Here is a 72,089-nt window from a genome sequence, read left to right as displayed (position 1 = left end):
TTTAACATAAGGCAATATCAAACTCTGTTACACTAATGAAACCTTACTTTTCAGCTAAAAGCAAAGCCTGGTGCAAACTGGTGCATAATTAAGCCAAATGAGATGTTTAAATACATCTACATAGTAAAAACACTAAGTTCTACACATATCTAGACTGTATCAACATGCATGTTCACTTTGGTAAGGACAACATAAACTTGTTTAAACCAAGCTGATTTCACTGTTTTAGATTTGTTTGTTGTTAAAACCATGTTTGTCTGATTTATTACCACAAAAGAAGGTGATTCTGTATTTGGCAGAGGTCATTACATAGTTCAGAGTTTTTTGGAAGTGTCATATAAGTGACGTAAACTTCTACATCAGAGTTTATCGAAAGTCAAAAAACAAATGCATTAAAACAAAGCAATACAAAAGAAAACCCTACACAAGGGAGACTTGAAGCACACTGCATTGAAACTTTGCAAGTATGGTGAAATAGTTTAAAGCAGCTAAGAAAAAAGAAAACAGTGAAATTAGCTATTAGTACTGTGACAAACTCTGGTCATTTCCCTTTGGCATTTTTAAGATCGTGAATCTATCTATGGCATGGAGGATGTCTGGGTTTGAAATATGTCTTGTTTTTCTGTGTCTAGTCCATGTTTTTTGCATGAAAAGTATGCATTGTCTTTGTAAGTGTGGGGTAGCAATGGAGAAAGAAATCAGAGGGAGGTAAAATGGCAAATGAGAGTTATGGGAGGTTTTGTTGGTGGGGTTTTTTTTAAACTTACTGCTTGTTTTTCTACCAAGTCTCACTGACTTGTTAACTGCTTAGGTTGCCTCAAGGGTGTCATCAATTAATTGAACTCTGGCCTTCAGGAATTTGATTGATAGGCAGGTGATTGAAACACAGACTGTCTCACCATTAATGACCCTTCCTAGAATGCTGGCTATTACTCAGCACCCCAGAAAAACTGCAGTGGTGATAGAAGGCTGGGTTTGATGTCTGGAGGTGTTGGTGTCATGCCTGCACTATGCTCTGAAAGCTTTATATTTGAGAACGTAGGAAAGAGCAGTAAGGCACACAGAAGGTTCTCTTCTTAGAAGAGAGCCTGTCTCTCCCTGCACAGACAGCAGCTGCATAGCTTATAAGACCCTGGACTGCTTATGATTCCTATCAGGACTTTAATATTCCCAGCTAATTTTTGTCAAGACTTCAGGCTCCCTTAAAAGTCTTGGCTAAGTAATAATAAATTAGACACTGAATAATCCCAGTAGGTGGGATTATCGTCTTCTCGCTACCACTTCACAGCAAAGATGTTTATCTTGTCCAACTGTTAGAAAGGTAAGTCCGTGGTCAGACAGGTATATTATTGTTCATATTGCAACAACCGTAAAGAGGCCACAGTGTTACTGAATGAGACTGTGAAAAGTACGGATTCTTCAGAACCCACCTTTCTATTCTGTAACTGAACTACCTGAAATTGTATTGTCAAATATTGTGTCACCTCTGGAGACAGACCAAAATAGCTTAAGTCAAATAGAAAAGTTTTATGAGTAACAGTTGCACACAAATTATTTCTTTATCATCTCAGATATGTCTTAACAGCTTTATAAGTCATAAGAAATAGGTTGACTAGCCAAGCAGAAAGAGTGGAAGGATGTTCTTTCTTTGGTTAGTCATGGTTTCTTTGGAAATTTAGTATTTACGGCTTTAGGAAAGCCATCTCCAATAAATATTTGTACTTTGAATTACTTCACGTTACCTACAAATGTCAAGCGGCCTGCAGTGGAAGGTCAAACTCTACACAGCTCTGTAAGCCCTGGTGATCCTGAGCAAGAAAACACTGTTCCACCCACTTTCAGCTGTGGCTGTCTGCTCCATATACTGCTCACTTGCCTTACCTGTCCTGCACCTCAAGAAGATTATGGAGATGCATATAAAAGAAATATCCCTTTTCGTCTGTGTGCACAACACAATCTCTATATCTATACTCATAAATTAAATATCAGTTTATTAACTATTAAAATAAATGCAACAGATTCAATAGTCTATATTTTAAATGGTTAGAATGGTCCCAGGCATGATTTCAGCCTGTGCTCTGTAGCAGTGGGAGTCAGCATAAGCCAGAGATCATTCCCAGCAAGATGTTAATAATATGGCTGCGGATGCTCTGTGCCAGCTGGCCTCACAGCCAGGGAATGGTCCCAAGCATATTTAAGTTGCTAGTGTAGATAGAGCCAGTGAGGGCAGTCTTGACACAAGGCCCACCATGACCAGAGATGGGTGGGGCAGAATGTATTACTCTAAAAACCATGTATTTTTCTAACCAAGAAAAACAGAAAGATGCCTATGTATAACCCCATCTAAATAAGCCCCTTACTCCCCTATATGTTGCTGTCTATTAGCAAGCTCTACCACACCTGTGCTTCCAGTTCTAATCCTGGACAAACAGCAGGTATGCAAAATTCTTTGAAAATGGGAATATCATGACACAGCATATTTCTTTAAAAAGCAAAGACTTTCATTACTTCTTATACAATTTCAAGCATTTGTATGGTTGGCTGTATGGGACTAAGAAGAACATAGGGTAGCATTGCTTCTTAACCCCCCACCTTATTCATATTATTATCCAAATCCAGTCAAGAATCTGCCATCCTGATTCATGTTGACACAGTGGGGCTCTTATCATGTTGCTGTTCTTAAATCAGGACTGGATGATGGTGAAGACACTGCAAAAGTGCTCTTTTACTTTCTATTTTTGTGTTCTGTGCTCCAAGAAGTAAAGCATCGCATACTCTAAAACAGCAACAGCAAAAAATATGTTACTTGTAATCATTCGACCTGTGGTTTTAATGATTTAAGTAACTAGCCATGAGCCACGAGCAACCAGGAAGAATGTTTTTTCCCCTACAAGAAAGCATTTTTATAACAGATAAACACTGCCTTGAGCTCAAATTTTCACACACTGAGCAGTAAATTGAATTATATAGTGCTGGAGAGCTGACTGGATTTCTTAATTACTTCCAGACTTGTTAACTTTGGGAAAAATGGGAGAAAGAGAAGAGTGTATGGGGAAGGAGTGGGGCAGGTCATTCCTGGGGAGTAGTAGAAGGGCCCCACACATACACATAACCTTGCTGAATTTCCCAGAGAAAGATAACATACTTTTTTGCTACTGCTACTGAAACCATGGAGTAAATGTGTAAGGAGTGAAGGACCTTGACTTCTCACTATTCCTCGGCTACGGCACGTCCCACGACCTGTCCCCTTGAAAGACAGAAAAGAAATTACCCTTTTTCTTACCTATGTGGGACAATTTGGGAAGAAACTCTATTTTCTTCTTCCATTTCTCTTTCCCTAGGTTCTGCAGAAAGGACTATTTATAATAACATCAAATCCCAAATCCCCACATTTGAAAGGGATTTTAACAGTCAACCCCCTTATCTCCAAGACAGGAGCAATGCATTTCTCATCATAGCTTCACCACATAGGGAAACTTTTGACTTACAAAAATTACTGATACCAACCTTTGATTTTATGGTTGAGTGTTCTTGATGTGAATGAGAGGTCAGCAGTCTTCTCCCCCTCATTGTTTTTTCTATATACAAGGACTTTCTGAAGGTTTATGATGTCACCTCTAACCCAAGTTATAAATACACAACACTGAGATCATAGGACACATTAATTTCCTGCTCTGACACTACATGTTTTTAAAAATCTGGGTGAGACATAAACATATAAACCAAAATTCATCCTCAATTTACATCCATTTGCCTCTGAGTTCATCCTACCATGTTGGCAAACACAGAACATTTATTATCAATTAGCACAGTAAAACCAGAAACCAATGTTCATATAAAATACTCCTCTTAATATCCATACGATTACTCACAACAAAATGGACTCTAAATTCTCAATATAGGTTGTAACACACACGTACAGGCTGCAGACTGCAAATACTTGACATTTTTTTAGGTAGGAATAGCCCCACTGCATTCCAGTAAAGTGTCTGTATATGCAAAGTTAGGCACAAGAACTGGGAAAAAAAACCTTCAGGGAACACCAGAACATGTGGTTTTGGTCATCCCAAGTCTATTTGCAAGTTTGGGTGGGGAATGTTGAATAGCTTTGTCTGTGAAAATATTTTTCCTGGCTTGATTTTGTAGCAAAGAAAGAGATAATAATTATTCTGACTTTTACCCAATTTGTTTCCTATCGTTTATTTGTTTCCTATAGCTTACTTGCATGTACCTGAGATTTTGTTTGGTTTAAACTAAATGCCTTATTCAGCGTAGGTTTTTTCAGCTTCCTTTTGAGGAAAAATTATTAAATAATAGCAAAGCTATAATTTTCCATTTGTTTACACAGCCCTAATCATTACATCCTAAGTGCTTGCCAGATTGGAGCCCACCTAAGTGAATGAAATGATCCAAGTGTCATTAGGTCTTCAGTTCTCACTTCCCACTGAGGGTGCCCAGCAGGTCTGAGAGTCTCTTGATTGTTCATACTCTCTGAGACTGAGGGAGAGTAGTGTTGGTCCAAATTTTACACTAATGACGGTTTCCTGAATACAATTAAGAAGCTTTGTACTTTCTGAAAACCAGCCCTAGAAATTATTTGCTTTAAGGATACCCATATCTGCTCCAGATGCAAAGTTTAAGACATTCTGTTTTCTTTTCCCGCCCTCAGATTCTTCCTTGTTACAAAATAACTCTGCAAAATATGAAAGACATACAGTCACTGCTAAATTCTCAGTTTGTTTTTTAACTTTCCATTTTTTATAGTTTCCTAGTCTCTGTTGTGAGGTATTCATTCACTCCTTGCCTGTTTTTCTAGTCTGTGCACATTTTTCTCTTCTTGAGAGATTGTTGAAGCTGATTTAAAACACAAATAGAAATGGACTTTGATTTTTGTTAAGTGTTTGCTCCTTAGCTTGTCAGCAGACTCCTCTGACATAATAGCTTCACTTTGCATCAGTAACCATTTCGTGCTGGTGATGAACATCTTGTAGTGGCCACAGAGAACTTGTAAGATACCGGGGGAGCAGATTGTCAAATATATTTAAAGGTAAGAAGTCATGTAAAGCAGTCCTAAGTTTAGTCTTCTGTTTTGGAGATAATGTCTTACGTTAGATTAATTACATACAGCCTGAAAAGTGTAGCTCATGCATCCACTCTTGCTGTGTGCTGAAAGATAAAAATCCCATTTGCTGTATTTTATATTGGTGGTCTCTGACACTGGTAATGCAGATCTGTATGTTCCTTGTAAATCACAGATATAATGACTGCCAGATAACAACTCACTTAACTGCTGAATGAAGTGTTTCTTAGCTGGAAACTGAGCTATGCCAGGTTCATGATCTAGTGACTTTCAACACAGAGCACTGGGTGAGTCACTTATTTGTATCCCCATTAAAACACACACATGCAGAACTCTCTGTAGTATGACGCTGTAGTCATGATCCAACACGGCTTGTTAGCCAAGCCTCTGTCCTGTACTTTAGCTGAATTTGTTTGTTTGTTTGTTCGTGTTCCTCTATCACCATCCTCAGCATGGTATCCAAGTACTCTATGTACATCCAAGACAAGTTGTAGCACCTGCCTGGAACTCGGAGAACAGCACAAGACCGCCTTCCCTCTGAGTTTCCCATTCAGTAGGTAGGGCTGCCATCAAACCAAGAGTGAAGTCACTTCTGAGCCCACAGTTGTTACTGTTCATCGTTCAAGGAGTAGTCATCCTCCTGCAGTAACAGGGCTGTCAGGGCTTCTCTGAAAAGTCCCCTCCTGCCAGCTTCCCTCTGCCCTCCTTCATAAACTATTTTGATATCTAAAGACTCTGTAAGACCTAGGTATTATCATCAAGTATGTCTGCAGCACTAACATACACCTACACAATACTCTAAATTAAATTTTTTCTTTCTGAGATCTGATATATTAATTATTTTAATCATGAGATATTCAACCCTGCCACATCTGCAGCATTTACACCTAGGCTCCCATCTTTGCTGAAGCCCTCACACCACTCTTGCTTGTCAGGGAGCTGGTAGTCCCCAGCAGATAGATAGCTCTTGTTAAGCAGGCTGCTGCAACAAGCTTTCCAGGTGAACAAGGGTTCAGGCAACGCCTGGAGCAATACTCATTTTCTGTCCTTCCCGGAGAGCTGCATGTCCCTTTCTGAGCAGACAAGGAGTGCCCCTCGAGAAAATCCCCATTCCTGCACTGCCACCCTTTCTTCCCTCCAGTTGCCCTGGGGGACCATTCCCTCGCCAAGTGGTCTCTCAGCCATGCACAGCTTCTCCTCAGCTTCTCCATGAACCAACCAGCCCTGGGAAGAGGCCTAAACACTGCCATCTTCTCAGCGACACCCACACACATGGCCATCTCCTCAGAGAGGCTCGTGTGCAGCCATATCCCTAGAGAGGCTCAGATGTGGCTGTCTCCTCAGCAAGGCCCAGTGGCCATCCCCAGGGAGCCCAGGCGCGGCCATCTCCCCAGCGAGGCCCAGGGTGCCTCTGCAGCCATGCCGGGCGCAGCTCGGCGCCATGCGCAGCGGCACTGCTCAGGGTAGGGCACAGCAACCATCTGGCAAAATTTACAGCCAGACCCAAATCTGCAAGCATGCACATTTCATGGGCTTATTTGAAACTTCGTTTAAAGCGTCACACATGGAACTGCACAGGACTTGGCAGCGCGGGTTATGTAATACATAGTCATCCATCTGCCGCCTCCGTGAAAAGCGCTTACTCAGATGTCTGCCGGGCGGCGGGCGGAGGCTGTGCTACCCAGAGGCTGGCTATTAAAAACAGAGCTATTACTTATTGACAGTGACAACAAACCAGTAAAATCTCTCTGAACCTCCTTTTTTTCTGGCTGCCAAGCCTATCACAATCGGGGGAGGAGGGTACGCCAGATGACCGGAGTAATAAAGCCTGTCTAAATGGATTTCTTTGTACGTCTTCATCTGACGATGGTATTGCTCGAAATGAAAGCAGGGGCTCGAGCACACCAGGCCTGTCCATGACCTCTCACAAAGGGGATCCCAGACAGGAGCTCTCATCTGAGGCCCTGGGGAACTGCTCTCCCCAATCACACGGCCACATCGAGAGAGGCTGCGGCAGGCCGGGGCCATTGGCCCTACCCTCCGCCGCTCCTCTCTGCTCCTGCCTCGCACAGCCCCTGACACAATATGGACAAATATTTATTTGCCTTAGATCCTATGGCGGGAGTGTTTAGGCCCAGAAGGTGACAGATGTGCAAGTTTGTTTTTTAAAACACTGAGACTTTCACAGAACAAATACAGCTCCTCATCTTAAGCTGAATATTTTTAAACAAGGTTGTCATAATGTCACATTTGCCAGCACTTTACTGCGGAAGCATCACTGGGGAAAAATGCCTATAACGCTGTCCCGATAATGGGAACAGCTTAAAGTAAACAGAGTTTTTCATCAGTACTACACCAAGAACTGGAATAATAAATAGAGATAGGAGGTAGCCCCACACTTCAAATAATTTGTGGAAACCTACTTCCACAAACTCAGCCCATTTCATATTTGTGCAGTTGCTGACCATAAGGATGGCCATAACCCTTGCTGTGTCTTGGACAAGTGCCGTGCTAATCACTCCTCACATCATCTCCAGCCTCAGGAACTGAGATGACTTGACACTGCACAAGTGTCCAAACTGTAATGAATTTCCTCAGCTTTCAGGGCAGCCCGTTCCGTATGACTGGCAGGTCATACTGTCTGCCTGGGTGGCAAAGAGGAGCTTATTTCTATACCTTCTGGAAGTACCAGCACCTGGAGAAAACAAGGTCGTTTAAGATTTTTATGTAAAGATAAAATGCAAGAAAATACACCAAACTGGGGTTCTGTTCAGCAGCATTTTAAAGCTTTATAGTTGAACATACAGACCTAAAGAACAGAAAATCAATAGTCCTTCAAAAATCGGGCCCTTGCTGCTAAAATTACTAACACTTTCTCTGAAGATGTCTGATTACTCATTTCTTTTCTGATCTTGACAATAGGAGTCACCATTCACTCTGAAATCACAAGTACAACCATGATATTTAAAACCAAAAACCCCACAAGTAATAGTGCTTACTGTAGAAAGAAACAGCATTTTCAGTAGATTTTCTCTACCTTTATTTCTTTATGATTTCCACCCTGGGTATTGTTTCACAAGGATGTATGTGAATTTCCTCTCCACATAACTGCCATTCTCAAAAATACCATAAGCCCAATTAATTCCCGGTGAAATTTGGCTTGCTTTAATTGCAGCCAGGAAAAGCTGCTTCGGTAGCTTTGGAATCAGTCACTGAGCAACTGAAAGTTATGTTGCAAAATCCACAGGAAGGATCTTTCCAAGTCTTCACTCCAAGAGGATTTCCTTGTTAAGATTTCTCATCTTTGACAAAGTTAATGCATTTATTCCCTGCTTTTGCTGCCCAGAAAAGTGTTCACAAGCAAGGCAGATTTCAAGGATTTCTTGTAAGGTCATGTCCATACACATGGAGATCATGAGTGGCTTTGCAACAACCCACATCCCCATATTCACTCCTGATTCCTGGCAGTGCCATCCATGTTCCCCAAAATACCAACTCTCAGAGCCTCCCATTGTTTCCCAGGGAATCTGGGCAGCAAAGCCCAGACATGTTTTACGGGGAAACTATAGAACTTACATTTACAAGGAAAAAAAGACATGATGGATGTTCTCCAAGGTGCATATTTACTCCTGACCCCACATTTAGCCTTCATTTTCCTCCTACTTTACTTCTATTATATGCTAATGACCTATTTAAACAGTGGCAATAAGTAGCAGTATCTAATAGAAACACCAGTGAGTAACAAGCTTTTGGCACATCCCAGAGATATCTCTCAAAGGTCTGGAGAATGCAGACCCATTTGAGCCCCCAGCCCAGGCACAGAAAATCTTGGAAGGTAATATTATCTTGCCATGTGTCACTTAGGAACTAAAAATGAATATCCCAAAGAGTCTGATTCCTGGCACTTAGGGGATGGTAAATATTATTATTATTTTTAAACCAATGTTATTATTGGAAAGACATTAATAACTTGAAAATAAGATTAGTGTTGAAAAGACTTCTTTGGTTTTGGCTTTTTGTAACCTTTAAATCTGGGTAGACTATTCCTGGACAAGTATTTCAGCTGGAATTTTATTTTCATTTTTCCTCTATTTACACTGTGATCTATTCCAGTAAACACAGTGCAGCGCTGACTTTGCGTTAGGATATCATCTACATTTTTTTAAATTTAAAAGGTTTCAAAGAAAGAAAGTCAAAAAGCTCCTGCCACAGAAATACACTAGGCTCATACACCATTCCTTGAAAAGCTCTTACATATTCCAGTGGCTGTGGCATCATACCCAACAGAAGTGTGGAGCAGGTGTAATAAATACATAGATAATTCTATGGACTACTCTGTATTTCTTGGAAGTAAATGTTTTAAAAAATCTTATTTTCCTTTTTTTCTAGAGTGAGTTTAAGATACCGTTTCACCACTTTATAGAAATACCCCTGTGCAGCTTTATAATCAGTTCCTAGTCCCTTACTTGAGAAGTGGCTAATTCTTGATGAACTACACAAACAACAATAAACTACAGAGAAATTAGAACTAATCTGAGTGCCTTTCACTGGCTTTCCTCTTCACTCAATAATCTTTAAGATGTAACGTATCCCAGATCTGCATGGTAAAAGTAGATCAGACACCTGCAATTGCTAGAGAAAATATAATAGAACAAAACCAAACAGAATAGAATGTGATATATACATACAGGCTTACATATTTTAGAATACTAGTGTAAGGGATATTAAATGAGATAGAAATAAAAATTAACAAAGTCCTGAGACCAGTGCATTTAAATCACCAACACTAGTTACTCATCCAAATAAAGCCATGCATATCTTCTTATGAAGTGTGAAGAGAAACACAGCAAATAAAGACATACGGGTAGATACCACAAATGAAACTTCAGAAAAGAAGTGTCTGTGTCAGAGGTTTATAGGTATAAATTAATATTATTTGCTAGATTTTTTTTCCTTTGATTTCTACATGGGACCTGGAATAGGAGGGAAAATTGGAAGTACATTATTGTATCTTGCAGACTTCAGAGAGTAATGTCCTTGAAAGGCGTAAACGGCAATTCTATTTTTCTCTCATTTTCTAGATAGATAGTCCCTGCTGACTGGAAAGCCTCCAGCTCTGTAAATCTCTTCTGGCACAAACATGTAGATCAGAAATTAAAAGTGTTCTTGTTAAAAGTTCTTGCTGCTTTTCCAAAGTGTCACAGGTATGCTTTCTGCAATTTATCTAAGCACAGAATAGAAAACATTGTGTGATAAGGTCACAAGGGAGACCTGGAAAAGATCATTAACAGTCTTCTGTATCATGAACACTCAGGGCTGTGTCTCAGAAGCTTTTTGATACATAGAAAATCAATATATCTATCAATACGTATATTGATAGATAGAATTGATAGAATCTTAGTGAAAAGGGCTTGTTTAAATAAATTAATAAATAGATTTACCTAGTTGAGAGAGGGTTTACATTAGTCTAAAATTAGTTCATTGAAGAAAGGAAAGCTTTTGGGTCATTGTTAAAGAAATTCAGAAGGAACTGAATTGGTGAAGCAATTTTTGAAGCAACTTCCCTCAACAAGCGCCATTAACCAGAGGCTGGGACTGCGTAAAGGCCACACAGAAAATGAATCTGTAGTTTCCAGGATGTTGAGAAGAAGGAAGAAATACTAAAAGGAAGCCAGTGATCCCTTTTGTTCCAGTCTTAAGGAGATGGGAGTAGGTAAACACTCTGATGAAGTTTCACAGGCGTGCAGTCATGCAGCAAATATCTTCAGTGAAGTGGCCACTTTCCTAGCTTCTGAAACGTGGAAGGAGGCATTTGGGCAGGAGGAGGTAAATCCACTGTGTACCGTCCAGCAGTCCCCACAGCCTGCTTGGCAACCTCAGAAGTGCATTGCTTTTAACAGCAACCTTTTTCCAATACTGACTTATAACAACATATTTGGCTTGCATCAGGCCTATAATGTGCTGGGTACATTCTAAAAATAGGACCACGTGGGCCCTGCCCCAAGTGGCTCAATATCTAAGATGTCAACCACTAGATTAAGGGAGGGGAAGAGGGATAAAACCTTTTAAAAAATAGTATCAGCTACTTTGGCATGTTATCTAACCGCTATTATCTGGGAATTTCTTGCTCAGAGGCATGTTCAGCGTGAGAGAGAGCCAAGCTCCAAGCACCCAGAGGGCAGCACAATCATAGTTTGAACAGCTGCACAATCTACTGCAAGCGGCAATTCATTCTGACATCTCACAGGGACAGAAGTAATTTTGTGGGAGGACCCTGAAGAGCTGCATCGTCTTTCCTTCCTGCTCCAGTCTGACCCCAGATACTCAAGCAGCACCCACATATGGCCAGCGATGTGCGTAGGCCCTTGCTGGATAGGGGGCTTTGGGTTAATTTCTCCCCCTCTCCTTCAATGATCTATGAATCACGGCCAGAGTCAAGCAGATTAAGGTCCAAAATCTCCATTCCTCTCACTCAGAAGCTGTTCACATTTATATGGCACCTCCCTATTTGTGATTAGGATGCTTTCCTGGGAGATGGAAATTTGAGCTCATGAAGACTGAGCAGGGCACTGAACCTCCCATTCAATTTTCTACTTCATGGACAAGGGCTGTAATACTTGAATACTACCAAAAGACAGGCAGGGCTGACAGATGCTGCCTGTTTTTTCAGGTGCTGGGTTTGGGGAACTGTCTATGTGAGAGGATGCCAGGTATGCAGGTGGCCATAGGTGACTCCTTGCAGCCCCCAGCCAGGTGCCTACTTTCTGAAGGGAGGGAATTGTAATCACTGAGCATTGCACATCTCTCTCTCCCACTGGACAATGCTGGAAATTTCTGTACCTGACTACGGGGACTGGATTCCTCTCTAAAATCTGGCACTTAATTTATAAGCACCTAAATATTTTATCATATCTAGCTCTTAAACAGAAGCCTTTCAGGTCCGACTGAAGTAATTGGAAATTGCGTGCACATGTTGTAAGAAAAATTTTCATTGTATTTATCCCTCAAATATACAGAGGACTTCCTTTCCTTCTCCTGGCCTACTTTCAGAAAGTTTTACTGTTTTCCTTTAACAAACTATACCTTCTAGACTATGTCTCTCAAATGTTGTACCTAACAATGTCTTGGAGTGGAAGATACTAGTGTGCCTGTAAGAAGTGCCCAGTGCTGACTCTTGCTGTGTAACACTCACTCAGGCTAGGTACCTGGAACTGCAAAATGAAGCACATGCTCCTGCCAGCACACCGAATTATCAGCCATATGATCACGAGCTTAACAGGCATGGGCGATGTCATTCAAAAGCAGACAATTTCTGAGGCATCTGCAGGAAGTAGCCAATTTCATACCTTAATCCTCAATATATCTATCCAACTTTTCTTCAGTTCTGTCTTGATGGGCAAATCTGAGTCTACAAAGTAAATCTTGCTCTGCTATTTTTAAGGCTAGCCATTTCCAGCATTTCAGCCTGAAGCACATGGGGAACATTTTGAGGTTTTTAAGTATTATTTTTTTAAGGAGCACAATCAAAAAATCTCTTTTGGCCAAGACTACATGGAAATGATCTGTGGGTAGCTCGGAGTGTTTTCTGTAATAATAGTTGTTACTATTATTATTACTGAAAATCTGAGCAAATAAAAAAGAAAATTAAAACAGGGCTGTGCTTAGTATCTTACAGTGGATTCTGGAGAAAGCTATAATATACATCTATACCCTGGGTTTTCAAATTTCTGGAATCCTCTTCTCTTCAGAAATAGCAAATGAACTCCAAGTATAAAACTTCAGAGTTTTAAGGAGAAGGATTAATAAAACCAAAAAGTGATGCCTTGTAAACATGCCATTAGATGATTTCTGTCAGTCTCCAAGTATGTTTTTTCTTTTGGTTGGCCGGTAGCATGAATGACAATGAAATGTATTGTGAATTTATGATCTATAGCTTTAGTTGATAGACATGCCTGAGTCATTTTTTCTTACCCTTTCCTAGATTTCCATTCTCATGGGCATGGGTGTTAAATGTTTCAGATGTTATGAAATTTTACACGGGCTGGTGGTTAATGAGTTTTAGAAGTCATGAAGCTCAACACTGTTGTATTCCTAGGTTCTCTTAAAAGCCTCATCTACCTCCTACAGCCAGTGATGTTGTGGTAGGGACTCAAAAGAAAACAGTATGAGTTCTGATGTGTGCTACTTAAAAAGAGCGTATCCATACTAGCATATTAACATGCAAATTCTATGTGGGCCTGCCAAAAAATATACGTGTTCCATCCAAAATATATAAATATAGTCTACTTCTATGAAGAGGCATCATTTTAATCAAATGTACTTTTGGAGCACTGCTCACTAAGATTTATACTCTTCTTCTCAGTGTTTATATTAATATGAAACAGATTGCCAAGTTTTAATAAAAAGGCGGTTATCTCCTGCTAATGGATTAAACACAGGACATTCGAATTTCAGTGCTGCATCCAAGAGCATAGGTGGCCCAAGTACTTTTGTCCAATTTCATCGTCTAGTTATAATATCATATAGACAGAAACGTATATTTCTGTCTATACATAAAACAGCTGGTGTTCACAGAGGGGATCAGGAGGATGTAAGGAGTTTGTCAACTTCTGTCTACATTGCAATGTGGCACCTCTTCAGAGGACCTCTAAAGGAATATGTCTGCCTCTCAGAGAGGATGGTTCCTCACGACTTCAAGGAGGTCTGAAGGTTTCACAGTAAGGCAAAATATAACTTGATGCTTGTGTTTATCAAATTTGTATTTTGATTCATACAAAACCAAACAATTTTGTATTTGAGGGTACCTACTTCGCCAATTGTGATTCACAGAAGAGGTGATGTGATTGAATTATTTTGTGCTTTTAGCATCCTAATTTGTCCATGCAGTTTGCTTTGCTGACTACAGCAACCACAGGGCCCTGTGCGAGGTGGAAGACTGACATGTGGAAAAAACCTGGGATGAATATGATGAGTGGGGCTTACCATTGTCTTCATGTTAGGATTTGTGTAGATTTAAGAGTTTTCCCAAAATCTGCTGTAAGAGTTTCAAGAGAGGTCTTCTGTTGTGCTGTTGGTACTTATTCCTTTTTATTTAGCATTGGAAAACTGGTGAAACTTCATTAGATGCAGAAAAGAAAAAACCCTAGGAGCAGGAATGAGAGAACAATCTGGGCTTCTGGCTGCTCTGTGAACTTGCTAATTGCACATATCCCCCTGCATCTCTTATCTTGTCTTTTATTGGTGCTCTTCCTGAGTTTAGGTGACAGTGCACTGCCCTGCCACCTCAGGATCTGCCCAATTAAAGGGCAACACTCCAAGTCTTCCTTCATGTGATCTGAGAAGCTTGTTTTCCTCCTCCCAACTTTTCCAAGCCTAGTACGAACCAGTACATACTAGGAAAGATGCATGACCCTCCTTAAAGGTGCTGGACCTGCCAGCTGAGCTGACACGAATGCACCGCCATCCATTAGAGTGTTGTTGGGGAAAGCTTAGCTCCCTGCTGATGCACAAGAAAGCCCATATTGTTTAACGGTTTAAATAGCTGTTTAATACATTCAAGCTTGTTTTTGCTGTTGTTGTTGGGATTTTTTTGTTCTTTTCAAGAAAGCTAGGGCTAAATTCAGACCTGGTGTAAGTGGATACAACTTTATTTACTTGTGAAGAGCTGCAGTCAAACCCAGCAGGACTGTGTTCGATCCGTGTTTGGAAGCATGTTCAGGCAGTTTTCCTTGTCTGTGGGACCATGCTGTACTTACTTTGAAAACAATTCTTCGCATGCATGTGAAAGCATATTTATGTGTATCAAAGGGTTTTATGACATAGGGCAAACTGAATCACTAGAAATGGGAACCTGATGGCAATTCCTGCCTATGTTTCTTCTTGAAAAGCTGAAAAATTGGCAAATGAACTAAAACCACGCTTAGACAGTAATGAGGGAACTATAGCAAATAACTACATGTGAAAATGATCCCCTGGTCATGCAGTGTGTACACACAATGAAAGCTGGGATTTATGTATATACATAGCCATTATATGACAACACTGTAAGTGCTGTGGAATCACAATGATGGTTATTAAATGATTTGAATTTCTGGTAGAAAAAGGCAAAGTAGTGCTACTGTATTGTATAACATTTTAGGGTAAGAGCTGATGACCTAAAGAGGATAAAAACTAAATGACGTACAGGACAAAATATTATATCCACATAGCTAGCTGTAAACAGTAGATTTTTATGCTCTGACTTTTGCTTTTAATTCTTATGAAGTAGAACTGATTCTCAGAATAGATCCCTACCCAGAAGCAAATGAGGCCACAAAACAGACGAAAATGTGTTTGGGCTGTATTAGTCGTCTTCCTTTGTTCGCCAGCAGATGCTCACAAAGGGCTCCCGGCCCTATCCATCCTCTGATACATGGTGCTCTCAGGCCAGCCTGAGCTGCTTTTCTCCCTCTTCATCAATAGATGTCAATAGCAAGCTTCCTACTTCCAGAGACTTCAGCCATTTCAGGGCTCGCACCAGAACAGTAAGGAGGAAATAGTGACTCCCTTCCCAGCCAGAGTTCGGCTTGTGTACTTTCAGTTTGTCCTTAGAAGCTTGTTCCTAATATGACTAGGCATACTTCTATATTTCATGCTCTGAGACTCTGAAACTGAGCCAATGTTTGTGAGCTTCAGTCATCTCATGTCACGTAGAATCCCAAAATTTGGCCCAGATTCAGTGAATTCAACAGCATTTTGCAGATTTGCAGGAACATGACTCAGTCTCCTCTTCATCTTGATGAGTGCTAAAGAAAACACAAGCGATGAAGCTGGGCAGGGCACATGTACATAGCTTTTTCTGTTTCTTCTACCCTTCTTTGGTTTTGGTTTTTGATTTCCACGCATGAAAAGTTCTGGCCAAGGATAGCAATTACATGCAAAATAACCTTGCTGAAAACGTATTACTACATTCTGCAGTCATGTATACTGAATATGAATGAAATGTAAATGCACTTTGCTTATACATAACTGTAACAGTGCAGAGAATCAGAACCCGAATCTGAAAAGTCATCCGTGGTGGTGTTGCTTCTAATATCCTCTGTCTTTCCTTCATTCCTCCCTTCCTTTCTTATGTTGGAAGATAGCAATCCACAGGTGGTATTGAGCATGACAAACTCCAAGAAACAGCCTGGTAGCAAACTATATGTGAATCTGCTGGGTAACTTGCTTTGCCACTTTCCTCTCAGTCCCAGCTAAAAATAAATAACTGAGAAGGTGGTGGTATCAGCAGCCATGAGAGCAGAAATGGCAATACACTGGCTCTCTTATATCAGCCAGGGATTCGGATTGCGAGGACAGGCACCCACCAGCTAAGTGCACTGCCTGCATTTGCCTGCCATTCACCTGCCCAAAGAGCAGGTCACAAATCATGCCAGTTGTTCACAGAGGCATCAGCAAATGTCAGCATGCTTTGAGAGCAAGAGCCAGCAGCTCTGCTGAAGCTAGCACATAGCTGTCATGGTAGGAAGCCTGTGTCATAATCTTCTTCTGAACAGTTTCTTTTTTTTAATTTTTTTTTGTTTGGATGGGAAGTGGAAGAGTGAACTCCTAAGAGTTATGGAGGATTCAACTACTGATAAATGCTGAAGTAAAAAGAGTTAATGTCTGGGAATCGAAGGAGCTCACATCAGAATAGCTCTGTGGCATCTCCCAGTGCCCCCTTCAGATAAATTTGCTTTAAATGTTTTGTTTTTCAAAGCAAGAATTTTGCAATATATTCTCAATTTCCCTGTCTTCAAGACTTCTTTACAAGAGGCAAGGAGAAGAGATATCTAAAACCAGTCATGGCAGTTTATTCTAATCAGCTATTCTTCCAGTACAGAACAGACCATACCTCAGTAAATTCACCTTGCATAGATCACCAAACCAGAGAGACACAATTTAGGACCATATATAAGCCACTATTGTCCCCCATTTGGTCTTACAATGCAAAATTTGGAATCATTATCACTGTAAATGTATTACATATTATTCCCTGATGTTGCTATGTGGCAAAACAGAGCTCTTCCAGAAGCCAAAGTAGGTTCTTGGAAATAGTAAACCAGAGGCTGTCAGGGGAAAAAAAAGAAAAGAAAAAAGAAAAAAGACACTGGTATCTGGCCAAATCCATCCTTTCAGACAAGACGTTGTCATTTCTATGGTAGGTGAGGAACTGACTAAAACCATCAACAGTTCGAATGTAAGAATGCACTTCAGCGCATGCTATTGGTAGAATAAGGAGAAGCCCTCAAGGAGAACAGACTCAGACTTGTTACAAATCCCATCTCATCTCCCTGATTGTCTTATGGACACCCTGTCTTCTGCAAGAAGGAGGATTAGAGCTCCAATTTCCTATGATTTCAGGAAGTTCTTCATTTCAGTTTGATCAGTTTGTTTGGGTGTGCACAGAAGGTTGCCCTTGTGGTGTCTGAAAAAGAGATCAGGTATTGTCAGGGTGACCTGTTCTCTGAAACGGAAAAGGATAGGCACCAAGCTGGAGTTCCTTATTTGGAACTGGCCTGAGGAGTACTCAAGCTACCACCGAGGGCTTTTGAAAGTGTGGGCTTCAGATTGCTGTTTGCACCGCCTGAGACCCCTGAGCACTGACTCACTGTAGGGGTCCTACCTTTCTCTACTTATAAAAGGAACACACTGCTTTTCAGGCCCTCAATGATACAGGACTTTCCTGACTGAATTCTTGCTTGAAGCTCAAGAGCTTGCATTGAATCAAATGTGTGTTCTAGCTAAATACCCAGCCTTGGCTTATAATTTCCTGGAAGAAAACATTTATCACATCGGTTATTTCAATGGTCAATTAGGTTTCTGTCTTTCAGATTGTTTTTCTTGATCTTCCAGTCATTGAAGGACGCTGTATATTTTTATCTTTCTCTTACCAGAGTTATATTCCCCATAATTTGTAATTAAGTGACCCTGTAATTTCTTTCTGATAAGCTAGAGAGACAGAGCTCTAGGGTAATCTCACAGTTAACACATTTTCTAGTTCTTTAATTATTGTTAGAACTGAGAAGGAAGTAGTTACTGGTGGTAGAGTCTTTCTTTTCCTTCTCTCTCTCTTTCTTTCTTATATTGAAAGACATTAAGATCTTCAAATTACTTTCTAATTTTAAGACAGAAGGAAAAAGCAAAATAACCTATTTTTTCTCCAAGCAACAACCCAAAGAAAACGGTATTGGATTATGTATAGCTTCAAAAAAAGGCATTTGCAGCTGAAAAAATAGTAAGTGCAAATGTCTCCCATTGATGACAGTGAAATTAGAACCGGTGGAGTGGAGCTTCATAACAGAAGATTTCCTAACAATTTTTGAGTTTTTCAGTGATTAACAGCACAATTAGCATAAACACGGAACATCAGAAATGTCAGGAACAGATTCTGCTGCAGCAGACAACTTTGGCTAGGAAAAGTTCAAGTACAGACTTCACAGCAGCACAAGGCTGTGTTACTTTTTAAAATTTCCATCCCTGATGATGGTTTCTACCACATGAGTTCTATCTTTCACTCCTGTTTCGCATCACACTATTCCTTTGCATGCACTTTGGCTAACAGGCATCCCCTGACTTAAAGATGTTCTGCAGGAATGCGTTCTGTCTGCCTGCCAGCTGAGAACTCCTTATCATCACAGCCTGTCAAAAATCCCTTTGTGTTTAGCAACAGTTGCCTTTGCTGCTCTTCTTCCTGGTTAGTAGCATTGTTATCTCTTCTGCAAGAACAGTGTTCATATCTGTCATTTCAACGACTCTGAATTTCTTATTTTTGTCAGGATTGATGGCAGTGCTGCTATTCCTGTTTGTTGTACACTCTCCGGGACTGAGTCATTCCTGTGTGCTCTGTGATTGCCAGGTCAAGTTCTTTTCATACAGGGGAGAGGCTTGTAGAAATATTGGATAAGGAATATTGCTCAACTAATGCCTTAATGTAGCTTTCTATGATGTGAGTAAACAGTGTGTCTCAAACCAGTTTGACGTATAAGATGATTTTATTTTAGTAAAAACCAGCAAATGGAAAGAAACAAAAGTTTTTACAGTGACCCATGGAAGTATTCCTGTGGCTTTTCCAAGAGCAGGATTAAGAACACTGGAGTGATTTGATGCAGAAGAGAAATACGGAGGTGAGTTTATTGAGCATGGAGGGAAGGATTCACACTAGTTGTCTTTGTCTTTCCATGTGGAATTCAAATGCTCAAGGAAACATTTGTGACCATCAAACTATTTTCTGATTGTAAATCATTATTCAGCTAACCTTATACAAGAGTTATACCAGAAACACTTGTTGGGTTTTTGTTGGTTTGGGGAGGGGGAGAGCATTTTTACTTTTCCTAGTTAAAGGTTCACTTGTCCACTGAGGTGTAACCAAGCTAACATAGATCATGAGTCGCAAATACAAGAACGTAAGTGTAGTTTGACTGGGCCATACCAGAGGTCCATCTAGCTAGCTGAGTGTCCTGTCTCCAAGAGCGTCAGTAGCAGATGTCTAGGGAAGGCAGCAAGAACAGGGCAAGTCTGCAGTAATATTTCCCCAAACCACAACCTCAGTCCCCAGTTATTTGTAGTTTAGGGAGTATTCTAGTCTGGAACTGCTTTTTTTGTGTTTACATACCTTCAATAGGGTTTTATTTCTTTTTCCACTAGGTTTTTCAACCCAAGTAACTGTTAGCATCCAAATTATCCAGTTGCAAGGCGTTCCACAGTTTACCGCTGATTTATGGAGGAAATATCTGTTTTGTTTCTTTCACACTTACCACCCATTAATTTCATATAAGGTCTCATTGTTCTGCTTTGACTGGCTTTGTGTTGGAAGAGCCAATGGGTGTCTATTTCCTATTTGCCTTCTGTAGGAGAAGCATGATTTTAGAGAGCAGTACTGTATCACTTGTCAGGTGTCTCCTGCTCTCCTGAGTCACTCCTCACAGGAGCTGTGCCCTACTTTGACAACTCTTCTTCGCCAGACCTTTTTCAGGCTGTTACACCCTTGTGCAGGCAGAGAGGCCAGAACTGCATGCACTGTTCCAGACACCACCACCACCACAGGCTGTATGGTGGCATAATCATATGTACTTTTTGTCCTCTATTTCCTACCAGTGCCTAACATCTGATTTATTTTCTTCACTGCTTCTGCACATTGAGATGGTGTCTCTATGCAAGTGTGTATTGTCACGCAAAGATCTCATTCATGAAAGACAGTGGCCACAGACCTTGGGGCCCACTGCTAAATAGGTAAAACTAGAATTGTTTTTTCTTTTATGCATTATTTTACATTTACCTACGTCAAATATCTTTCGTTTACTCAGTTACTTAATCTTGTCAGGTCCTTCTTCGACCATGAAGAGGCCCTTGTCCTTACCACCCTAAATAACTTACTATCATCAGTATACCTTGTCGCCTCATTATTCACTCCTTTTTCCATATCACTTATGAACATGTTGAAGAGCACAGGCCAGAACACAGATCCTGCAGGATTTCACTCATGACTTCCCTCCACCTTTCATTCCTAAACTTTTCTTTCCTTTCTTTTAATCTGTTACTTAGTCATGTCAAAGTTTTGGTTCTCATCCCATGGCAGCTTAATTTCTCTAGCAGGCATTGGTGAGGAAACCGTGCTGAAAGCTTTCTGGATTTTCAAGAAGGACAAAACAGCTGAACCTTCCTGATCTGTGTGCTTCAAAGAACTAATATGAAGGCTCGTATCTGTAATCACTGAATATATTAAACAAAATACTGAGATATTTTTAAAAAATTGAGACCACTTCACACATAATTCTCCTTCCAACAATCAGCTCTGCCGTGTCTGCTGTGTCTACTTAGCTGACAGAAGACAGTGATACTTACTCAGCCTCAGCAATATCCTTTCTACTAATCCAAATGGTATCACAAGCTTGACTGCTGTTTTAAGCTGTGACTTTTTTTTGCTCCGGAGTTTGATTTTGTATAAGGCAATTGATAGCATGATTAACCCAAGGCCAAGAAGCGTGCGGTTTGGTTGTTTGAATGATACCTCCTGGCAAATAATCATCTTTTCTGCTTGTTATTTTGGCCATAAAACACACCCTGCATAAAAATCCTCACTGAAGCCAGCTTTGAAAATACACATACCACGTTATAAACATGTACTAGGCTAAAATATTTTTGACATGTATATCCACTCTGAAAGTTATTAAGAAATATTCAGCTTGATATTATTTGAAATGAGGGAAACGCTGAAGTATGAATATCAGGAGTTTTAATCAAAATTCCATTGGGACTTCAATTTGGGATTGAAGCTATACAAAATACTTGCATCTGAAGCAAAATCCACAAATATTTGGATTTTCATCAGTTCTGCTTGGATGCAAAACTGTCAGACACTGCAGTTTTGGCAGTCAAAAATTGCTTTTCCTAAATGTTAACTGCGTTTCCCACCCATTGGAACAATTGCAGAAGACCCAGGGGGGCTTCTAACTCATATAAAGCCAAGTGCCAAAGAAAAGAACTTCTCCAGGGGTTCCTTGTTTCTCCTCAGGGGTAGTCTGTCACCTCCAAACCTATGCTTCATTTTCACGGAGGAATAATTCCTCATGGCAACTTTCCATGATTCTGCCTTGGAACAGGGCAATTCCCAGCAGCCGCGGATGCTGCAGTCTTACAACTTTGTTTAAACATCTGCTTAGATTAAGAAAATATTAGCACAATACTGGGCACAATGGTCTTTCCATAAAAGGACTTTAAAATGTCTCTGCTCACGAAGTATTGTTTTCCCCAGCACGCAGGGGAGGGAACCGAAGGCAGGTGTAAAATTTCAATGTGTGTATATATTTTTCCAAAATCCTTATGAGGAAAATGTCACAGATTTCTGTAATAGCTTCAGAGACGCATGAACCTAATTCCTGATGATGAATGTTTTGAAACCTTATTGCATGACACACATACTGACTCATTCTCCCTTCTCAACTTTTCTCACATATAAGATCTATCAGCAAAGTCATCAACTTTTATTTAGTTTTATTAGATCAAGATATCTTTTTTTTATAACAATAAATTATTTAGTGAAGAGTGTTAAGCAATTAACAGGGGAAAACCCACCTGCTTTTCCTCTTTCTGTTTTTCGTCTAAGACCTGCTTTGTTTACACCCACTTTATGTTTCTAGATATCTAGAAAGTACATCCCACTTACAAATAAAGTTTAGAAATTAATTTGTTATTCAGAGTTGATCCCTTCAGCAAATGATCATGTAAATGTACATTGGTTGTGAGATTTGCTCATGTTAACTGTGTGCTGTGACTACTATTGCAAGAACTTCTTTCTCTTCGTTCACACCTCGGGCTCTGCGGCTGACTAAAATAGGAAGCATTCCTGAGGAGATGACTCCTGAAACTGCAGAGTCGTTTCCAAGATGATTATTCAGGAAGTTGGTGCAACTGTGTGTGCATTAACACCCCTTCTTCTCTGAAAACCTTCTCATCGGCATGAACGCACTCACATGGGAGAGGGAGAATGCAGAATCTAACCATGCCAACATCTCTGTCTAAAGAAATACTCCTGGCTAGTGCATGGATGAGCTATTTCACACCCACCTCTCCCCTGCAATGTCAGTAGAAGAATAAAGTAGTAGTATTGTGCAGTGGAAGAAACAACATGAAGAAGCAAACATAGAGATTCTTCCCATATACACAGCAGATCAAGGCAAATCCAAAGTTTTTGCACTGAATTTAGCAAGGTTTCATTCTTGCCAATAAACAGACATTATTCCTTTTTTTTTTTTTTTGAGGAGCTACTCAGCAATGTGAAGTTTTTCTGTTGAAAATCAAACTTTACTCTCACTTGTATTTTAACTATAAGACCATCCCTCCTGCTAAAAATAAGTTGACCCTGGCCTGAGCAAAGTATTGGACTGAGTTTTGTGTTAGTAATGAAATCTTATAGCCAGTAAAGTTTTAAGTTTCACTGTGAACCTTTCACTCTGTTCTAACTTCATAATTCTTTGAAAGCCTAATGCTGAAATATTTTTGCTTATCAGTTTATGTGTTTGTGTATGTATGTGTAAATATGTATATGTACTCATGTAAAATAATAACAAGTTATATATGTAAACATAATATATATAATATGAAGGCAAGATTGTGTGGATATTGGTATGAAATAGAAATGACTACATTACTCATGACTGATAAAACCATGAATGCTTTTCTCAAATGAGTGCAAATACAATGTTTCAGCCAAGCAAAGTTGGTACAAGATTAAGAACGTTATAATTAGATATAAAAGTGGGAGCTGTAACGAGAAGTTTCACTTCAGTCTTAACTATAACAGTCACAACTGCTGCAATGGGTTTATTTCAGCATAGATAAGTAAATATACAGGCCTGTTTTACTGCTAATGAGTTACACCGAGTGAAATAACAACTATCCACTTTATGTTAACTACCATGATATTGATAACAACACAACTTTGTGTCAGTACGGAGAGGGGCATAGCTCAGTTTTTTGTTAAAAAAAAAAGCAAGAAAGAGAGGGAGAGACTGGCCCACACCTAATTCTTAGTTATACTAAGGCTCTTTGAGGTCTTTGACAAAGGAAAGGGATTTTAACTTTGCTGAAATTACGGATCTCCTCTGCTCTCGGGTCTGTAAAAAGGCATGGAGTTCCAGCAAGAGTCAAGGCCTGTTTTAAGAACAGAGACAGCTAAGTTGTTTTGCCAGTATTATTTTACAGTGCCTGAAGAATTAGGCCTCAGCTGATGTTCGAAACACTAAAGTTTTAGATTTCTGAACAGACAGTTGTGCACCTCCAGCACCGAGAGTAAAATGTTCCCGCGTGTCACTTCAGGAAGAGAAACAGAAAGGGCTCATGTTCAGTCCAGCCAAGTTTAGAGGGTGTTGCTCCAGGCACAGGTATAAATGTCACTCTGTCTAACGGATAGCACCTTGCAAAGCACTGATAGAAAAGCACTTCCTTTTCCAAAGAAACCACAGGGCTGGAAAGAGCAAATCTTGGACAAATGACAAGCAGGTACAGAGCCAAGGACTGCCATGTGTCGAACATGATGCCTATGCATATGCAAGGAGATCCAGGGGAAGTCAGAATCATTAGCACAGTGATTTTAGATAAGATTCATCCCACCTAATTACAAACATCTTGCTACATCTGAGCTGGGCTCCCTAGGTGCCCTTTGTAGTTCTGGGAGAGTTAGCGGTGCTTGTAGAAAGTAATTTAGCTGACCTGATTTACATGCCTTCTTTGGGGAAAAAAGAGGAATGGAAACCTAGAAGTTCAAAGGTTTTTTTCTGCCATGTGCTATAAAGTAGTAACTAGACAACCAGTTCATGTGTTGTAGATATCTATGAAGAATATGTATAAAGCCTGTGTACGTGCACAGACTCTAGTCTTTGATAAATGGTGGCTGCTCAGTTCATGGTTCCCAGCCCGCCTTCTTGGTAGAGCTACCATCGTACAAAATGACATGACCCAGGCACGGTATATTCATGCATGCATGATATATTCACATTTCACTCTATTTCTACAATGTTCCATCCTCATTCCTGCCTGCCTTCCCACCACAACCACCACCTGAATTCTGCCCCTGAAGGTATCCGAGAAGGTGCAGGGAAGATAACAACAGTGGTGCAGCTGAGCCTCCTTAACCTTGGTTGTTCAGAGAATCACTTCTGTGTGTCACTTTGATCTCCAGTTTAGGCATCTTGTTAACTAAAAAAGGCAGGAGCAGGAGCAGGAGCAAAGGTGGTTTCTGTTCAAGAATTTTACATGAGAAAAATGTTCCCTTCTACCTCTAACTACTTTTCCAATCCTGCTTGCCTCTTATATTGATTCTTAGTTAAACATGGGATCCTGGATAAATGTTTTTGAATTTTAAATCTGAACTTTTGCAAGCATCATGATAGACAGTAATGTCCTTATGAAAAACGCAGCATGGTTCTAATTAATTTTTTCAAACATCAATATCTCAAGGCTTCAGAATACTTTAATAATGTTAATCATCAAAATTAAAAAATCTCTGTGTTCATTGAAGCCTAATTGTTTGCAAAGATCGTAAATCACCACCAGTTAGAAATCTGTCTTTTAGTAGTTTTTTTTCAAAAGTCCTTTGTTTCCTTTTTTTTGCCACTTTTTATTTGTGGGAGAAGGTATATGGAAGTAATGAACAGCATGTTAAAGGAAAAAAAGCAACAAGGCTGACAGTTTTTTGGGCAAGTTTCAGCTCAATGGGACTTCGAGTGGCAAAGATTTAGAAATCCTCCCAAATCATGGCTGACAGAGGAGAGACAAAGCAGTATCTGCTGAAATGCATTCACTTTCCCAAGACCTAGATGCTTCACATTGCAAAAGATTGCAAAGTGCAGTGCTATGCAAAAATTTTCCATTTTACCTCGCTAGGATAAGACAGCACCGCTGCCAGCTAATAATATACCACATCAAATATACTTTTTTAATATGAAACCCCTTTAACATAACTTGGTCTTAACACCTGGTGCATAGAAACAGCAAACCCGAGAACAACAAGATCTTAAGAACATGTGGACAAAATCTGCTCATGTGCTGGCATTTTAATTATGTTTGCCCTGACCCTTTTCCCATGTTCTATAAAACAGACCAACAGTATAGAGGAGGGGGAAAAAACCCACCTCAGTAGCACCACCTCAGCTAAACCAGATGAGTGCCGTGCTCAGGATATTATTACCAAATAAAAACAAAACAAAACAAAACTATACTGGAAATGAATAAGGAAGCTGAAGCCGACACTTAAAATAATAGTGTAAAGAGCTGTCACATAGTTCCTCTTAATAGCTTCAAGGACACCTTCCTCTGGCTTTTAAGCAGGGTCACAGGCAGTGTTACGTGCTTTTATGGAGTCAGACTGTTTCTCTCCCCATCCTCCATGCAAAAGGCAAGCGGGGTGAAATGGATTACAGGGATTACAGATGCTTGTGATCGAACACACCACTGAATCGGGGGAAGCAGCCTCCAAGGTGATGAATTCCAGCACCCAAATTCAAACCTGAAAACAACCCGGGTGGAATTATTCCACGTGGAGCCTGAATGAAAGAGCCAACGTTCGGCATAACCAGGGCCCTGCAGATGGCCAGGGCACCTCCCCAGGCATGAGCACTATGCGAGGAACCTTGCTAGTAACATGCCAAGGAGGGGTTGGCATCACTTTTTTAATGGGGAAATTGTACTGCATGCAAAATGGTATCACATTGCAAATTCTCCGGGGAGCCAGCTGAAGTTGCCAAAGTGAAGGTGCTTTTTCTTAGTGTTCAAGTACTTTAATAGTCAAAGCTTAATCTTATCACTGATAGCACTGCTTTCTCCTATTGGCAATATTTATTTTCAAAAACCAATTAAAACAAGCTGGTAGGAAGTCCACCTGGGACATGCTTTTCTCTCTGAGTCCTATCATTTAACAGCTGAATGAGGTTATACAGATGGCATCTAGGAATATGAAAATTAATAACCAAAGAAACAGCACAGGGAAAGCTTATTTCCTCTGATGCTAACACTTGAATTAGTCACGATGAGGGGCTGAGCAGAGCATGGATTCACTGCCCTCAGCCTCCAAACAGCAAGAAAAGGAGAAGGTTAGCTGCACCCCAGTGACCCAAGCCACAACTGTCCATAACACCTTGTTCAGAGCAGTAGAGAAGAAGGGGTAAACGCCTGAGCAGTGCTGGGAGGTGGTCTGGGGTACCTGTAGGTTCCTCAGGGATGAGCCAAGCCCCTTCCACAAGGACAGGCTATTGCAGACCACTGTAATGACAATTTCCTCCCAGACAGATATTACTGGAATACCCATGCTCTCTCTGCTCCCCACCCTGTGTCAGCAGGAGCAAGGCAACACCTCGTGGCCTGATGCTCAGAGAAAGCAGTTACCTGCCCTTACCACTCTGCTGCACCTCACTCAGAGCGTGAATCCACAGCTGCTCCAGTATTAACATAAAACACATAAGCCTGAGCGGAGGAAGGAAGCTGAAGTGGCAGGGACTATGACAGATGTTGTGAAATGTCGACTTATTCATAACAGAAAGTCAGGCAAATCTTTTGAAAGCTTCCCCCCCCCCCCCCTTTTTTTAATGTGCAGACTTCAAAGCAATGAATTGTGGCATCTGTAACAGCTACCAAACCGTGCCAGTTGAAGCCAGTGGAGCACAGTCTACAGTGATAGAATGCAAGTCATGCAATTATTCGAGTTTGCAGTCCTGGTTTTTGAAACAACATATGGTCTGCAGCAAGGAAGCCAGGATATTTTAAAAGAGCTCCTACAGGGTTTCAAACTTTGATTTTACAGAGGTGTGGGAAAAGAAGCAGACTCCATTCAGGCTCTGATATTTAAATACATGTGTTGTCGTTTTGCTTGTTGGAGAGAGCTGTGCTGTGCTTTTACATATGCAGAGTGTATTCGGGGTTTCTAAGGAGCAGGCAGTAACATATAGGTATTTCACACACTTCCTCCTTTTTGTTGACATTTAGGGAAACAGGGTGCAGTACTAGACTCTTAGTGAACAGCAAGTGGCCTGAACAGCTTTAAAAAAAAAGTCTAACATATCAGTGTGAGAAAATTCCTGTTAATTGTCGCAATGAAACTGTCCATCAGAGTATTCTCAATCACTGATTATTTTGCACTGAAACACTGTTGTCAATGCAAAGTGAGGATCTATGAGGTCCCACCAGGACCTATGGGCATAAATCCCTATGACAAAATGGCGTGAAACACTCTGGTTGAAACAGCTGCCTATAAGGTCAAAATGGGTGACGAGGATCTGTGCTACGTACTTACCTGTTCACTCCACACTGAGGGCTGCCAGAGTTGACAGGCAAGCCTAGCCCAGTTGTGATACCATAAGCTCCAATTTGCATGTATTGATGATTTATATGTGCAGATATCCCTTCACTCTGCTCATTCCCTCTCAACCATGAAGGCTTCTTAGTCCAAACTCCACCTTTTAAAAGATGTGGATCTCCAAATCAGGCTTCTGTGTCAGTGCCTGTCTCCAGGACACTGTCTTTCTCAGGTTTGGTAGCTATGTTTGCTCTAATGAAAAGAAATCTAGTAGCTGCTCTGTGCCTTTATCTTATGGCTAGCTACCTACATCCCTTCAAAAGCCCTTATCACTCCTGGATGTTGAAAAGCTAATCCTGGACATAAAGCAAGCCTTACAGAAAGCATAAAAAAATCAACACTAGGCACAACCACAACCATGGTATAGGATGTTTCTGTTTATTAGATGAATTATAACTCAGTTTCCAATGTCACTTTTTTATTGTCTGCCTTTTAAATCTATTTTCTTCAGTATATATTGCCCAAGGCTAAGCTCCCAGGAAGTGTGGGACACCTTCCCTAGCTTTCAACACCAGAAAGTATCCCTGTCACATCTGGTTTGAACCTACACCTGACACAAATCAGAGCTCTGACTAGTAACTCCTGCAACAGGTCCAGATTATTTGGCTGAGCTGCAGCTGCAGCAAAGCCCTTTGACCTCAAATACAATGAAATATATTAAACCTATTCTGAAAAGTTGACTGGGTTAGCTTCAGAGTGTGAGATCTTAAGTACATATTTTTCATGAAGAGGAAAGAAACATCAGTCAGCTCAGAAAACTGGATTTGTTCTCATCAGCAACCAGGTGCTGATGCTTTATGGGACTACCCAAATTCTTTACCCCAAGGTTGTGTAGGCTTTCACCAAGCCTCCCTGCTTGCTTCTCTCCATCTCCACACAGTCAGTCTCCTCCTACATGCATCATATTGGTCCCTGAACTCTCTTCAATTTAGCAGGAGTCATCTATGAAGCTTCAGCAATCTTCTACTCTGTGCCCATGGTTTGAGTAATCCAGAGAGAGAGTCATGCAGGAGGGGAGGAGCAAGCAGAGCAGTTTCCTTTTGAGAGGCTGCGAGGGCCCAACCACTCTGCTTTCTGTTATATCCTTACTCAGAGATGCAGATGCTGTCTCAACTTTTCTTCTGGTCTCCCTGGCATCTTCTCACAAGGGAAGGTTGAAGGAATTAAATACATATGGCTTGGCTACAGGATCACTGAGGAAGGCTATGATAATGCTTTCTAGTATCTGAAGTATATAAAAAACTACTAAATAGTGGCATTATTTAGACTCATAGAGAACGTGTAACTATCAAGAATGGGATGGTAATTATTGAAGCATGCAATGCAGGAGTGTTTCCTAACATGAAGATCTACAGCTTACGAAATCATCCCTAAAAAAAAGTTATCAGCAGCAAGGTCTCAATCAACTGTAAAACAGACAGATTATGTTATTACTGACATAGAAATGAGTTCAATCTGATTTTGCTTAGGCCCCCAGGAGCCTCTAGTGCACACAAGCTTTGTACAGAACTGCCAGGTATTTGCAAGGTCACTCCCCTATTCATACTGCATCGCTACTTTTTAAATTGTGCCCCCCATGTTTCTGAACCATCAAAGTTTTAACTCATACTCCTGTGTAAGAAGCTCTCTTGCCTAACATAGTGTATTTGGGTGTAGTTGATAAATCTCATCCTCTGCAAACTGCTGCATAGAAGGAAAGGAAAAGTATGCACTCAGAAGTGGTTTAAGTTAAAGTAAGTTCCAAACCATTTTGACAACTGTTTGGATTCTTGAATCTGGTCTTAAGGCTGGTCTATGCCTGCTTAGAGAATAGAAGCTGAACCTTTCCATTTTGCAGCCTAGGAAAAGACCTACAAAGGATTCATTTATATTTGATTTGTTTTTATGCAGCTGACAGTGGTAACTGCAGAACCTGATTCACCAGTCATTGTATGCTTAGCAGAGATTTTGATCTCCCGGGAGAATGATGGCACTCAGATGAGGTAGTTGAGTGCATCCTTTTTTCATTGCATACATTGCATGTATGCAATGTGTAGTGCACGGATAATTTTGCACAACAGAAATAAGCTATTTGCTCATGCGTGTAGACAATCTGCATGTAGCAGATCTTGTGCTTATACAAACTCTCAAGTAGCAAAAAACTCAACAACTACAGCAACAAAAAACAACTAAAACACAGTCCTTCCAGATGCAAATTTGGTGTGCAGGAGCACACATGTAGTAGTGGAAATCAACCCCTCATGGCTCCTTTCAACTTCCTTTGAAGTCAGTAGCAAAATTCCCATTGAGTTCAATAAGAACAAGAGGCGGCCCTTGATCTAGTAAAAAGTCCTTATGAGGTTTTATAAGCTCTTTATACAAAACTTTATTCCAGTTGTATATGAAATACATTTTGACCCTATATCCACCGACAAGACTTTGTGGCTGGTTGAGAGTAATGTGACACCTCCACTCTGCCCAGCCAGCAACTGTCACTCAAAGCCCTGGTTGTGCAGATGTGGGAGGGATTCCAGGATACCTGAGCAAATTTCGCTTTTCAGAGAAGAGCCACTAAAGAGAGGATGACAGGTCAAGTAACTTGCGTCCAGCTATGCAGGAGCAGGTTAGGTCAAGGCCATTTCTGGCCACTGATCCAGCCTCCCTCATGACAACAGACACATGACAAATGTCCCTGCTAATTCTGCTCAGTCTCGTGGTAGCCTTGGACACAGCTCGTCACAGGGGATTAATACCAAGACTGGAGAGCCTGGCACGAGGGGATGGAATTGCATTAGAGCAGTTCTGTTTCACTCCGTTCTGATCAAGTCCAGAGAGTGGTGATGGGCAGCTATTCCCTCTGCTTGAGGGCGCTCAGCTGTGAATTCCCTAAGGGATCACTCATGTTGCTTCAGCTGTTCTACATTTATATGAAGTCTCTGGAAATTTGTGAGACGATTTGGGAAAATTATTATACTTGGTACTTTGTCTGCTTTCCAACTGACCCAGAAACCATGGTCACTGGGTTTAACCAGTACTGACAGGAATCATGTTTTAGGCAAAAGCCATCTGGCTGAAAGTCTACCCAGAAAATATGGAAAAGATGGTGACTGGCAACTATAAACACTGGTGGACCTGGCAGCAGCAGGAACCTCAAGATGGTGATTTACACCTCTGTTATCTCTGTTTTGTGGCACCCAGATCACACTTTAGGCCAATTAGGAGAAACTCTAGAGATTCCAGGTAGCTCCATAAAACTGCTGCTCACAACCTGGGTAGTCTGCTCTAGAGGAAGGAAGCGTCTTCTGCACGAATGCTGGTGTCACGAAGATGTAATACACAAGCAAGTCAACTCAGTCTAGACTATGCAGCCCTGCACTTCAGCCCTAGAAAAAACACTGCTCAGACCCTGATCCACGGTTCATATTCTAGGCTTGAAAACATGAGCTTTATCTACCTGATGGGGATTTCACTACACAGTGTACAGCAGGATAGAGACCAGCAAGAAATGTCTGGTTTACAGTTGATTCAGCTACAAAAAGATGGATGGCTCATGGTTTAAAATATTTATATGAAAATAAATTTTCTCGGATCTTTGAAAACCTCCCCATTAAATTGTACCCAAATACCGAACAACCTACTACAGGAAGACAGATACTATCATGTTAGACATTGAAGTCCTTTGACTATCTGGAACAAAGGCAAACTTTTTGTGGAAAAGTACACATTAGTAGGCTGGATTCATTAAATGCTAGTAATTTTAGCTCAGGTTAAAACATCTGAGCCCTTAACGGGTTCAAGGGCACAGTATTAATCAACAAAGAAAGTTTCTAATCGAATTTGGCCTTGGGAAATTCTCTTATATATTCTTTCTGGGTGATGTTATTGTTTTTGGGGAGCTTATCTACTATCTTGCTGGGAACAACTATCCACTTTAATAAAGTGCCTAAAATATTGTAATAAACACACAGCTTATATCAATAGCATCATATTTCCCCACATAGTATTTGTGTGTGGTTTAATTAGATGGAAGGATTACAGGAAAAGTTTATGTCATAATGAATCTTTAAAGCGAAACCATAGATCAAAGTTCATAGCTGCCAAATATACAACTTTCAAAACAAGCTCAAGTGCTGCTATTAATCATGGCTGCTGGGGGATTTGATGACAAAGATTAAACTGCTGTAAAGGATACTGCTGTGCATCAGATTCTTGCAACTGTCATCAAATAGACTGCCAACTATTAACAGGTCAGAAGAGTTGTCCAGCATTTACCATGGGTGGCTCCACCACTGCAGTTGGTGAGGCTGTCTATGCCATGGTGACAACCAGTGACACCCTCGCAGATAGACATTTGTGGGTTGTTACTTTTTACAGTGTGGCTGAAGTCTTAAGGTCTGCCTGTAGAGCAAACAAGAGAGGGAAACTGCGGGACCTCAGCCTCACAGCACTGTATCCTCACGGGAATATCACTTGTGTGGAGTATTTTCTCTCTTGTTTCCCACATGGAGTACCTTCCCCTTGCTTACTGCATGTTAAGAGTGCCCACCTGTGGAGCTGAAGTGTGGTGAATTCACCTCCTAGTTTATTTCTCAGCAACCACTCTGTATAGATAAGCCCTCAGAGAGTGCCTCGAGGACCAGCTTTCATCCCATTTGCAATTACACCAACCCTCTCTCCTTCCACACAGGATCATGTAATATCCCTGTGGGAAGCTACAGCATTCGCTTACACAGAAACATAATATGAAGGAAGTATGTAAAGCATACTTTGCAGGGCGGGAGCCAACAGCCTGTGACCCACCAGCCAGTGCTCTGTGGTGGGTCACCGATGGCCATTAGATGGCATGTAGAGAGTTGTTAACCTACAGACCTGCAATATTGCTGCTGTCGCTGCTCATATGTAACAGTGTGCTTGAGAAGTGGCCTTCCTGAGGTTCAACTTTGCAGAGTCTGAAACTGCTATCAGAGTTTTGCACTGAGCTGTCGGTGTAACAGATGTGAATGACAGTCTGATGCAACAAGCAACTGGAGATTCAAATCCAAAACCACAGATTTGACTACAGTCTTCAAAGTTTAGGGGAGTTACAGATCTGAATCCAAACTTCACAGCTGCGGCCAGCTATAAAACAAACTTATCTATATAAGGGTCAAATCCAAACTACATTTGAATATCCTTCATCTCTGGGAAAGTTTGGAGACACATCTGGCTAGAAATTTTTAAGCATCATCTCATCTTTGCTAATAGTATCTTTCAAAAAAAAAGAAAACCAGAAAAAAAAAGAACAGAATGTTAAAGACTTAAAATGGCAGACATTCAACCTTAGATTATTTTAAGTAGTTTAGCCTTTAACTTACCAAACAAAGGACTTCATTCTACCCAACACTTCATAAGTTAAAGGTATCACGGATCACTTCACTCCTTAATGTAACAGTTCTGTCCTCTGCTGAAAGCAAGGACGTGACACCAGACAGACCATTTTTAGACATTTGCGATGGTATATTTTGATGTCTAAAGGTTCCTTGCTGATCTATGAACCAGCCTTCATTTGCCTTCTCTTGATTTAAATTTTGTTTTCCAAGGCTCCCGTCTTTCCACAAAAAAAATTCCTATGGGCCTGAAACATTCAATACTACAGCCCCCAGACATTCGGTCCTCTTCCCCTCCCAAAATGTTCAGGAAATTAATATATCCTTTTCAGTTATAGCAAAGTGAAATAAATGCCTGCTTAGATTAATTGCTTCTATATTCATTGTAAGATGCTATTTAATTACCACCACGAGGATGACTGGATTGCACGGGCTTGGCACGTAACTAGTTCTCCCTGAGAACTGGTCTCTTAGCATAGCTTTGGGGTCTGTTTAACACTTGTGAAGCTACACTTCTGTGTAGGATTACTAGAACCACATAAATGGCATTTGCTCGCACGTCTTTGTGTGGCACTGACAATGCTGCCTGTGTATGGGGCAGGTAATCTGTAGTGCACACTGTGTCAACAAGGCATTTATCATACACAAACAGCGATCTACTTGGTGATATATCAAAGCGTCTTTGCGGATGTCTCTGGAAACATTAGTGTCCATATTGCACTTCAAAGAATACAAAGAATATCCGGGAACATTTCCCTGAATTGGGACCCATTTGTCTGGTTTTCTGGTTTCTGCCATCTTACATTTAAATATGGCATCTGGTTTTCTTCTTACTGAGAACCATATACCGAGTATAGTAACCAGGAAAGGGTGGGGAGGTGTTTTCCTTTGGGTTAGTGAAAAATATTGCCTGAGGAATGGAAACACTGCTTTGATTGTGATATAGCCTCTATTTTTATTACTTTTCTCCGTAAAATACAATAAAAACATTGTGGGAAATATATAGTCAATTATCTGCAGTGGAAGGGAATACACCATCCATCGGCAAGGCTTCTGGGGGAGGGAGCACCGAGTTCCAGCCTTGTCTTATCTTTCAGTGTGAGACAGACTGTGGCTCAAAAACTGCAGAAGCACAAATTTAAAAACAAAATATGAGCATTTGAAACGCAAAAAGCCAGTTATCCACCTGAAAAACACAACAAAGGGCCAGAAGAACACCCCTGAAAACAGAATGACTACAGCTGCTGCGTGGGTAAAGCACTCAGCAACAGAAGGAGGGATGGCTTAGGGTCTGAAAATGTGGTATCCATAAAGCTCAAGTCAGTGGCAACATTACCACTGGCCACAGTGGAGTCCAAGTTTCCTCCAATATGCTCTAAATTTACTCTCAGGTCTATATTATAGCATCCAAATAAAACACAGTGGTGTGTAAATGAACATAAGGGCACAGCATAGTCAAAGTGGCTGCAGTGCTGACATAGGTTACGTCCGTGCTGGGGCTACACTTAACGTTCACTGCAATAGCCCAGCTTTCGGGTAGCACAAGTATTTTCACATCATGCTTTCTCCTTCTTGACTAGCCTTTGATGTCAGTTCTCGTTTTAGGCTACAGACTCCTGTGAGAGGTGCACTGAGATATATTTGGATAGAACTATACATTGTGGGTGCCGTCACAGTACCGGTGACATTTCGAAAGTGTATAGTGGGACTGCAGGGTCCATTTGTGCTATCTCTGCTTCTCCTGCCATTCCCTGCTGCAGAATTGGAGCCCAAGCGCTTGTTTTGAAACCTGGGCGTTACCTCCAACGTTTAGAAAGGCCACAAAGGAAAAATTTGGAAATGTATCCAGCTCCTGGAGGTTTAATGTTCATTCTGGTGGAGTGGAAGATGTGAGATATTAACTATTTAAGGGTCATAAACCTCTGAACAGAAGGTGACAGGCAAATAAATTTCAGGAGAGCATTTCTATTTGCCCACAGTATTTGTATTTTCCTGATAGCAGTACTGATCTTCTGATTTACTGATGCTTCTTAAAAACATTTACTTCACGGACTTCAAATTCTAAAATTGAGACAAACATCATGGCTGACATTTAGTAGGATTACCTGCTTCACTGTGGGTAATGAGTCTTTGCTGTAGAAGTATATTTTAGGGTAATAACTAACAGCGGAGCAAGTACTGACCTCTTCCCCTGCAAACCTGCCCGGTGCTTTTGCAAGCAGAGAGCCTAAAGGAGGTGAGCAACTGGAACAGTGAGCTTTCAGCCAGCCTGCAGCAGGTTATGTTTGGCAAGGAAACACCTAGAAAATTCCTGTACAAAGCTTTAGTTTTAGCCTTTTCAGATGAAGAGGATTCAGATTCAATATAAACAATAAATAAAACTATCATTAATTCAGGCCCATATCTTTCTCCAAGTATGTCCAGAAGATTCAGATTCTCATTTGCTGGAACCGCTCTGTCTGGGCTCTGGGCACCAAACTATCTGAGATAGTTTTATGGCCAATTCAACACTGCTTTGCAAGAATAAGTCGTGACTGCATAGGACTTCTGCTTTTTTGGGTAACAAACACCTTTTCAGAGCATGAACGTTAACAGCACTGACAAAAAGCATTGAAAGCAAGTTGAATTCTCTAGAAACGTTATTTCCTAATGAAGCAAGTCATCACCTCTTAAAAGTGTGTGTCATCTTGGCATGTCAGTGTTTTGAATTAACTGGGTAACTGAGGAATATGGTAGAACGTAAGGCAGAACATGAATTTTCCTGTAGTTTTGCATATATTAAATTGACATATCAACAACTTTGTGTTAAATACAAGGTGAAATATTGAATCTGAGGATCACATTAAAGAAGAGCTCAACTGACAAGTCAATATATTTTGTCAGCTGAAGTGCAGAGTCAGCTCACAAAGACTAACCATTACCTCATTATGATAAATTGCAGTTATTGATATTAAACCTTGGACTTCGAAGTAAACTTCAACATTAATATCATGAGAGTTTGACAGTGTATTTGGAAGAGTGCAACAAAATAGTAATTTCTTATGTGAAGTTGGTACATAAACCTCTTCAAGTAGCTACTCTTCAGTCTTTTTAAACACATTTCTATACAGACTAATTAGATATATTATCTTTACAGGAAAAATATACCCACAGAACCTGTGAGCTACTTCTGATGATGATTTCAGTTCCTTCTGTTGGACTGCTCATAGTATAGACTTGCTAGCATTAATGCCAACACTGTCCATGATTTTAAAGTTTCTCCTGTTGTCCTCTGTTGAAGCAGAAATGATCCCTCTCAGAGTCTGATTGTGCTATTCCAAAAAAGGCTTTTCTCTTATTAAAAACAGAAGCTTTCATTCTCTCTCAAGGCCTGATATTTATGATCAAGCTTTTTGTGCCTACTCCTCTTGCCCTAATTCTGGTCATTTGCAACAATGCTGGTGTTAAGTGACTATGAAACCCTACTCTCTGAAGTACTCAGATTTTCAGGCCCTCGTGCCCTACATCACATGGAACCATTTATTGCAGTACAATAGGAAATAAGGCCACTACGCATAACAGTATTTGTGGGGGGAGAAATGTTGCTCATTGCTGAGTAACAGTATACCCAGCTGATTATAGGTTGTAAATTGTGCCTTAGGAATCGATAGATTTTTGCATTTAGAATAAGCAGAACAGAGACGGATGACCAAAGTAAGAGCACAGAGAGAAAATATGCAGGCTACCGAGCTCCCACTCAAGCACCTGGTCACACGGAAGTGCTAACTTCCCAGATCTGGCTGATATGGGGCAGCCGAACTGGTCTTGGCAGCTGGGATTAGCCGGGCTATGACGAACCAGCAAAGCTCTATCACTGGCTAATGAGCCCGGCAAGCTGCTTGGTCCCTTCTTCCCACATAAATACCTTAAAGCTCTGCTATCAGCCTCAGCATCTCCTCGTACCCAACATCTGTCGTGAACTTCGCATACAAATAGCAGGGAGGCTCAACAGCAGATGGTTAAACTGAACCATGTAAGAATTGTGGACTAGTTGGATCGTCACAGCTTGTTGTATTAAGTCTTTGAATTTCAGAGCTTACCTTAGAGTCACTTCCTTTGGTCTTGCTGAAGTTGTAGAGAAAAAAAAAAGGCCCAAGCCCCTCAATTTTCCAAGTGTAGTAAAAAGTGTTTGAATACACACTTTAATATATTTTCTGTGGCATTTTTGTAAAATACAGATATATAATTATAGATATAATGCATATATAGCATTTACTATATTGATAAAAAGCTAGTCTTTTCACGACGACAGATCAGTAAGTATTTACAATATGATTCAAATTTTAAGGAACAAATGTTTCAAACAATATTGTGTGGTTATATGATAAGAATAATTTGAGGAAAAATAAGAGACCAGTTCTAAAAAATTCCCAGATGATAAAGTACATACTCTTGCCAGGAGCACCTCCATGAACATCCATACACAACCCTTTTTTTCCCCTTGTAGGGACATGCATGATTTAGCTCTTTCACATTTCTACCTAGTCACAGCCCTTAAGATGACATGGATAATTATCTTTATCCTTTTTCAAGTACAGATTAATTGTACCATTCTCCCCATTTAAAGATTTGTCCAACTGCAACATTTCAAAGTTTTCGCTAGAGCAGGAATTACTATACACAAGTTTCTTATTAATTTAAACCAATAGAGCTATGAAAATTGACATAACTGAAAATTTGCCCATCTTCCACACATCTTAGAACCATTTCACAAATCGTTAGTGTGAGGTTTTTGAACAGTGTTTTTAGCATTGCAGGTCTTTGCTAGGAGGTCTGCCTCAAAGGACACTGCAATGCCAAAACTAGCGACAGACTTAAAGTACACCAATGCTCTTTGTTATCCTCATATATGAACACTACCTAGCCATTCATCTGTAATGTATTGTCCACAGTACAGCAGATGTAAAGACGATCTTCATCTTCAATGTACTGTCACCCTTTCCTGTGAGGCAGAGAAGTGCTATTATCACATTTTACAGAAAAAAAAAAAATTAGATACAGAGAGGCTGAGTGAATTGCCCAAGGTCACTTGGGAAGTTTGAGACAGCAAAGAAGCAAACCCACATCTCCTCAATTGCATCCTCTTGTCTTTCGAGCTTTGAATGAGAACTTTCTAGGTGTCTTCTTTAACACAAACAAATATGTAACTAATACAAATAAAGCCTTCTCCAGGCACAGGCTTAAAGACTGCTGTGGCTTCTCTTCTATTCCCAAATAATAAGAGGAGATAGTGAGAGGGCTGTTTCTGCATGCATTATCTCCATCCCACTGAAGAAGTATTAGCTGCAATGAGTCTCTCTTGAAGTGGGAGTGGTTAAGCCCACTGTTTGCCAGAAAAGACACAGGAACTCTTGAGAAACACAACAATCCACCTTCACCAAAAAAATCTAACAGAGAAAAACGTAAAATCTGAAAGGCCTTATTCTCCTTCAATGCTGACCGGGGAAGCATTTTCAACTACATTTGTACCCACTTTATAAAGCCTTTACATCACCTGCATAATATAAAGGAGGCTTGGTGTACTGTTGAAGATGACTTGTTCTCTCAAGCATTAAAATCTGTTCCACAACCTCCATGGTTCAGCTCCGACAGGCGGGCACCTGAGAGGCAGCTTTTGTGGCAGGACTGATGTGCACCGGGGCTGTGCAGGTGCAGATGAGGGCGGAAATTTCACCATGACAAGTGTCTCCCTGTGTCCTTGTCACTCTGGAGAAGCCTGGTCAGGAGCAGGTTGTGATCTGCGTTCTTACAAGCACCATTTAAAACCAGAGCTGGGAAAGAAGGAAACCTCTCCAATTCCAGGGTAAAAACTGACCGAGAAACAGAGCAGCAGGGAGGCAGTTACGACAAAGTTCTGCTTCCAGAAACACTTGCAGGCAAACTGGGTCACCTGCCTAATTGATACAGGCAATGTATTTATGAGATACTGAGGATGGAGGACTTTTTGCCCTTATTAAAAAAAAAACCAACAAACCCAAAACACAACACACACACAAACGGGTAAAACCAATAATGGAATTTCTCATCCTGCTCGCTTTTTTCCCTAAATCAAGCCTGCATTTTCCTTTAAAAAAGTAAAAATACAAAAACAAAGATACATTAGAATATCCTACTGTCCAGTAAATGTCTTAAAGGCAATATTTATGGAGGAAAAAATCCATCAAGCCCTTCCTTTGACAAAAATGAAGCACTTCGAAGTTCATTCTGTACCAAGGAATGCCATTTCTTCTGCTGTCGGTTTAAATTACTCCTATCACCACAATTTGAATATGCATTATTTTTCTTCAAATACCTAATCATAAATCTAGACTAATGCTGAAAAAAAAAAAAATCCTAGTGAGAATGCTGTGCTGTTGATAAGCTAAAAACAGCATACCATGAGAAGGCAAACTAATCTTTCCGTTTACTTTGTAAATAATCCATTAGCTAAACTTCTATTTCAGGCTGGATGCTTGATGCTTAACACTTAAAAGTCCAAATACCCTTCATATCCCTTATAACAGAGAAGAAACTTGTAAAACGCCTTTGGTGCATCAGCTTATCATTGTATGAATGTTTTAAAGAAACTCACTAGTACTATAGGAAATGTAAGTAGGCTTGTTTGTGTTGTTTAATACTCCAAGTGTCATTTCATTCTTTAAAGGGGTTAGAACAGAGGAGGGGGAAAGGGGAGGAAGTCTTACTTAATTTGTTGCATATGTCCCAACGTGTTATACAACTAAGTGTATTATACCAGAAAACTAAAGCAGTCTGCGCCGCAGCAAACTCCGTGTAACTCAAAATAGGAGAATAATCTGGCCACAAGCAAGTCAAAAATTCAGTGAAACTTCCTCTCATATTATATATACACACACTTTACAAGCTACATCGAGTGTCCTTTCATATTCCAAAAGAAATACATTGTAGACACCAAACATACTGTACTTTTACTTAAAGGCTTCATCAAACCATATGTGCAGACACTTGAGAAGACGAGAGTGTTAAGCTTCCTAGGGTCCTAGAGTCAAAGAAATTCTGCTGCCCCCCACTGCTAAGTAAGTGCACTCCTTCCACGGGGGGCAACATCTGCCGATCCGTCATGGTTCCACTTGGCGAGGACCCCAAGAAACTTCCTTGGGAAGAAACTATTTTCTCAGGACTGGCAGCCAGTTTAGGGGATGTGGAAAAGTTATATCCATAGAGCGCACAGGGACTGTGCAGTCTAAACGTGTTGTAGGAGCCTTGGTGGGTTTGATTAGTGGTAAAGGCATTGCTGGATGGGGATGGCATGATGTACTGGAGCTGTGGAGACATCCCTGAAATCTGCATAGACAAGCCAGTCTGTGGGCAGCTGAATGCATCCCCATCATTGCCACTCATAGACATATTCACAGTTGTGCTACTCGACACACCGACATAGGAGGGAGTCCTCGGGGGTGCAAACGTCTCACTGGTTTGGTTTGTGAGCCTGTTGTAGGTTTCAGCCAAAGAAGTGCTGTATCTGTTCAGGGTCAAGCCTGAGCGGGCACAAGCTGTGTAGTCAGCTGGAGCAAGGCTACAGAGCTGGCTAGTGTTGGGACTGAGGTGGAAGGCTGGAGATGAGCAAGGGGAACCCGGTAAAAGGTGAGGGTGGGTAGATGGCACTCCACTGCCAGATCCCTGGAGTAAAGGAGAGGAACCTGCATTTCCTGGAAGAGAATATTACAGTGTAAGAAGCACGTTGGGAATGGTTCACCTCCTAGGTGACAGATCAAGACCTTTGTCTTTTATAACAACCCTTGACATGAAACACGACCCAAATTAATTCAAAAAATATTGCACATACGTGTGCAGTGGGTGCGTGTCTATGGCACATGCATATTTTTAAAGAAACAACCTGACCAAGAAAGAGAAGGTAAGTTATGCTTTTGTAACCATCACTCAATACTTAGAGCTCCTGCCCAAAAGGTTAACTATTCTTTATTTGACACTGGAAGGAAATTGCATGGCAGCTAAAATGTAGCCAAGTGAGTACCACATCATAGGAAGCCTTCTTCAAAATGACCAATTTTGTGTTGTCTATGCTCTTGCTATACCCCAGAGTGCATTTCAAGCACTCTATGCCTGACTGTCACTGTCAGAGTACCAGCTAAGGAACCAGCTCCTTAGCTCAAAATGATAGAGGCTCCCACAGTTCAACAGGTTCATGAAAGTTCACAACTTCAGAACAAAATTTCAGAACAAAACTTCAGAACAAAAAACTTCCAACTTCAAACCAAAAAAATTTGAGAACAAAACTTCAGAACAACTTCAGGAAAAGTGTAGGCTGATTACTGTGCACAGCTGCTTCATTTCTTGAACGAGTAGGTGGAGGTTTAGGTTTGCAGCAAACTGTTTGCAAACTGTTCATTTACTGATACCAGAACTTTTTACATGACAAATACCAGTGGTGAATGCTCCTGAAAATGCACTGCTTGCTACAGGTGAAGCCTTTTCTCAGGACTGAAAGTTTCCCAGCTGCAAGAAACGCTTCCTTTTCTTAGAGATTGTATCTCCCCGAAAAATGCACGTAGAAAAACTAATTTGGGCCTTTCACAGTCTCCCAGGCAGAAGACACTTAACAAGGAAGAGTCTCCTGTTTGTGAATCACATTAACAATCAAACAGCTTGATGCTACAAAGAGATACACGCTGTCAATAAGTTAAGAGGTTTTCATGATAGGTGAGCTAGTAAAAAGAAAAATACATTATTAGTGAACTCTGCCTTCTGCTTATTGCTCTGTTGACAGGACACCACAAGCTCAAAGCACCATGAGACACCACCACATTCCAGAAATCCTGATGTAAGGCATACTTATTTTTCTTCCAGTCTATGTCAACACCTCCGCTACCTGAAGACGGGCACTTTCAGCATTAACCAGGAAAAATTTCTAATGGGGGCTTTCAGCAAGTTTCTAAACCACCCTACTGTCCAAGGTACAGATGACTAAAGATTTTGCAACGATCCCAGTTCCCATCCTCTGAACATGAACAGTAACTTCAACAAGTTCCTTAACCTCAGGCAACAGCAGAAAAGGAAGCAGGAAGTTCATGGCAGCAGTTCCCCTGCTCTCAAACAGTACTGCTACATACAAACAGGGCAATACAGCTGGTCTGTCTCCTGGACGGATTAACTTCGTACTGAGTTGCCTTTCAGTCTTACACAGTCTGACAAGACATTTCAGGTCTGATGCTGACTTCTCATTACAGGCCTTTTTTATGAGGTCTGTCCCTCACCCCTATGCTCAGCCTAAAACTCTGCCAACCCTCATCCAACGTACCTATGACTTGGCAGAGAAACTCCTTTTTAATTGTGCACATCAAGCACTCATGCTCAAGATTTCTTGAAGGAGTGGGCTAAGGAGAAGTTGACAAAAGTGATTTCTGTGTATTTCTGTATTTTCTGGATTTTTGCTCTGAAGACGCTTAATGACTTTGCCATACATTATCAAGAAAGCAGGCAGGATGCTTGTAAATTTGGTAGCAGGAAATGTAAAGAATCAGGAGCAATATGTCTGATTTAGTTGGGAAAAGGCTGAGAGGTTTTCTATATGCGTCGCGGTACTTTGGAAATAAAGGAACTCAGAAAAGAGTACAGAGACTCCTCTCTGTCCAAACAGGCCATTTAAATATCTCTCTCCCTCACAGCATTACCTGTATGATGGGGAAAGTGGAAACCAAGAGGTTATGGACTAGGGAGCAAGAAAAAGCAAAATGGAGAGGAGGTCCATTTTTTCAAGCTCTACGATGCAGATAAAGTTTGTTGGGACTTTTACTGAACAGTTTTTAGGTCTTTAAGAATCAAGAAGGTTTTCCAAGGAAGAAACCCAATTAAGCTTGCTACTATTTATTCATTACTTAAGAGGACATTTCTTCTCTCATTCCTTTATTTTTCTCTTAAACGCACAAGTAATTCCTACATTGGAGTTTGGGTGTGTACAATGGAAGTCATCTATACCTTGCGTATCTAGCCAGAGCATAATGCTAAGGAATAGGTTATTCCATCCTTAAATAACTGGCATTCTCCTCCACATGTGATCTGATTTATCTTTACAACCTAACATTTTTATTGCCACAGTGGTTAAGTTAGCATTAGTTTTCTAACTTAGAATAACTCTGAGGAGAGGTGACGGCCTGCACTGGGGTTGATTGGTTGCTTTTTCTCTGCAAGTGACACACTCACCTAGACTTTTGTAAAGCATGATGCGTGAAGCTTTATCTTCATGCATTTTTGTTTTGAAAGAACACAAAGAAGACGGTTACCTTGTTTGGGTATTCCAGGTATATCTTCAAATGTCAGTGTCCTCAGTGAAGGTCTCCAGAAGGCATAAGACTCTACCAGAGCTTCCAGTCCCATTCTATTTAGAACAAAAACAACACAGTGTCATGAAAGAAAGCTGTATTTTGTCACGTCTCTGGATACTTTACCTCAGAAACATATAAAAATCAGTAACATTTCAGGATTATTTTGAAGTTCATGTTGCTTTTTAGAAAAGAGCCTTACATCCTTATCCATGAGATCACTGTGATGTGCAGCCATTGGGCTGGCAGCACGCAAAGAGTTTCCAATTCCCCAAGCATGGCGCTCTATTTCAATAGTTTGGGCCTTTTTGGTCGGGTTGTTTGAGGGGGGAGACTTGGCTAAAATGACGTTAAATGTTTTCCTAGCATGACATTTCCTTAAGAGCAACTGCTCTAACTGCCAGAGGGATGATCTCCTATTTCGGCCTAGAATAAAGGTGATCCACTGACAACTTCTATTAAAACAGGATTCCCAGTCATTAACGATGAGTTGGAAAATCGTGCTTACAACATGAGCAAGGCATGGGCCTACAGCTCTTTTGCTACTAAAATGTATAAAGCAATGTTGTGTCTTGGTTATTATGTGCTGGGCAAAATGCCTTTAGAAACCAAAAATCTTCTGTCATTTTCTTTCAACAGTGTTGTGACAAAATAGAAACAACTGGGTAGACAATTGTGGCAGACAGTATTTAGAAGAATCTCTATTTCCTGAAGGTAAAGGCTCATTTGTTTTCTGACATAATTTTATGAATAACGCACCTCGGAGGTATAATTTTGCTGTTCTTTTTGGCTGCTGGGCCCCAAAGGCCTGTTAAGTGTCAGCATCAGGCACACACCAAATACAAGCGCTTGCCTTTGAGCAGCAGCACTCTGTAAACTCAAATTATGCAAATAGCCCAATTTGAAGCTGCCAACATATTCTTCTGATACTGCTTCTTCCCCACTTCATTTCCAACAGGATCACAAATGTATGTCAGGAAACATTTATAAACTATTTATTTATTTATTAGCTGAACCCGGACTAAAAAGATAGCCTTCATTTTCTGCAGTAATGGTGAATTTTCATTTCTAGTTAAAGCAGAGATAAAAGCCACCTCCTGGAGGAGTGTAGCCAAGGCGATAATTTATACAAGATGCCTTCGAACAATTTCCACATTTTATCACCACCCTAATTTATGCTATCAAATGGCCAAGTTTATTTAACAAAACAGTTATGTTTTTCCTGAAGTATTTAAAGGGAGAAATTCTGGTCCTTTCCTGAGTAAAAGTTTTTATAGGGTCAAACTTAAGGCCTAACTGAAGAATGAAACTATTCTCAGCACATAAATTCTGTTGCACTTTGCAAATGCACAGGGAATGCTTTTAAAAGGTGAAGCTACTGATTTCTGTAAAATAGCCTGTGGGACTGAACGGGAATGACCTGAAAGGGAATATTTTTAATTAAACAGAATTATTGCATGTAGCAGTGCAGAGTAAGATAGCTGCAATAATTAAAGCAATATGGTAAAGTTGGGTATAATGGTACCACAGTATTTTTTTATACTTTTGTTGCAGACTAAAATGCCTCGGTGATAAATACACCAGCTAGAACAATGAAGATAACAGAATCTTAACATTTAATTTCAATATTTAGCAACAGAGTAAATTAATAATCAAGTGAGTAAACCAGTAATTTAAATTAAAAAAGACATTTTCCTCGACAATTAGAAATCTGAGCTGCATTCCCAAACACGCTTATTCAGTACCACAGAGCCTATCAAAGAAAACAGCAATACTGACTTCAGTAAACCAACGTCAATTTGCAACGGACAAGAGTTTGCAGAGTCACTTCTGTAACGAGTGTGTTTGTTACAGTAAAAGCATTCAAACGTCATCTAAAGCCAGTTCCGAAACATTTTACAGGGGCTGGCCCTTCCTACAGGACTGGCCTCCTAATGCATTTCCATAAACTATAACTGTCTTTCAGTTAAAATATTCTGCTTTTTTTCTAATGCTCGAACCAAACTTATTCCTAGCAGCCAAACAAAAAACCTCTCTGGATATCCCCAGTCCTACAACTGGATTTGCATGGTTGCAGATGCAGTACTCTTACCGCACCTACATTGTCCTCTGGTAATACCAGGGCTGTCCCACCACGTTAAATCCAGCTCAAAACTGGTTTCTGAATGATTCTTTCCTCTCTATTTTCAAGGGCATCTTCTCTTGTTTCATATAACATTATGGAGAAATTCTAAATCCACTTAAACTCAGAAATTTCAGAGGAGTCAGGGTTTCACACTTCTTAGGAGGCTCCTTATTTTATAGGTCTGCAAAAAGCACTGCCTACGGAGAGCTGTCAAATAGGTCACGTATGGCAACTCTCTTCTTCCCCAAGTACACACATGTTTTGCTTCTTCAGTCATTGCATTTATCTGGAAGTTACTGTTCACTTAATTTCAAACTAGAAGGCTATGAAGGAGGACAAGACTCTATTTATGCCGGTGCCTGGGGCATCCCTTCCAGGCCCCAGGACAGACCACGGCCAATTGTTTCTTGCTAGAAGACAAAAATCTTAGAAAGCAGCAAATGCAGCGTGCAAAGTGAAAAGATACTTACAGTGAATTCCTGTAAATCTCTACAACTACCTCACCCCTTCTGTAACTGTCCCATCGTCTAAAAACTACTCTCGTTTGCTGTCCAGTCTCAGCATTTATGTAACTCAGGTGGAAGCACAAAACAGGCTTTAATGCCGTAGCCTCTGCTAAAAGAGAAGCTCAGTAAAGAAGTTACCAAAAGATACTCTCTGAGCATTCCTAGCAGCATACAGTCTGCTCCCTTCTCTGCAAGGCTAGGTCATAAATATAGCAGCTGTAGACACCAAACGCAATGTGGTCACTGGAACTGATGTATAATATGCACCACAATTAAATGCTGCTTTTTTTAGCTGAAATGGTTTAACATACAATTCATAACAGGCTTAAGTATTTTGCATTAAACAGTCTTTGGATAAAATACCTCATCAGTACTGGCAGCAGGGACTAAACCCACGTCTCCACTTTGCACTACTCAGATTCCCCATTGCTATTTTGAAGGATTCATGGATCAAGAGAGAACAAGCAATTAATCAGTCCAACCGCAACAGAAGAGGTGGAAACTAGGCTCGTTTCAAGGTCATCTATAGCCTAGTAGGAAGGGCATTCACCTAGGAAACGGATTTAAAACTCCTTAGACTAAAGAGACACTTGAACACAGGTCTCCCACCTCCTAGGCAAGTGTACTAAACATAAGGTTACTGCAAGAGGCAACTTAGTTTCTCCCCCTTTAAGAGAAAACAATGAGCCATTCATCCATACTAAATGCCACTTACGTGCAAGAAAGCCTGGGCTTATAGTTTGACACCGGTATCTGCAATTTGTGTCTCCAGCCAGGAGAAAGAGGAGATTTCAGGAGCAGCCTGAAATCACAGACCTGAGTATGCATTAATTCCATCTGCAGCCTTCACGGTATGCCACTGCTTCCACCGAAAGGAAACCTGAGTACATGAGTCAAGCCGTGTGCCAACCCATTCTTGACCTAGATGGTTAGAGGAGTAGGAACGGGAGCCCACCACAGAGAACGTTACTGGGAAACCTAAATGCTCCATCAGGGAGTCTGAGTCCTCAGACTAATTTGTCTGTAAATACAGGTATTCCCCTCGACCAGCCTTCACAAACCGATTCTGTCAGCAGTAACAAGCCCATCTCCTTCCCCAACACCTACCTGTTACGTCCCGAATCTCTAAACCCTTTGGCGAATGGATTCCTATCAATCTTCAGACGAGTTATCTGTGAAGATGATTAAAGAAATTATTGCCTGCAAATTCAGCTAAGTAACACACAAAATGACTATTCTGACAGAATTAAACTGACAGTGGAGTAGAAACATCTTCACATTTGCATGGTTTAAGATGGTTGTCCTGAAAGGCAGCAAAATAAGGGGCAGCCTTCTGATCGTTATTTTTGCAAATCCCCAGAGAAGCTAATATATATTTAATGCTACCAAATGGCAGGTTGGAATTCTTGAGAAAAATCTTCTGGCAAATGTCATTCTTCACCTAAGAGAGTATACTGCCTAACTGCAATAAAATTTAAATTAAATTTTATTTCTGTATGGGTCAAGAAGGAAATGTGAAAAGAGAGATTATCTCTAGGCTATTATCCTCCATAAAAAAACAGCAAGCCCCCCCCAAATACTTGTAATTTATTTAAATAAATAGGATAGACACCAAATAATTATATTTCAGTATTTACATGGCTCTCCTGCTCTTCTCTTTGTAAAGACAGCAAGGCATACATAATTTCCCAAAATATAGCTGCAATAACTTACATGGAATTAATAAAATGTCACAACGCTAACTATAGTGTCACTATGTATGTTAATACTTAAACAAGTGGTAATAAGAGCCAAACACTGGAGTCACGCAATCTGCAGTTTACTTTTGACTTTTGAATCTGTGTGGACCCAGATTAATTGCAGTTAATAATATAGGCTGAATGCAGTTAATGAAAACGACTGCCACTTTCTTCAGACCTCAGCTTCTCTGTTAAGGTCCTGGGAGTTCTGAAATCACTGGAGTCAGGAACAAAAGTGCTTTAAAAATTCTATCCAGACACGTATCTACACTTAAAGGTACAAAAACACCTTTAAAAATTAGACTGCTCTTTGCCTTGTGCTTCAATGCTGCATTTATAATTAAGACACCATTAACTATGCTAATTAGATTGTGTGATCTCCATAATAAGAATGACTTTTTACATGCAGGGTCTAGCCCACATGGCCTGAAGTCTCAGCTATAGCCTCCAGGCACTGCTGCAATACTACTAGTGGAAGCTATTTGTAATACGAAAAGGGTTTAGACAATGCTTTTTAATAAGTGGTATAATAAAAGTATCCGCTTTTCTCCTATCTCTTACTGCCCTGGTCTACTCTGAAAAGCCTGTAAAGTGCTAAGCAGAAAGCCCAAGTTACCTGTTGATTTTGGTATGCTGTGACAGTAGTGAAAACTGTCTCTGGAAAGGAGAAGGCTTTCACCCCTTCTCCTGAAGGGATAGGCTTGACGGGGGACAGATCATCTCCGCAGTCTTTACGGATGACGTGGACACGAGGCTGATATTTATGCATAGAATGAAGGATAATCTATGCAGTCATGGAAGGAAAAAGATAACATTTATTAGAAAGGACACCCTGCTGTTTCAGGACTAATAGCTTTTTGGAACAGATTATGGTATGTGTTTACCATGCCACTTACTGGAAATCAAATGTTTTCTTTAACCTCTGAAGGTTCTTATTACAGTAGTCTAATCCCTGTGCATTTATGTTATTGCCAACCCTAAGCATTTAAAAATTACGACTCAGGAGCTCCAAATTCAGAGACTGGCTCAACTGAGACTGGCTCAAAAAAAAAAACCCAACAAATCAGGAGTGAAGTCCTGGTCCCACTGGAATTAGGAAAGTTTTGTCACTTTTTTCCACTGGAGCCTGGATTTGATCTAACAGAATTAACAGCAGCAGCATTTGCCTTTTGTTTTTGGAACCTTCAGGATATGCTTGGAGCAATTTTTTTCCTGATATCCTGAAGGCTGGAAACAAATCTTGTTTTGAACACAAGCTGAGACTCTCACACTCTGAAGAAGCAGAAACTTTGAGTAAAATAATACCAAAATCAAAAACTCTGAAGTGTTAATAACCCTAGATTTATAATACAGACAATGAATATCACTACACAAACCCCTTCCAGCATACAAAAACTCAATTAAGAATGAATGATAAATGAGAAGTATATGAACTCACAGTGCATAAAATTAAACACAAAAATACCTCTTGGTATTGCTCCCAAATTTTAGAGGAGATTTAAAACCCAGAATTTTTCCTCTGTTTCACTCCACTCCAGCTAACCACTACTAAATAGAAGATTTCAAGAAAAAAAAATAATTGGAAGCTCAACTATTATTGTTGGAAGGTCTAAGAAATTAGTAACTTGATAAATAAATAGTCCTATGGCTATTGGCCTGTGGAACCACTAATCAACATTCAGGGGAAGCTTTTTAATTTCCTGATCCTTGAGTAGCCTCAGAATGTGCATTTGCTCAGGCACTCGACAGAGCCCCTATGCCAGACACCATGGAAGTTCATTCATCCAAATGACATAGAGGACATTACATTCATTTGGATAAGCTAGAGTTTGGCTAGTTTAATACGCTTGGTCCTGGCCAGATGACATGACCCCATTTTGGATAAGCCAAGTTTCTGGATAATCAGGGGTTTTATTAGCCTGTAAGTAAGGTTTTGACAATGACATCACAGGCTCCAATTAATTTGCTCAGGGAGTGCCCTATGGATGTTCTCATACGAAGCCTTTTCCCAGTTTCTGAAATCTTGCACAGAGCAAGATTTTTATCATGCAAATGGGTATTCTCTTTTACAACACTCCTTTCAGTTCTCCGCTGGCAAGGATCTACAAAACGAAAATGTAGAGAGGACAGCACATTCCTGACCTTGTGATCCTGTGAACACCCAGTGATACCAGCGGAGGTACTGGTACAACAGAAAAAAAAATGATCAAGGAAAGCTCTGTTCCACTGTTCAAACCCATCGCTGCTCTGTGCCTTGCCATTTGCCTGGGTGCCACAGAGTGTGCCACGTTCCGCTCCCGCCCCGATTACTTCACCCCATCAGCTCTGCGGTGCAAACCACCGCTTGCCTACATGGCAGACTTGACCGTACGCAATGATAACCCAGGCAGCTACGAACAGCTCTGCTCATGTATCAGAACAAGTGAAGTCACAACAGCATGGAGATGAACACCTTCCACTCCTTATCTGGGTGGCTATTACAGCTAAACTGATCCTTGTCATCTCTTAAGAGCAACCTGGCTTGGCTCTGTGCGATACTGAATTTTCCTGCACTGACTCACTGTTAGACGATTAGCAAATCCATAACAAGAATTTTTTTTTTCCTTGATTTTGTACCGTGCCTTGTACAATGGGATCTTTGTTAATGATCAGGACTCTGAATTCTAAACAAATAATAGATAACTGCAGAGCTCTGGTGAATTAAAGAGCAACATTATGAAGACAGGACATAAAAGGAGAGGGAGATACAACACCCGCTCTGAAAACCGTTTAGCTCTATTATTCTAAGCATCACCTAAAGCTACTGTGAAGAAAAAGCTAAGGAAAAAGAGATTCTCTTTTCATTTCACAGTGCTTGCACATTTAACAGCACAAACGGGATCTAACAGTTTATCTGCAGAAGCAGCAACTTTCCCTTCATACCCTTAAAAGCCAACAACAAAAAACCCCAACCAGAACAAGTCCCACCAAACGCCAAACACGAACTGGCATTACTTTCAACTCACAGTTAAAGAGCCTGCCTCTCTCTACAAATCCCTCACAGGGCAAGACCAAAACACTTCGTGGGGGAATAAACCTCTCCCTCCAAAGGTAAAATTACACTTTGACCACAGCAGCTGTCAAGACATCACTATCAGATCGAAGACGCCGCAGCAGGGAGCCCGCAGGTAGGCGGCAGGGCAAGGCAACGGCCTGGCAGAGCAAAGGCGGCCAAAGCACCTGCAGACACACAAAGCTGAGATTGCCTTCACAATATGGCTTTTAAGAGATGCTGCCATGATGAGGCCTCAGAGCTGACCATGAGCTCGGGCACCACCGTGACACAACTGTCACAGCCAGAACAAGCAAGAGCCCGATACTCTTTTGCAGGGGAGATGCCAATCCTCCAGCAGCTCAGCGGTGCACAGACTACACAGTCACCTCCCCACCACCAGCATGGTCCTCACCTTGCTGCTGTTTTTGCCAAAAATCCTCCTTTATTCTCCCTGCAAAGCCCATGCATTCAGGCTTTCTGCAGTCAGGGAAGTGTGTGGGGCTGAGGAGCATGCATTCCCTCTTCACAAAAACAAAAACTGCAAGTGCAAATGCTGATGTTTCCCAGCTCTTCATTGTGACAAGAACATATAACTACCCATTGACTGTAAGCAGAGCTCGCTACTTGGAGCCAAGTCTGGGCAGAGTAACAGTCCGCCTCTGCTTCCAGCCTCACCCCACTTTCAAATGGGGAAAAAAAAACCCCAACCACCAAGGAACAATTAACACGCTAACAGCCTCATTTTCACTAAAAGTTAAAAGATGTTCCTCTGCATCAAAAAATACCCAGTTGAAAAGCACGGAAAATAGCATCAAAAATATTGACTTTTCCCCTCTACTGAAATTCAGATTAAAAACTGCATCAAAATAGAAAAATCAGCCAGCTCTAACCAGCCGGAGGGAGAGACTGCTTTTACAATGCAGCACTTACTCCACAGATGAGAGAGGAATGAGAGGCATTAACAAAGCGTGCCCAGACCAGGCACTTCTCAGCGTCAACTGCAAAATGCAGGTTTACTTCTCCTTACCATCACAACTCAGATGAAAGACACAAATGCCACAGTATGTGTCTTAATGATGCCATTGGGCCTTAATGCCTCTGTAAGCACACAACCTTTCCAAAGTACGGAATTCACCCTGGGACTCCCTTTTGAGATCAAAAACACACAAGGAAAAGATATCCTTACAAATTTTGCTTCATCTCCTCAGCCTGCAAGTGGAACCCATGTATCAGAGAGTGTCCTACGTGCAGATGTACTTCAAAATCTCTCCGCAGAACAGCACTATAAAATTACGTCGTCACAAACTCCCACTCAAAATACTGATGAAAATAGCAGCAGGCAGCAAGGAGCCTGGAAAGCGTTCGAGCAGCGAAGCAAGTCGTCTTAGAGATGGCTAATCTCCTTTCACAAGAAGCTAATCCCAGGCCAACGCAATGCAAGGGGAGCTGGCTGCCATGAACTACTACCACAATACAAATACTGCACAGGAATACTACCTTAGCATCTGTTTGCAAATACTGTCTGCATTCCCTTGGACGTGGGTCACTTCTCTCGCTGATTCTGAGAGTTAATACTCTGGAATAGGTAAAAGGGCGCTGGGTCGAGCTCCCTAACTCAACGCCTGCAAGATCAAAACCTAGCCCTGGGATTTTAACACAAAAACTCTGCAAAAGCTTACACCTCTGAGGAGCACGGGAAGAATAAAGGAACAATTTTGACAAGGATTAAAGCCCCAGAACCAGACAGCATGGAAAGCACACCCAAAGAACAGCTAAAGCTCGTCACTGCTCAAACTACTGGCGGAACGATGGCAGAATGTAGAGACTCCACCGAGGTTTCTCTGAGCCATTCCGCCTAAGAAGGAGGGGAAAAAAAACTCTTAACTTTCTAATAATCTAAAATATACCCCATCTCCCATACAGGGGTGGGAGAGTCAGAACACTTGATGTAAAAACAAATATTCAAGGGATAGTACAGCCTTGACCCCTAGCTCTCCTAATCCCCCATCCCTCCCCGGGTACCCTCTTGAGAAAAATGGTTCCTTCCTGCCTATGAGAAACAATTGTTTTTTATATTCATCACAAAATATGATTATTCGTTTTCCATTATTGCTGGAGGCATTCAGAGGCTACACAGCTTTTTCAATACAGCATTCCACACTACCATAGCTTTAAAAGAAAAAATGTACCCATTGGAAGAGACACTTTTCTGCTTTCTGCTTTTGCCTTTTCTGGTAATTATGAATGACATGTTTGCAATTTCCCAGATTTGAGAAATACGAAATTATTTTACAGTCATCCTTCTTTTGTCCTTTTATTTTAATACTTAAATTTCCATTTTGGGGAGGAGGGGCGCTGCCGTAGCTCTGAATCAGTTCAATGTGTCTCAAATCACTGTACTAGGGCTTTGCTTCACTAGTTTCCAAATCGAAACACTTAACTAAAGACCAGAAAATTTATATCCCCCCACCTTATGAATAATGGCGTGCTGTGTACACTGCACAGGTTTCAGTTCAGAATAAAAACAAAGCTAAGATCTGGGATGGAAAAATACAGCAGTACAATTCTCTACATAGCTGAGATTTTATCACAGGGCAGTTTGCGACTGCAAGTGCACGGGTGGACCACAGCACCCACGTATCGCCCCTCTAAAACGAGTGAGTACAAAAAGCAGCCGGCCTGCTCTCCGTTGGAAAAGCGACATTTTACCCATTCGCATCCGCTTCACTTTTTGAAGCCCTTACAATAGACTCAGGATGCGGAGAAAGCAACTCCCACTCGAGAAGAGTCACAAACACATGAATGCTGGGGAAACTAAGGGAACTACGTGTGCTAACCTTAACTCAAACGGACACTGCCAAATGAGACCCCGTAACCGTAATTCTGGAAAGAAGCAATATAAAACATCTTTCTTACAAGCCTAAAGAAAAGCACTGCTAACTTAAGAGATGTGAATACCCCCACGTTCTTTTTAAGGAACAGCACAATAAAATTATGAACAGTATTATACGAAAGGGAGGCTTTTTATCCTTGTTATCACATTCACTAGCTCAGTCCAGCCAGTATCCTGTATTCCTGCCTCTGTAACATAAAAGTTGTAGCTCCTGCACAATTTGACCAGAGCCTCACGTTAATCTCCTTTGCAAACACAAACGGAGGAAAAAAAATCTCATACTTCAACTTGGACTATGTATTGACAAAATACCCGGCTTAATGTCACAGAGTCATAACTATACTGGCAGATGCATGTAGTATCTTTTTACCCTGTGCCAGGTACATTTGCTTTCACTCCCTTCCATGAAGGAGGAATTATCCTGGTTAATAAATCGGGCTACTCTAAGGACAATGGAATCCACATCCTGTGTCAAAACTTGCCTCTAACATCTTAAAACTCTACCACTTGGAACTCGATGCTCCTTCTGAAAGGAAGCCAACATTTGCCATTTATTACGGGTTTTTGCAAAATTAAAGCCTTCACCCTGACTAAAAACAATTCTCATTTTTTTAATTATTTCCTAAGGTGTCAAGTAAAACTATTTTAGGGATTGCTGGAAAGATACTGGCTTACATCTGTCATGTTTCAACAGTTTTGAAGAGAAAAGGAAATATTAACATAACACATTTTGTCACATTAGATAATGTCATAACTAAACAATTTAGAACTTGCAAACAGAACACTCATACTGCATACGTCTTCGCCAGTTTTTTCAGAAGTAATGAGCCTCAGCTGTGAAAGGGTCTTGCTTCATAAGGTATGTAATAAATCATTATCGGAGCGAACCCAGCTCCGATGTTGTTCGTTTTTGACTGCAATTATTAACACCTCATGGGATTTCACACAAATGTTTAGGTTAAGAAAATAGTTAAGTGTATTTTTATTCACATGAAGTTATTACACACTATTAATGTTTCTTCTAGCCACTTGTGAATTTAAGCGTCCTTTTTGATGGGAGCAGAAGTTGCAAGTAACACACTCAGTGGGAAAACATGAGAGCAATTCTGCCCCTTCGTATCAGGCAATTTAGCCTTGTAAAGTCTTACTTTGCAGAAAGAGTTCTGTTTTTGAGGGGGGAGTAAAACAGCAGGCTCTAATAAGCAGTTAATTATCGGAGCAGAAAGCAAGCAGATTTTAGATCTGGACAGTAAAGTTCCAAAACAGCTTTGAAAAGTCAAGCCTATTTCTGGCACCCTGAAGCTGTATGTCAGAGTCTTTCAGGGCTGAGCAATGTGCCTACATATAATACTGCAGAAGAGCAAGTACTCACATGCCCTTGATCATCCAGCTCATTATTGGTAAGCTTCAGTTTGTCGAAACTGATCACTTGTCTCATCCACGTCTCCCCGGAGGCGGGTGAATCGGGGTGAATATAAACACGAGGTGGTACCGGGGAGTCAGCATTACCAGCCACCATCCACTTGGAGCTATGATAAACATACCTGTAAAAAGAAAACAAATACCTATAACCACAAGCCCCAAAATAATTTATCAGACCCATTCAGTGTTAATAAATTAGGGCCCATTCATACAGCAAGAACCCACCAATTAACAAAACATGAAAGGACAATAAATGAAAGTTATGTTTTTAGTTTCAAAACATAGTTCTGGTATCTGCAAAAATAAGGTTAAAAACCACACTCTGATCTGACCTTAGTCTTCTTAAAATCAGTAACAGCCTTAACACTAGGCTCCACACTGAGCTTTAAGCTGGTGTCAGTTCATTGCTTGCTACAGCTCTGCTCTGAATAGGCATCAGCGAAGAGGGAAGAATCTCGTCCTTCATTTATCAACTCGAGTAGTAATTCCGTATTTAGAAGATTTAACATGTTGAGTCTAATATAAAAGTCTATAAATAAAGCTATTGAAGGGAAAGAACACTATGATTGGGAAAAATAACGGAACTATGTCAAACCATGCTCTTGCTATTTCTGCAAGACCATATTAATTATCTTGGATAGTATTGCAGAAAGGCTTAAAAATGAAAAAACACAGCCCATATTTCATTTGATAGGCCAATGCTGACAAATTCATTTTCTAATAAAAATAGTGCCTGCTTTGGTAGAAAACTTATTTTGAAGGCAGACGCTTCACAGGGCAATTTAAAAAGCACTAATTAAAAACGTCAAGGTATTTTTTTCAAGTATAGTAAAATTCCAGTAATTCAGCTATATTTTTTTATAAAAACAAGAAAGACTTTATCAAATCATTTGTTTGTACAATTCAGTCCCTTATTAGAAAAAGACAAACAACATAATTGGAAATGAAAACAAAAAGATCCAATACATGCATCGCTCCGCACAATTCATATCAAGCTGTAAAACTAAGAGCTAGAATGGTGGTGAAATTCTCTCCTGGAGACAAATTCTCAGCCCCAGATCACAGAGTCAACTGTTGTAACATTTTTCATTTATTTTATATTAGTTGCTTTACACTAAATACATGCTTTCCCTACAAAAGTAAATAAAGACAGAAATACACACAAAATATTTTGAGCAACAGCTTCAGCTTCCAAATATTTACAACAAGGTCCAATTTGGCTAGAAATCTAGACCTAGCTGTAATTTTCTTCATTTCCATTTAGTTTTGCTATCTGCTATGACAGCTAAAGACTAGGCTCCATATGTGACTGCTGTTGTATCTTTCCATTCTAAAGATCTGCAAGACAGTTTGTAAAGCCACATGAACAGCCAAAGTTAAAATAAGTCAGCAATAAAAAAAAAATCATAGATTGCACAGCAAAGAATGAGAAGTGGAATCAAATAAAATGTGTGAAACATTAATATTTAGCGGGAAGGTTAAAGGCTTGGTACTAATACATGATTACAGAAATTTAAGTTTGCCAACTAAGAAAATACTGCCCTTCATACAACTTTGGTTAAGTTACTTCAGTTATCTGGGCACCACGTATCACACTGGACATACAGTGCGGCTCACTGTGACTGTATTTATTTTAAATGAAATGAGGTTTAAACAACTCATATTCAATATAACTGTTTTCAATTTTTAATATTAACATTTTTATTCAATTTAGAATAATTACCTCGCTTTTTCTATGAATTAAGGAATTGCTCAGACCTTCTAGGAATGATATGCTTAGATTGCTAAGTAAAGGCACACATGCAACACAAAGCAAGAAAAGGGCTTTCATTTGAGCTGCACTGCACTGGTCCAAAGGGGAAAAAAAAAAAAAATTCTCTATGGTACAGTCAGAAAAGCCTCCCCTAACTGTATGTACTGGACATCCTCAGCACTGGTATCTGCACCTTGTTGAAAAACACAAAATCGAAAATGGTCCTAAGAAATATCTTATACACTGCACAAGAAAAGGATAAAATTGCTGTCAATGAGGTAAGGACACGCAAAAAACATAGGGCAGTGTTTGCTTAGGAAACAAGGCAGCATTCCTGCAGAACCAACCTTTTAGTCTTAGTCTGAAATATTCCTAGTTCTACAACTAAATCTGCAGCGGTTTTCCCTACATTATACTAAGTATAGGGTTGAAACAATCAAACCAGCAATTGGTAAGGACCTGATCCTGCCTCCACTAAACTACTTGGCCAGGCTCCTCCTGGCTACTACGGAGCATGGGATCGCATCTGTAAAGCAAGACCTACAAAACGTCTACAACTCACAGTAGTAACTGCTGCGGGCCCAATCCTGCAAACGTTTCTACAGGACCAGGGGTTTCAGCAGAGTCCAACTCGCTCCCTCGAAACACGACTGCCCTCGAAATAGTGAGAGTTTCAGCACATAATTCCTACTCTTAAATGTTCGAAGAACAACTACTTTTGTTCCTCACATTATTCCTCAGACAATAGTGTCATTAATTCTTTAAAAAACAGTAATTCGAAACATTACCCTTTGTGAATCTAAGCAACCAAGTATCTGAGTGATAAACAGCTTTTTAATTAAATTATATAATCAGTTTGAAGCATGACCAAGAAAGCTTATATGCCATTAAATCAGACATCAATGCTATTAATGTTATTAATTAAAGTTAATGCCATTTAGCACTAGAAAAATGAGCATTTTCATATTCATTTGTTAATAGGAAATAACTCTCACTGACGTGATGAGGAACAAAATATAACATTTCCTGACCACACTAGAACTTCACCCTCTGAAAGCCAAAACCTGAGCATCTGCCCACACTACATACACAACATAAGGCAAACGTATAAAGAGCTTCAACAGAAATTTTAGTTGTTTTCGCATACTTGGCACAATTGATTTTTTTTTTTAATGCACTGGGATGAAAATAGGAATCTGAAGGAGAGTTAAACACGACCTTCTGCTAATTTATATAGTGTTAATGTTTTCTTCCAATAGCCAAGCTCGCTATGGCTTGCATCGTAGGTTTTTTGCCTTAAAGTCACCATACCTGTATCTTTTGTTATCCACTGGCACAATATCCATAGCAATATAATACTGCTGATGTGGGTCTAAACCTGAGATCTTCACTCTCATTGCGGGAAACATCCGCCTGAACATGGAAAGAGAGAGGTCATGTTTAATATGAAACAGACTCGGGAATGGTTGTTTAGGAAAAGTAACCGGTTCGTGGGATTTTTCTCGTTCTTCCTTTTAGCCTACAGAGTCCTTTTGGACGATTATAGTTACATAGCCATGAAATGGCCCATTCGATATGTCAAAACAGATTTCTAAAGTGCATTTACTCCAACAATGCTTCGTATGTTTTGGGATACGCTTTGGGAGTACAGCTATTACCACATCATTTCAACTTTATTGTTAGACAGTAAATCATTTGGTTTTGAGATTTTACGTGAGCAGTACACGCATTTAAAGCCCGTTTGAGATATTAGCTAGAAATATATTTCTGGAGATGTGCTAACACCACCTCCACCCAGGAAGACCAATACTTACAGAAATGCAAATTGCCACTGAAGTTTCAACTGACAGCAGCAAATGGTGTATCAGTTCTTGCAGCAGCAAGTTAAAAAGCTAAATCCACGGTGATACAATTATAACACCGCAAGGATGCAGTTATAAAAGCCAACGTGCCATGCTGTAACCCAACAATATGGTCTTTATTGAGACGGGACTTCCTGTCTGCAACTTACTAAAGGTGAAGTGCAAGAGCTACTCTGTCTTTGAAAGGTATAGTAAAACTTCTTTATTGAAAGCAGAAACGAATCTACGAGGTAATTTCTAAAAAAAACAAAAAACAAACGTTCACGATTTAGATCCTTCTGCTGAGCAAACGGAGCAATTAACCGATGCGGTGGTTTTAACATAAAAATGCACTTCTTAGCTCACGTTTGGCATGCCTTTTATCAAGAAAGTTCATTCTTGAAGCCAAAAAAAAAAAAAAAAAAGAAACGTCCTAGTGACGAGCTGACTGTAAGCTAATGAAAGGTACTTTTCTGTATTTTATAAACCTGAAAGCCATTCCAGTCTATTCAGTATTTGCTGCTGTTCTAAAAAATGTGTATATATATACATATAAAAAAATCAATTAAAAATCGTTACTGGAAAGAAAAATCCTATCTCCGTTATTTCTGAATAAGCAGGAGGGTAAACCCGACTGCGGTTAACTAGTTTTCGCCGTTATTTCAGTGCACCTGTAAGATAAAACAGAAATTCCCCGACTGGACTCTCTTAAGACAAATGTTGCTTTGTGCTGTTTAAGACTGCGTTTCAATCATTAATAAAGCCTCTCTGAAAATGTAGAAGGTAGCATATGGATTCAATAAAATATGTTTTTGTAATTTCTAATAAGTTCGGATACTTTTATACTACCCAGGTTTTTACCATGTGTATCCACTGGAAAGGGGAAAAGTTTCCCCTCAGAAGGACACGGCGCTCCCAGACCTCGCCCTAATGAACAGGAAACCCGAAACGCCACATGCTCCCGTGCCCATCCAAAATTATCGCCATCTACCTGCCTCGTAAATCTGGGTTTTTCCCCCCGTTTTTTGCCCGCTTTGATGTGCCCGCCCGCCCCGGGAGAGCCCGGGTGGCGGCCCCGCGGGTGCCCGTTACCTTCCCGCCTTGGTGATGATCATCTCGGTGCCGATCTCGTGGAAGCGCTTCCAGAGCTCGGCGCCCTGCAGGTCCACCCGCGGCGCCTGCGGCGTGGGCAGCGGCGAGCCGGGCCTCGAGCCCTTGGGGGAGCCGCCGGGGGAGGCGGGCGGGGAGGCCGCCAGGAAGCCCTCCTCACAGCCGCCTGCGGAAAGAGCGGAGGAAGCGAGAGGGGCCGGGGGAACGCGGACCTCCCGACCGGGGGGGCTCCCTCAGCCCGAGCCGGGCCCCGCCGACCCGCCACCGCGCCAGCCCGGCGGGGGAGACGGGCTGCGCCGGGCCCGGGCCTGGGCCGCGGCCTTGCGCGCCGGGGTGGGGGGCGACCCGAGTGCCAGGCGGCCGCGCCAGGACGTCCGGGCGGCGAGAGGGGCTCCCCGACGCGGAGCCCAGAGGCGAGCCGCCCCCAGCGCTGCGCCGGGCCGTGCCGGGCGTGCGGCGCCCCGGGGCCGGGCCGGGCCGAGCCGGGCCGGGCGGCAGCGGGTCCGTGGTGCGAGGCCGGCGGCGCATTTCGTTTGGGCGCGTTTAGCGTGACCGCCGCCGGCCGCGGCCTTATGCCCCCGCAGCGTGAAAATGCACTCCCGTTAATTAATTACAGACATATATATATATATATGTGCTGTATAAATATATACACACATAGTTGCATATACACTTCTAGCAGTACACGTATATATTGTATAAGCGCTTTTCCCCCTCCTCGGAAACAAGCCCCCAGCTGTCGCTCCACCGCGCTGCCGCCCCGACAGCCCCGCCGGCAGTCGCCCCGCTCCGTGCCGCGCCGCCGGCCGGGGCCGCGGGAAGCGCCGCGAGCTGTAAGCGGCAGCGCCGGCGGGACGGGGCGGGGGGGTGCCCATGCCGTGTGGAAAGACAGAAGGAATAACGGGGAAACAGAGTGCCGGCTGCGGTTGGGGAAAGGGGGGAGCCGGAGCCCAGCCGGAGGAGCGGGCCTCCCGCCCGGCAGTTCACGGCGAGAGGCGGGCAGGGGCAGCGGCGCGGCCAGCAGCGCGGCGGCGGGTCGCGGGGCGGCACTCACCGGCGGGGGCGCGGGCGGCGCAGCCCAGCTCCATGTCGCCGCAGGTCCTGCCGGCGGCGGCGGCGGCGGCGGGGGAGCTCTTGGCGCAGCAGCCGCTGGCCCCTTCGTCCTCCGCCGCCTCGTCCTCGCCGCCCAGCTTCCGCCGCTTGGGCTGCCGCGGCGGCGGCGGCGGCGGCTGCTGCTGCTGCTGCTGCTGCTGGTGCTGCTTCTCGGCCCCGATGAGCGCCTCCACGGAGAAGGCGTGAGCCTTGAGGCTCATGGTGGTGCCGGGCGAGGACCGCCGCTTGTCGGCCATGCCCGCCCCCCTACAGCCCGCGCATCCAGGCGCGCCGCGGCCGCCGGCACCCGCGCCCGGCCCGCCGCGCCGGCCGCCCTCCCGTCCTCCCGACCGCGCAGGCAAGGGGCTGGGGCTTTTCCTCGCCTTTCTTTTTAAATCCGAGTTATCAGCCAAGTTTTTTTTTTTGGGGGGGGGGGATTGGTTGTTTTTTTTTTTTTAAAGGAAAAAAAAAAATCTATTCCTTTCTGCAGATGCGCTCCTTCTCTCCCCCTCCTCCTCCTCCTCCACGTTCTGCCCCGTCTGATGGGCCAGGCAGGACTGACATGGGTAACAAACGCTCTGCGGACACAAATTAGGGCTTGTAATTGAAATTTGTTGCCTTGATCTGTCAGCACTTCCAGGCAGGAGACCGGTGGGAAGAACTCGCTCATTAGTGTCACTGCGGCGGCGGGGGCAGGGCGGAGCCGCGGGGCGGGGGCTGCGACGGCCCGGCCGCCCGCAGCCCAATCAGCGCCGCCCCGGCCCCGCCGCCCCGGCCCCGGCCCGCCGCCCTAACAGGGGGCCCCCGCCGCGGCGGCCGGGCGAGGGGGTGGGGGGTGGCCGCCCCGCCGTCCCGCACCCGCCCCCGGCCCCGCCGCGCCCCGCGCCCAGGCCGAAACAGCCCCGCGCCCCCCGGCAGATGTACCCCGCAATAAACGTTAATGAGAACCCCCGCCCTTCGCATCTCCCCCCGCGGGGACCGGGCTGGCCGGGAGCCCCAGCTCCCTCCGAAACTCAGAGGCAAGGGGGGCCCTCCCGGGGCGCTGCGTTTCGCTCGGGAAAACCGTTCGGACTTAAAAAAAAAAAAAAAGACGTTGTGCCCTTTCTTGCTGTTCGGGATTAGTAATTATTAGTATTATTCAGCTGTTGCACTCGGAGATTCATCGCGTTGTTACTGAAACACTGGCTGCAGAGGGGTTTCAGCGCAGCATCCATAGCCCCCTTTCAACCCAACCCATTAGGCGCTGAAGCTGCAATAAAAAGAGAATTAAACCGAACCTTGTATGAACATCGATGCATCCAGCCGCAGCAACTTTAATAATAATCATATTCAGGTGCATAGAATAGTTACGGGGAAAATCCTTTCGTATCTTTCCAGTGAGTAAAACTGTTAAAGATTTGGAGCCAGATATTCTTTTCTTTGCATGCTCAGGGAAATGAAAAAGCTATTGAGATTTTTGTTGTGTTTTCTTTTTTTTTTTCCTCTTGTCGGGAGATACTTTTTTTTCCTTTTTTTCTCCGCAGAACTAAATGGGGTGACATGCTCCGTTGAAGGAAACAGAATAGAAATCTTCTTTCTGTAAAAAACAATGGGGCAAATTTCACGGTTTCGGGGAATAGGATCTCAGCTTCACTTCGCTGTTTTGGGCAACAGGGAGAGAGAAATTCGTGGTGTGGTTCGTCTGTGTTACAGCCTCGGAGGTCCTGTTCGGGCCGTCGAGTGACACAGCTGAGATTTCTGATCGTAATCTAAAAAGGAAATAGCTGCCATTTAGGAGACGTAACCGTTTCCACTATCGCATTTTACCTATCCCTAAAATGCAAATTTATCCCTAATTTCAATAACTGCTTCGTCAGAGAGTCTGAGGAACGGGCTGATTAATAAATATACCCTAGAGATAAATTGTCCCTTCAAATAAGGTTATCAGCGTTAAAATTGTAGAAGTGCTTTCCAGACGTGAAAATATAGGTATGTGACAGAGAGATAATTGATTTAAGGCAAAAAAAAAACCGAAACCGCCGCAGGAGCACTAACTCTCTCCACATTGGAAGAGATGGCAATTCGTCTGAGAAAAATTCGTCACTACGAAAAAAATTCCCCTGCAGTGGCTGTCGCTCTGAATCGATAGGAGAGCAGAAAGTGCCTAATGCCTGTCACCGACGAACAGTGCTGTGGAGTTAGTTTATCTTTACATTAAATCTGGGACATATTAACTGTTCCGTGGTCTCAAGTCTGTCTGCTCTGCCTATTCCAGCCGTGATTGAATCTGAAGGAAATCAGATGTGCGAGAGTGATCGAAACGTGCTAAGCTAGAGGATCTTGCAAGAGTTTAAACGCCACCGCGGTGGGGATGAGATCGATAGGGAGAGGAAGGAAGGAAATGGATGTTATCTGTCCGAGGGCGCTCCGGCAGCCTCCCCGCCCGCCCATCTCCGACGGCACCTTCCGCGGCCCCGCTCCGCGCTCCCGCCGCCCGTCGCCGCCGGGCCACCCGCGCCACCGCCACCGCCACCGGTGCGACGGCCCCGGCGGGGCCCGCGGGAGCAGGTACCGACCCCCGCCGCAGCGGCCCGGGGGTGGGGGGCGCGGAGGAGCGCGGGAGGAGGAGGGTGCGCTCCGCGGCGGCGGGGCCCGCCGTGCGGGCGGCGGGGGGCGCGGGGGCTTTAGGCCGAGGCTGCGCTTCTGGCGGAGCGCGGCGCGGGCGGGGAGAGCGGGGGCGGCCCCGAGCGGCTGCCGGGACCTGCCCGGGCGGCGAGCTGCCCCCGCCGCCGCCGCCGCCGCCGCCGCCGGGCTCTCCGCGGCGCAGCGCAGCGCCGGCGGAGCGCGGCTTCGGCGCACAGGCGAGGACGGAGCCGGAGCGGCGGGGGTGCCGCGGGGGTCCCGGAGAAGCCTCTGGGCACGGAGTTGCTGGGCCTGCCCCGTTTTTATTCCTTTCCCTCCCCCTAGAGCCAACCGCCGCGCTTTCCCGCCGAGGAGACCCTGACCCCTTGCTCCGCACCGCTCCGAGCCGCACCGCGGGGTGCGCGCAGCCTGCCTGTCCTTACGGCGGATGGACAAATCGCCCGGATTATTTTTTTTTCCGGGAGGGTGGGCGCTTGGTGGTGGTGGTTTGTTTTTTTTGTTTTTTTTTTTTCCCCTTGCCAGATTTCTGTAGGTTGCTATGTGGCGTGTTGTTTTCATTTCTTGACTTTTTAAAATAACTGGGTGGATTTAAATTTTTCGAACAACCTGTGATCCATATGTCTGTCCGATTAATTTTTTTATGGGATGATGAAAGAGAGAAGAATCTCTATATATAGTGATCTGCTAATGGAATAATGTATATATTCAAAACACCTTTCTGGGGTTACTTTTATTTCCGGACTTTAAAATGCAGTCCGGGTTTTTAGGCAGTTGGGTGAGGCGCTACTTATTTGATGTAGGAGAATTGCATATTTAGACTTCCTGGGGGGAAAAAAAAAATGTTTAAACTGTTTTCCACCAGAAAAGATATTTTCCTGCGCTCCTTTCGAAAATCTCGAGTGACATTTAGGGCATGCTTATGTCCATGTTTTGCCATTCACAGTGTGATTGCTGCAAATCTTTTCGAACATTAAAGCCGGGTGCCATCAGAGAGTAAAATACCCACAGCGTCCCTTTCTCTTCAAAGACACGATTTCTGTAGCTTCCCAGCAGGGGACCATAGGAGCTGTCACTAAAGAAAACATATTTATATCATTATCCGCTTTTTCCCCCCAGTGAGCCTAATCGCTTCACCCTAAGGAGTCGTGGCGTGTAAAACTGACAGCAAGTAGCTGACGGAGGCTAGTCAGTCAAACATTACCAGCTGGAGAAAAATTACAGACGCCGGTGAGAAAATAGCACGTAAACCCTGTTTCTGTGCATCCCAAGCACACCTTTGCCCCCGTCTCTCTTCCTTGCTCTCCGCGGTCGCGGCTGAGCGGGAGGACTGGGGGTGTTGAGGGCGAATTAGCCCTTCTAACTTTCCTATAACAGGGTGCACGGCAAGCCTGGAGCGACTCTCCCCGAGATACAGATCACCTTCAAAACAGGCTCGAGAGAAGGTTAAGCGTGGCTTAGATTTGAAAGAGGCAGGAAAGCCCCCCTCAGCCCCCCTGGCCACTGCGGGGTATTACAGCCTGCCCGTCCCGCTCTGCCGCGGACCCTCCGGCCAGGCTGCTCTCGCCGCTTCCGAGCGGGTTGCAGCCCGGCGGAGGAGGTGGCATCAGGGAGCCGGCAGGAACGGCCGTGCGGAGCGGCGGCGGGGCTCTCCTTCGCTTCCCGGACCCTGCCCCTGCTGCTGTGCGTCGCCTTCCGCGGGAGCGTAACGAGCGCGGCTCACAGCGTGGGGCGGGGGCGGCGCCGGCTCGCCCCGCGCCGGGCCCAGGCCCGCGGAGCCCCGGTGACCCTAGGCTCAGCCCCCGGTACTCGTCCGGGGCCTGTCCCGGACACACCGCCCCGTGCGCCCGCCCGACGGGCTTAGCTCCGCGGCCGGGCTGGGGCGGGAGGGAGCGGGGCCGGCTTCCCCGACACCTGAGACTCCCCGGGCTCGAACTCGACTGGCAGCTCCCAAAACAAGGGGACGGCGAAGCCGACCCGGCCCCAGCCTCCAGGACCGGGGTGCATGCAGCATCCCGCTCGGTGCTCCTACCGCAGGAGCCAAGAAATGGGAACCGGGCCGGGGAGGCGAGGGGAACCCCCGCGCCCTCACGGCTCACAGAGCCGTTTGTCGCCTGCGGTGACCCAGAGTTAACCTGGACCGCAGGGAGCCTCGCTGCGGCTGTCACTGGTCGCCACGAAGCCAAGCCCAACCTGCCAGGAGCACGGTCACGGCGGCGCGACGGCGGCCCTCAAACAGCCGCCGTGAGTGGAGTTAGGGGAGGGCTTATCGGTGCGGCGTGGCACGTTTTGTTCCCGCTTCAGCACCGCGGCGCGCTGCGCCGGGGCGGCCGCGCACCGAGGAGGCGAACGGGTCGGAGCCGGCTCGCCGTGCCCGCCGACGGGGCGCCCGGTCCGCCGGCAGGCGCGCGTCGTCTCCCGCGCGGCGGCTACCGGCCTTTCCTCGCGCACTCCACCGAGCCCCTCGGCCCGGCCGTCTTTACCGGTCGGTGCCCCCGCAGCCTCACGTCTCGTTTTAAAACTGCGGAAAAAAGTATTCGCTCCCCTGCTGCGGAGTATAAATAAGATCAGCGTACGGAAATAAATGCGCAGCCAACCGACCGGCTTTCCAGATGGGTGAAAATGCTGAGGAATTGCCTTAAAGAATTGAAGACACAGTTTAAAGGCACCCATGTTAAAATTATAAATATTCTGGTGACTGCGTTTTGTAGCGCTTAAATTACTGCCTTAATTTGGAACTACGCAGCCACGAGTATGAATAATTTTTAAGGAAATCTCCGGTCTTTAATACGACGCTCCCACTTACATTTATTGTTCGTTTCAGACAAACGATTTTTAAAAATAGCCTTTTCATTACTCCAGTCACAAAATAAACGTTTGCAAACGCTAAATGAGGGTTGAAGAAACCTCTGGCTTTACTTTTTTTATTGCTTTCCTATAAATTTAACTCATATTTGCACTCTTGTCTCAGGAAAAATATGAAAACTTCTATGGAATTAAATTAAATTAGGTAGCCTTAAATCACTATAGTTTAGGGTAGAGTCACTAATTGGAAATATTTATGTTTGCGAGGCTGGGATTTCAGCAGTAAAAAGATACGGTATCTCCCCGTTTTATCATAACGTGGGTCTACGGGAACATTTATATCATACCATTGTAAGAAATGATGTGTAGTTAAACAACATTTTTAAAGCAAGGCTTGTGTCTTTTTATGGTAACCCTCGGTCTTTAGTCAGGGCTAGTTCTCATATTACATGAAATGTACTTTAAGAAGTACTACCTGCTCCAGCTGTCCAGGAAAAACTGAATTATGGAACTAGGAAACATATGGCAGTTGCATATTGCACGAGTAAGGTACATATGAAAGTTATAAATTTCTTTTTTAAGTAACCATTGTAAACGCATTTTTATAGGTTTCACAGTATGTATTACATCTGTAATTTTAATTTTTGCAATATACCTTTTTAAAGATACCTATGTTTTCTGTACTCCAGGGAAGGAAATGCAAAGAGACGTTTATGCGTAAAAAAAATTGCTGCGAGCAAAACAAACAAGCAAGGTAAATAAACGGGGAAGCGGAGCTTCCTCACAATGGAAAGGACACTATGCCATCTATTGGCAAAGCAGTTATTTACAAAGCCAAGGGTACCCAAGCGAGTTTTTTCCGTTCTTGGAATACTGCGCAGCAAAGTGTCGCAGTCATAGTTTTGGTACATTACAAACAAATGAATAAAGACATTTCCATGGAGGTCGGGGGGGGGGGGGGAGAAAGGAAAAAAAAAAAAAAGAAGAAAGCAAAGACAGTTAGTGAATTTATACCTCACAAATTAGGTCGTTAACTCACAGGGGGATTTTGCAGCTAATTGCAAACTCCCTTCTTGGAGCGCCCGAGTGGGAGAGGTTTAGCTTTTTCGGTTGTTTTATTACTGAACCATGTCAAAGAAGGCTACTTTTTTTTCTTTCTTTCTTTTTTTTTTTTTAAATGCAAGGTTACTTAAGGACTTTATGGCCACAAAACAACCCAGTAGGCTGCTTTAGAAGCTGACCTTACAGTCTCCGCTTAGCTAAGACTTCCTCTGAACGTTATGCGAGTCTGACTGCAGGATCGGGCCTCCTCTTCCACGCCTCGCAGAGCTCCCCCGAAACACGACCCCGATCTGCAAGGCGGTATATGGTTTTGCTGGAAAAATAGCGGCGAGGGGAGGGGCGGGGGGGGGGGGAGGCAGCGGACCGGCGGTCCTGCCGGGCAGGCGGCGGGAGCAGCGCCCGGCCGCGGCGGGGCTGGCCGGGGCAGGAGGTGCGCGGCGCCGCCCCCAGCCCCGGCCGGCCGCCGCCGGGTCTCGCAAGCAGCGCTTGTTCTCAGCGGCAGAAAAGCTCATCCCGTAGGAGAGAGCTACTAGTGCTTTTCCCGTTTCCAGGGAGGGGAAGGAAAAGATGATATTTCCCCATCAGCTATAAATACACCGAAATAATCGGACAGATGTGAAGGGAAGAGTCAATTTTTCCTGTTCCAAGCGCAGATCAATTTCGGAACGAAAGTCCCTGCCTCTCCGCCTTGAACTGGCTTTCTTCCTGCTTCTCTCACTTGCTAAGGACTTGGCTTTTTCCCTGCCATAACTAGCCCGGTACTACTCAGTGGGAAATACGAGAGCCCTTTGTTTTAGCTTTCAACGTTGTAATCTCCTTTCCGCTGTCCCGCAGAACGCGGCTCTGCAGTTCTCGCCTAGATGTGTGCGTTGGGGGGGAGAAATTCCTCGGAGCACCTGTATTTCTCAGCTCGAAAGGTTAATCTTTCCCCACACAGAAAAAGGAAAAAAAAAAAATCCCTAAAATAAAAAACAATTCCCTCCGTCTAAAACCAGACCCCAGAGGACAGGAAAATATAAAATCCAGACCCTACGCTCATACCCTTTTACTGCTCTTCTCGGTGTGAACGTGTGAGTAGATGGTGTTTTACAAAGTTGTCTGAATTTCTTGAAAGGCCGTTCCTGTGTTTATATGCGAGGGGAATTGAAACGTCTCGCTGACTGAAATGCACCTTCGCCGACTGGTTTTTACCCCAGCGGCTGAACGCGGGGCTGGGAGCCCGAAGGCTTCGCCTCGGAGCCTCACGCCCGGATTTTCGGATCAACCCCACGCGTCCCTCGCTCGCGGGGGAGCGCAAACCCACGCACCCGGGGGCGCAGGCACTCGCTTTCTGCTTTTTTTTCCCCCGCAAACACCCCCGAAGCCCAGGCGAGCCGAGGGCTGGCGGCGGCCCACGCCGGCGGACGGTGATGGGGCACCGCGCACCCCGGGATGTCGCCGGCGCTCCCCGCAGCCCCGCATCCGTGTCGGGGCATCAACGCCGCCCGCAGCCGCGCTCCCTCGGCTCCGCCCGCCCGCTTTTGGGGGGGGACTCCGCGTGGGAACGGGGCCGTCGCGCCCCGACGCCCGGCCGGGACACCCCGGCGGCGGCGGGCGAGCGGGTTTGCGGGGAGCCGTCGGCGAAGGAGGCAGGCGGATAGGCTTTAGGGGTAGAAAGGCATTAATCGAGGAGAAAGCTGAGCTCCATCTGGGCAGCGATTTTTGAAGAAGCCATCAAGCAGGCTTCTCTGCCGCGCAGCCCGCGCACGCCGGCTCCCCACGCCGCCCCTGGCGCTCGCCCGCTGCAGCGAGGGTGCTGGCCGAGCCCCTGAGCACGGTCCGATTCCCCCTATCACCTGAAAGAAGGGATTTGGCTCGTCAAAATTAAATTCCTCTGCAATCAGCCAGACCAAAATACTTTCAGAGTAACATCCAGGAGATCATTTCCCCCGAGCTCCCTATCAAGTGTTGCATACATAATATATCTTTTAAATATATTGCTTTTTCGATGTGCTGAAAGGGAGACAGTTATTAAAAACTGTACGAGCACTCTGCTTGTAATTACCCGGGCAGCGGGGCGAGGGCGAGGCGCTTGTGGAGACTCCAGCTACGTGTCGCAAAGTGGGGCTTTGTAGTCACTCTCCTTTAAGGTTTCCGTGTGTAAAGCCCCTTGGCGCCTTTTTAAAAATGAATAAATGCATGTGTGTAGATGCATACACATATACATAATAATATAAATCTATATGTATGTATAAACATACATACACGTACACACATGTCTATCGATTAAAGTCTTCCCATTAAATATAGGCACGCCTTGCGGTCGGGATTGTGTCACTCGTTGATTTCTGTAGATAAACGCAATTCTTTCCTTTGGTAGAGTTTTTTCCCTTCTTCCCCCCCCCCCCCCCCCCTTTTTTTTTCCTTCTTTCTTTCTCTTTCTCTGTCTTTTCTCAGTGGAAAGTGCACAGTAAGTGTGAAGTATACATCATCGCCCGAGGAATTTGTCTTGAAAAGTCCTCTCAGCCCCCTGGTGTTCAAAGGCTGAAGGATGGTTATTGATTATTGCACTAGATCAGAGCCCGCATTAAACACCAGGGAAACGAAAAGGACCGTCTGGGAGGGCCCGGCTCCCGCCCGCCGCTCCCCGCCGCTCGCCGCTGCCGGGGCTCCGCAGGGCCACGCCGCTCCCCGGCGCAGCGCTGCGCCGCGCTGCGCACCCGCGGATGGCGGGACAAGCCGCCCGCAGCGGTGCCGCGAAAGGGCTTGAAGCCCGGCGGGCGGGAGCCCTGCGCGCCCGCGGAGCCCCGCGGCCTCCGCTCTCCCCAGCCCCTCTCCCACGGTTTTCTTTCACCCTGCTCTGGCAGCAAAGCGCCCGGCGCGTCCTGCAACAGTGCCTGGGCTGTACAGTCAGTGCTCAGGTTGGGAACGCCCGGACGGGACGGCCTGCAGAAACAGACCTTACATGTGTAAGTGTATATATACAAATGTACACACACGCATATAGAGGGCTTCCGCTGGGTGGAAGGGGCCATGTATTTTCGACCGGTGAGCTCTTGGGTAGGCTTGTCAGTTCTCACCACGCTCATGTACCCCTAAATCCATCACTTGATCTATGAAAAGCCTCACTAAAGGGGCAGCAGGGCATGCTGAGGGGTGGGATGGGGGCTGAGAAACCCCCTGGCAGCAGGGCAAAGCAGGAACCTCAGTGCCAGGGTGTGGTGCAGGACAGGGTGAAGGCCTCAGTTAGCATCTGCCCCAAGCACCCCACTCCAGGGGATGTGAGGGGGCACACAGTGTCCCTGCACCCCTGCCTGACCACGACTGCCTGGGTGGCTGGGGTTCTCCTGGGGGTGCAAGTACCCTTGGCCTTCACCACCAGTGATGTTATATAGGCACAAACTTCCCCACATGCCTTAGGAAGTGTGGGGTGTTAACTGGCAACTGCCAGCTCTCCAGATCCATTGTTTCTTTGGCCAATGCAAAACAGAGAGAGCATGTTTTGTCCTTACAAACTTGACCAGCAGTGAGAGAAGATAATGCTGAACTTGCTCCCTTCAGCTGGGGAATGATGGTGCTGTTTGGAAGGAGAGGGGGGCAAATAAAAGAGGGGCTTTGGAAGGCTCTGTGACCTCAGGCTTTAATTTACAGCAATTTTTGTCTTGTGTATAAAGAGAAGATAAAGTAAATTGTGGAAAACATCAAAATGCATTTTAAATTTTATTCTTTTTCTCTTCGTCTGAGCTGCAGACACTTGAATTCATGACAACCGAGATGGTTTGCTTTATGAGTAAGAACATCAACTACCCTATTGTGTCCTGTCACAGTATCCTGGTGTTTCTACATCCTCTCTAAGGTCCACTTTCAGACTTGGAGGAATGTGATCTGGGAATTAAGTTTCGGACCATTTTGTTTCCATTTTGCAAATGCAAAGATGCTACAGTGAAACGCACAGTGGTTTCTATTTCTTCCTCTCCATAGGCATGTTTAACTCCCATTGACACTGATGTGAGTTATGCACATGTCTAAAGAGGAGAAGGGAGTCTTAGATCTTTTTCTCATCGTTTACATGAGATCAAAGGAAATCAAATAGAGTTAATGAAGGGCCAGATGGTGCTTTATTTGTGCTCTGGAAGACAGTACACGAGAATGGGAAGGAATATGTGTAGTTTAACCTGGCAAAGAGGAGGAAAACTTACTATATCTCATTTAATGGGCACTGAAGCAAGTATGCCATATCTTCAGAAGTGGGAAAGGTTTGCTTGTTTTCTCTCCCTCAGTAGATTTTGGATGCAGGGCTAGGGTTGCTTTTGGAAGGCGTCGATTGAAGGGATTCCAGACTCTGAAATCATTCACATTCTGTCTTTTTTGGAAACACAAATTTCTTCGGACCCAGGCAATTCTTTAGTTTTTGCTTTTAAGCCGTAGGATATGGGTGCTCCCCTGGTCCGTGGAAAATGTGTAATCTAAGCTGCTAGGAGGA

The 72,089-nt window shown here is 43.1% G+C and overlaps 1 protein-coding gene across 1 annotated transcript; it reads right to left on the bottom strand.

Moving 5' to 3' along the window:
- Positions 1–40,241: 40,241 nt before the first annotated feature.
- TBX18 (T-box transcription factor 18) lies at positions 40,242–61,398 on the bottom strand. The gene is made up of 8 exons (XM_050893890.1): positions 61,104–61,398; positions 60,032–60,215; positions 58,410–58,511; positions 55,296–55,467; positions 48,613–48,780; positions 47,365–47,429; positions 43,588–43,682; positions 40,242–40,995 (listed from the first exon to the last, which is right to left on the bottom strand). Exons 1-8 carry the CDS (start codon positions 61,396–61,398, stop codon positions 40,271–40,273), a joined length of 1,806 nt encoding a protein of 601 aa, XP_050749847.1. The 3' UTR covers positions 40,242–40,270.
- Positions 61,399–72,089: the final 10,691 nt, after the last annotated feature.

This window comes from Gymnogyps californianus, chromosome 3, assembly GCF_018139145.2.
Source record: "Gymnogyps californianus isolate 813 chromosome 3, ASM1813914v2, whole genome shotgun sequence".
NCBI classification, from domain to species: domain Eukaryota; kingdom Metazoa; phylum Chordata; class Aves; order Accipitriformes; family Cathartidae; genus Gymnogyps; species Gymnogyps californianus.
The sequence above is the reverse complement of the archived record's forward strand: the minus strand, read 5'-3'. Positions and strand labels throughout refer to the sequence as shown.

Coding starts and splice junctions, on each gene's coding strand:
- TBX18 (XM_050893890.1), bottom strand. CDS start 61,398: ATGGCCGACAAGCGGCGGTCCTCGCCCGGCACCACCATGAGCCTCAAG. Junction 48,781..55,295: donor AGCTGGATGATCAAGGGCAT/GTGAGTACTTGC, acceptor ATGACTGCATAG/ATTATCCTTCATTCTATGCA. Junction 47,430..48,612: donor CAGCATACCAAAATCAACAG/GTAACTTGGGCT, acceptor TCATCTTCACAG/ATAACTCGTCTGAAGATTGA.